Here is a 66,945-nt window from a genome sequence, read left to right on the forward strand (position 1 = left end):
GTCCCACCTGGTAGCAGAGCGTGGTTGAATTCATGATTATGTTTGGAACTACTGGACCATGTTTTTTTAATATCTTTGAGAATAAACTATGTCATTTCATTCTTGCGGGCTTAACCGAGCTACATAATCAGGATTCCATGAGTCCTTCCATAGTGAGACACGAGAGTGTAGACCACAATGGTAAAGAAGTGATGTTTGAGTTAATCTACAGTTATAAACTGTTAAATTCACTAATTTCGTGGTCCGCTTGACCAATTAATACTTTACAATTAATTAAGGTTTTTTGTTGAGATGAAAAAAAGTTAATGGCACGAGAGGGATTGAAAAATGGCAAAAGGAGGGAAAACTCACAAGGTGGGGTTGAGATGAGGAGTTGATGTCCGAGTGGATCGAGGTCACGATAGCTCAGGTGGTAGAGCAGCGGCGTATCTAGCCGAAGGTCGTGGGTTCGTATCCCTCTCGTGCCATTAATTTTTTTTCATCTCAACAAAAAACCTTAATTAATTGTAAAGTTATAAACTGTATTGGAGGCATAATTTTTCCTAACTAACACGGTGGTGACGTGTTGATTTTCAGGCACTACTTTTGAAGTTTCCTGTGCACAGTTGGCTACACTGTAAGCTGATATAGTTGTTATGTTTGTCGTTGGTGAGCTGCAATCATAGCCAGTGACTATGATTGTTGATCAGAGATTGCAGTATCAAAGATAGGAGCAGGGTTTGCTGATACTAGTACTAGATTAATTACTATTAACAATACCGTGGTATATGACATAACTAGTTTTTTGGGTGCAAACGACCAAAGACGATGACTGTACTATATCTATGTACTATACATAACAATGTACGCCGAAAGACCTTTTCAAAGTCATCCCACTTTGCCCATAATGTATGATTTAACCGATACCAATTAAGGGGGATGCCTTCTAAAAATTCGGGGAGGCATGTGAAAAGAGTAGCATCGGGTATAGCGTAGGATTTCTTTTTTCACCTATTCTAAGAAGAAAATCGACAGGGCTTAATCCACACGAGTTATTGTAAACACTTATTCAACTTAATCATTTTATTTGAAAGGCAAAATTTTTATGTACATTGGCTAGAAAGCAGTGGACATACGCACATGTAGGAAAACATACATTTTGAAAGTAACCTTCTCATTGAAAACTAGCGAAATAGGTACTAGCGTTTGGCGCAGGCTCACGGGAATATGCTGTGGAATCAAATTGATCGAATGAAGGGTTACTGAGTGGGATTGAAGGAAGGGACTGTACACTCTATGGGGTGGTTGCACGTGAAGGAGGATTGAAGGAGGAGTTCTTTAATACCGAATGACCATTCAGGGTCCCCATTTGTCCCTCAAAATCATATATCATTAATGGCTTTCTTGGCAAACATTTCCTGTTGCGGATCCATTTTTCTGAGCTCTGCTGCCCAAGCTGCAGCAATTTGGTCTCTATCATCTTGTGGTTGTTGAAGGCGCTGGCAAGCCATTTTCACCAACTCCTCAGAAGGATCTTGAGGTCCACGTTTCTTCTTCATCTTCTTTCTACAAGGTGTTGTTGGGAAAAGGTGGAATTAGTTTAGAAAAACAGTCTTAAACAAGAACAACTATATTAAACACGAACACAAGAAATAACAATACACAAAAACATAATAAACATAAAACGTAATTAAAACCTCCACTTAAGACCGTGGCGCCACATCCGTAGGCCATCGTACAACAATACATGGTCTTACATTCGGCCATTCTGACATAAAAATCAACCTTGACTTTACCATACATATATACTTCGACAATCACATAATACAGAACATAATTAAACATAAGTATAACATTATAATAAGTATGACATAAGTAACGAAGAGCATAATGGTTTCCATATAACATAAACAAACGTAACATAAAAAAGTACAAACTAACATAACTCAAAACATTAACTAAAATAATCCAAAATAAAAAACATAAACTTTTTTTTAACATGTATCATCATTTATTTAGATAAGGCTTAATGTGGTCTGGTGAATGGATGCCCTCATATGGATTACGTCCAACTTGAAAAACCATCAACTTCACTTATAACAAATCTATCGTTTGGTAATATATGTTTAATTTTATATGGTCCCTTAAATTTCGGTGATAACTTTGTATTTATACCAGGACAATTGTCGCGGTCAGTAATGACAACCAAATCTCCTTCTTTATATTGATTGACTCCTTTTCTCTTGTGGTCGTAGAGCTGCTTCTGGTGGTCTTGAGATTTCTTAATCTGTACATTTGCCTCTTGACCTAGATCTCTTGTGTTTTCGATGCATTCTGCTAGTTCTTGCACGATTGGCCCAAGACCATCTAAAGGTGTGCGGGCCTGATCTACTCCAAAAAGCAGTTTAAATGGTGTTGATTTCGTGGAGTTGTGTTGAACATTGTTCAGTGAATATTCTACCTTGCTCAGTTTCAAATCCCAGTCATTTGCGCCGTTAAGTTTTCCTAACATGGCCGTCAACACTGTTCACACGCTCGACCTGGCCATTTGCACGAGGCGTGGCTGTAGCCGTCAATACTGGTGTAACGTTATGGTCCCTTAAAAAATTCGTGAACTCAGCCGATGTAAAGCATGATCCCCTGTCTGATATAATCCTTCTTGGCGGGCTGTATGCTCTGAAATAGTCAGTAAGATGCGTGATTACTTTTGCAGTCGTTACCGTACGGCAAGGGTATAATCGAATAAATTTAGTAAACGCATCAATAACAACTAAAATGTATTTATGCTTTCGAAAAGTTGTTTAAATTGGCCCATAATGATCGATGTGGATCGTATCAAACGGAACGCACTCCCCTAGGCTACTTGCACACACACCGATTTCGGACGGCCGGTAAAAAATCGGCCGATATTTTACCGGTAGCAGGTGCTGGCACACTACCCGGATTTTTACCGGTCAAACAGTCAGTTCCATTCCAGTCACGACGTAATACGTAATAATGAATCCTAATCGAGTAGCTGCAATGTGGTTATTATACCGCCGTATTAAACGCCGTAGGATTAAGCGCAAGTACTGGATTCATCCGATCAATCGAAGCAGAGAACACACGGCAACATTCTACACTCTTTTTGAAGAATTAAGACATGATGGTAGTAAGTTTTTCAACTTCTTCAGAATGTCTATTGCATCCTTTGACGAACTTCATGAGAAGTTGAAAAATGAAATCCAACATCAGAATACTAAAATGAGAAACTGTATCCCTTCACGAGAAAGGCTTGCTTTAACATTGAGGTAAGTAGTAAACAATATAATATAATATAATGCTTTCTCTCAGTAAAATTTTATTAATGTTCCCAATGTACTAAATAAATATACATAACCACAAGATGCCTACCACAATAAAACAAGAAGTCCAAGCAATTTGATATTATTTGTAACCATTTTTTTTAAATCACTTTTTTAACTAATATGAAATTATGAGAAGTCGTAAGTGGTATCTGATCCAGCTGGGGAGGGGCTCGCTGATGGAAAGGTCTCTGGAGATGTTCTGCCAAATTCTTCGTGTGCCAAATATTGTGCAGTCGTTTGCCCTTGCGGATGTTTAACTGCCTTCCCTTTTGAAGAGCAGGCCTGCTGTTGGTTTGAATCGTAGTTGTGACTCTGGGGATATTTGAATTGGTGGGACTGATAGGTTTGGGGCTCTTGTGGTTTGAAGCTGAATTGATTGGAATAAGACATTTGTGAAGGGGGAAATGATTGATGCTGTGGAAAGGGATAATTGCTAGGATAGTAGAAAGGTGTTCCCCGTGGAAGGAGTTGAGGTTGAGCAGTGTTTTTTGTTTGTTTTTAATTTTGGAAATCACTTCCAATACACCCATTTGAAATTCAAGAACTTCGCTATCGTCGAACTTGTTTAAATGTGGCAAAAGCCCTTGAAAAAATAAAATGTGAGGACTAAGTGAAGGTTCTTCTAGTGCTTTAATAATTTTCATCTCCACCTCATCCGGCTGGCGACGTCTTTTGTTTTCTCGAGGTTTGGGGTTCTCCTTGGGGGGTACTGTGGCTCCTGGTAAAGCATCAACATTTTCGTCTTCATTGTTTTCGGTTCCACCATCTAAACTGTCTACAACTTCCCTCGTTTGAAACAATTTATTTAAAAATTGCATTTGCTCAGCGTAGACGTAGTTTTTAAATGTACGGGCACCAGCTCCACTTTTCTTTGACTCTTTCAGCTTCCTCTTTGACTTTGAGAAAGCATCCCGAAGGTTTCCCCATCTCTTTGTTACTTCTTTTCCTGAAAAATTATATATAATTAGTGTTTAAAATTGTAAACATCTTCATAAAGCATGATAGTGACACTACACCAATTTTGTTTCTAGATATCTTGCTAGTGGGTGCACCTTTACCGACCTACATTACTCGTTCAGAGTTGGGATTTCTACTGCAAGGAAAATAGTAAAAGAAGTATGCCAAGCCATCTGGTTAGTTATGAAGAATGAGTGTATACGTGAACTCTCTAAATATCAACTGGAAACCATTGCTTCTGATTTTGAAAAAAATGCCAATTTTCCACATTGCATAGGTGCTGTTGACGGTAAGCACGTTCGTATAAATTGCCCAATAAGAAGTGGTTCCATGTTTTTTAATTACAAAGACTATTACTCTGTAGTATTAATGGCAGTAGCTGATTCAAAATATCGTTTTGTGTATGTTAATGTTGGAAGCTTCGGCAAAGATTGTGATCCCTCCATTTTCAAGCAATCTACTCTTTGGCAATCAATTCAGACAAACTCAATACAATTACCTGAAGAAAAATGCCTGCCGGGGACCGAATCTCCTAAAGTTCCTTACTATTTTGTTGGAGATGAAGCATTTGGTCTCCACACACATTTAATGAGGCCCTACGGTGGAACACACCTAACGCTTGAAAAGAAAATATTTAACTATCGTTTGTGTAGGGCTCGGCGTTATGTCGAGTGTGCTTTTGGGATATTGAGCAACAAATGGCGCATCTTCCACAGACCTATAAACGCTGAACCAGAGTTTGCAGTTGACATTGTAAAAGCGTGCATTGTTCTGCACAATTTTGTTCGTGAGCGGGACGGTTATTTGCCAGAAGATACTACAACAATAAGTGGTTTGGAAGATTTGCCAAGAGCTCCAACAGCACGGGGTGGTCTACAAGCTAACGACGTTCGAAAAATATTAAGTAAATACTTTGTAACACCTATCGGGGCAGTTCCCTGGCAAATGAGTAAAGTATAATAGACATGAGTAGTGAAAAGGGGTGATAAGTTTCAATTTGTTGAGATTGTTGGGTACATTTTCAGCTTTTGTTAAATAGTTTATATAATATTCAATTATTATTTTATATGTTTAACAAGTCATGTATTGTAAACAAGAAATTAGGACAATATAACATAACATACAGAAAATTACTTACCAAATGCATTTTTTTCCTTATCCTCCATATCCTCAAAATCGTTTCGCAAAGAGCTCAAAACTGTGATACTTTGTCTCTTCCTTAGTCGTCCTTCGACTGAAGTAAAATACCTGATGAAATTTACCACCTTCCTTTTGTTTTTGCATGAGTACAGCACCAAACCCTTGAGAGCTTGAATCACAGTGAAGTTCTGTCGGAAGTGCAGGATTATAAATTGTGAGAACTGGTCTTTCGGAGAGTTTTTGCTTAAGCAAATCGAACGCCTTCATTTCTTCATCACCGAATCTAAACGCGACGTCCTTCTTGAGTAGGGCATAAATTGGTGCAACAATTTCAGAAAATCCACAAACAAATCGTCTAAAATATGAGGTAAGGCCTAAGAATCGCTGAACATCGTGAACGTTCGTAGGAACTGGATAATTTATAATTGTATTAACATTTTCCGGATTCGGTCTTATTCCATCTTTATTCACATGGTATCCTAAATAAATAATTTCCTTTTGCAAAAAAAAAAAAACATTGTCCATTCTTATAGTTCTAATTTATTATCGACGAGGAGTCGTAAAACTTTCCCTAAGATGTGCAAATTGTCTCCAATTGTTTTAGTTGCAATTAAAATATCATCAAAATACAAAAGTACCTCACTTTTATCTATTAGAGGTTTAAAAATTGATGAAAGGAAACGTTGGAACTGCGCTGGCCCGTTACAGAGCCCAAACGGCATTTTTGTAAACTCAAACTGACCAAACGGTAGGACAAACGAAGTGTATTTAATCGAGACTTTGTGCATTTTAACATGGTAGTACCCATTTTTTAGGTCCAAAAGGGTGAAATATTCTTTATCTTTGAGAGAATCAAGTTGATCGTCAACTAACGGCAAGGGAAATCTATCCTTCCGGGTAATTTTATTGAGTTCCCGATAATCAATACACATTCGATATTCTCCATTCTTTTTCTTGAAATGCTAGGTCTGATAACACCAGACCTAAGCAAGTCGTCAGTGATTTCTTTCGCAACTGTCTTTTCGTTGATTGACATCCTTCTTGCATTAAAAAAGAACGGCTGGTTATGAACAAGAAAAATATTCATTTCGTAATTTACATTTGGTTCCGCTGGTCTAGGGGCGCTAAAATAAAATTTTTCAACCGTGTCAATCAGTTTCTGTTTGCTGGAGTAGTCCAAACTAGAATCGATATTCAGGTTGTCATTATCTTTACAAATGTTAAAAATTTCGATATCAAAAATATCTGGTTTCTCCAGTTCATTTTCAGAATTTCTGTTATTCTCAGCACAAGTTTCAGAATCGCCAATTTTTGAAATCTTAATGCCTTTTCCTTCCGAAAATTGTCCCATTGTTATTGAAATTTTGGAATTAAAAATGAAGTCTCTTCCAATGCAGCAAACGTTATTGATCCTTCTGGTACAACATGAAACATTATTTTTATTTTTACATTCTGGACACTTATTTCGGACTCTAACGTACCTACAACCTTTAACTGAGACATATTAACGCCAATGAATGTATTTAAGGGTGGTGGTTGTAAGTTTACAAAACCAGGTACACAGTCAGCAGATAATATTGAAATTGGACTGCCCGAATCCAGCAATGCGTTCATTTTAGCATTCATACTTATTTTCTTTGACATATCATTAAATACAATTTCCATAATTATCTAAGATTGTCTCTCCTCGGATTTTTCCTGAAAATTAGGTTGAGAGTTTTATTACCGGAAGTATTTTTCATTCTGCTTGGGCAAGACGCTATGTGGTGGTCCTTGGAGCCACATTCATAGCAGCTGCCCCTTTCTCTCTTTGGTTTCTTACAGTCTACTGCTCGATGGCCCAAGCTTCCACAATTATAGCAATTCAATTGGCTCATAGTTTTGTCAGGGGGCTTTGACATAAAACACTCATTTTTTATTGTCACACTCATTTTTAAACCTGGCGATAATCCGAACATGCTCTTACTCTTTATAGACTGAAAGAGTTGAAGATTTTTTCTAAAATTTTGCAAATCGGTCGAGCCATACAAAATTGTTTTGTTAAACGGCTTATCGGGAATGCCGTCTGACACGTACCGAATTAAACTCCCTTCATCGATGTTTCTTCTAGTAGCAAGCTCATTCATTGCCCAAAAATACTCGTAAAACCCTTCATTTCTCTTTAGTTTCCTATTTTTTAGTAATTCATGAACATCTGCATCTGATAACTTTCGGGAAAATTCATCTAATAGAGCTTTTTTTAAGAGATTTCCAGCTTGTTAGTCTTCTTTCGCTCGAAACAAAAAGTTTAGCTGGTCCAGATAAACTCTTTTTAGCATAAACTAGGCTCTGGAGGTCGGTCCAATCGAACATTTTAGCATGTTCCTCAAAATTTGTAATCCAAAGTTCAACCGGAATTTCGTATTGGCCATTAAAAACATCAATTACATCCTCAAAATCCCTATACGTAAAGATCGGTTGTGCCGATTCATTTTTATTCTTAAACATTTACTGGCTTGGCTTAAAACTTAAGACCGTGGCGCCACATACGTAGGCCATCGTACTACAATACATGGTGTTACAGTGTATACTTCACCTAGAAAAAAACAACAAACAAATAAATGAATAAATAAATAAAAAGTTTGCTTTATAATATCGTTATTCTTTGTTCCAGTTAACAACTAGCGAAGAAGAATGGAAACAAATCGCGCAAGATTTCTACGATCAATGGAATTTCCCAAATTGTCTGGGTGCAGTCGATGGGAAACATGTCGCAATAAAGAAACCCCACAATTCTGGATCACTTTATTTCAACCATAAAAAATTCTTCAGCATTGTGATGATGGCAGTCGCTAATGCGAATTATGATTTCATCATGGTTGATGTAGGAATAAACGGGCGAATATCGGATGGCAGTGTAATGAGTTACACCAAGTTCGGACAAGCGCTTGAAGACAAGACACTGGGAATTCCGGAACCTGCACAACTGCCGAGGAGTCAGAAAGTATTACCATTCGTTTTTGGGGGAGTTTGAACGTTTTTGCGTTTTCGCAATGAAAGAAAATTTTATGAAACCCTACCCTCAAGCAGGATTAAATGTGGAGAGAAAAGTTCACAATTACCGATTGAGTCGTGTAATCGAAAATGTCTTCGGGATTTTGGTCAGCAGGTTTGGAGTATTACAGCACCCAATACAGCTGTCTCTAGAAAAGGCTCGAATAATTGTCTTGGCATGTTGTTATTTACACAACTTTTTGCGAAAACGCCGACCACGAGTACATAACAAGAAATCTCGTAGATAGTGAGAATTTGCAGTCCGGTGTTGTCGAGAGCGGATCATGGAGGGATGTTGTAAATGAGACAACACCACTTCAGCCTAACAGTTCCTCGAGGAACGCAACAACTAGTGCTAAATTGGTCAGAGATGCCTATTCTGATTTCTTCAACAATGAAGGCCAGGTTTCATGGCAATGGAAAATTGTAGGTGTACCAGCCTCGACTAACCATTGAAAATAGCATACCTTTCCTCAAAAATGTGAAACTGTGAAGCGAAAAAGTTGATTTGATTTTGCAAAATATGTAATCATAAGTTGTTAATTTAATTTCATTCATTATAATGAGTTCATGTGTATGAGAAACGTAAGGAAAATTAATAAAATTATTATATTAAATTATCATAAATAAAATTAATGAAAATGAATATATTATAACTTACTGTGGGGTCGTCCAAATCCTCATTGTGATCCACCACATCAATACTCGAATCCGAGATGTCTAACGTGCTGACGGAAGCAGTAGGTGTTTCGTGATTTGCAAGGAACTTCATTTCTTCTATGTGCCAAAGCGAGGGTTCGACATCCTCCGCACTGGCACCACTTCTTTCAGCATCCCTAATACATTTTAATTTTTTGCGGAAGTTGGTCCGCAAAGAATTTATTTTTTTGAATACTTGTCTGTCTGCTATTTGGCAGGGGGCTGGGTATTTTTCGCGATATTTTTCTAATAGAGCATCGTACTGCTCTCCTTTCTTGGCTCGGTTACAGTAATCTTACATTTAACACCCAAAGAGCGGGAAGGCCATGATACATTTCAATAAATTCCAAAACGAATTGTTTTTCCGCACTCTTTTCTCCCATGGTGATGCGAACTGCACCACTTGTTGATACTTCACAAACTGACTAATATTGCGCAATAATGCCAACAGACGGTGCAATATTTTCCAGGTTGTAATATATATTTTCAACTTTTCGTCAATCATGCAATGTATTGCACAAACTTTCAATATCGTCTACACACGATCAATTAAATTGCACAACCCAAAATTTCAATCATAACATTTAACCACGGATGGGTCTGTGACCATGAGTAAACCGTTGGCCTCGGTTGACTCCACAGTAGCCGAAGGTATTGGAGTACAGCAATTAGCAGAGGGACAGCAGTTGGCGTTTACGGCCAAGTCGGCTTTTAGAAGGCGAAATCAGGCTAATGCTGCGAGTACTTGCTGTCGTCAACGGTGTACCTTTAGTGACGAATCTAGTGTAGTCAATTATTAGTGACGTATGAGACGTCGTAGGGCTGACGAGTCGTCTGCTGTCGTTGTTGCCGATGTCGGTTACATTAGTGATTGGTGAGATCTCGTCGGGTTGACGAGTCTCCTGTTGCCTTTTAGTGATGGTTGAGATCTGGTCGGACTGACGAGTCTCCTTCCAGCGAGGCAGTGCTTCTGCTTATATAGGGAAGAGCCCTACTCTGATTGGCTGCAGAGTGGAGGGCGAGAACATTCCATAAGTCGTAGTGGCATCTACCGGCAATGTGTGGTAGCTACAAATGACCACTACATAGCTCCCCTAATGGGCGAGCCACTCAAAGCTGTCGACCAATGGTATCGTGTGGCGTGTCCTTCCAGTAAGTTACTCCCAGCCCCTAATTTGTTTTCCAGGTAGGGGTCACCAGTTTGGTGATTATGACCAGTCACTAAATTGGTGACCCCGATGTGGACACGCTCATGGATGAGGCTAACACCAGCATTCAGCCTCAGGAACAATCACAGGAGGTATCCGCCGTGGGTCCGGTACCATGCATACCGCCTTTCTGGAGGAGCAACCAGCCTTATGGTTCATCCAGATAGAAGCCGTCTTCGCTACTTCGAGAATTGCATCAAGTTCTGCTAAAAATCAGCTGGTGGTCACCAATCTCGAATTGGCACAACTACAACAAGTAACTGATATCCTGCGGAATCCTAGCAAGACACCGTACGAAGACTTGAAAGTTTGCTTACTTAACACTTTCAAGGAAAGTGAAAGTGTTAAAGTTAAGCAGCTCCTTGAACAGTCTACTCTCGGAGACGAACGACCATCACACTTCCTTCGTTCTATGAGACAAAAAGCTGGGAGCCTAGTCTCGGAGGAACTTCTACGGAACCTGTGAACCTAAAAAAAGGAAACTATTCTCACGATACAAAACTAGCCACAATTCAAAGAAAACAATGTAAAATACACCCCTTGCACACTCTTACAAAGAGACCATGGAAATTGTCAGGAAGCCCTGTATCTGTTATAGATGAGGACGTTATTCGCACTGCTTCTCTTGACTTTAGCGAAAAGAGCCAGACCAGTAGAAATAACTGACTTGACGAATGGTCCTGATATTGTTACAACTACCACAGGCACACATACTAGATAAATACTAGACATTCATACAATGATTACCAGTAATTGACTTAGATGTACTAAAAAAATGAATTAAAATATATATATAAGACCTAATAAATCACCAACTGAACGAATCAAACTCACTTTTGGCACTATATCAATACACAAAAAAGAAATTTGATCATCTAATTAGCAATGAAACCAAAACTAAAAGGTCAAAATGAGGGCTCCTTGGTTTAGGAAAAGCCAAGTGGGGGAAAAGCGATATCATGAGATGACCTATTATCCCACCTTCAAGAAGGAAGAATCATAAGACTAAATGTAAACATGCAACCGTTGGAACTATTAAATGTTTCCTTGACATTTTCAACAATTTATGTTTATATCATAATATCTTTGGGCATTCTGTTAATATTCTTCATGTTCGTTTATTTTCACTGTCAATATAAAGAAGACCCTCATCAAGAAGTGGCATCTCAGCCGACACCTGCATCTGTTTCTACAAGACTGCCTTTTTTCTTGCAGGAGCTTTGAACTTAGGGATGGAGGAGTTATAGGAGTAACCAAACGCCCCTCAGACCAACATGTCCAGACGGCCGCCCATCTTCTTAATCACATTTCTTTAAAATAGTATAAAAACCATAATCCCAAATATTCTTGCCTTACTCGTACGATAGCCTTCTGCCTGTCACTCTGTCGGTTAATAAAGTTTCTTCTTTTTTTAAAAAAGTCTTCTTCGAGCGATTACTTAATTTCGATATTTTATTCATGTTACAAGTACTATTCACTTGGGTGATTCTGAATGCTCCAAACCAATATAAAAAGTCCTAAATTAGATATATCCATATACAGGGTGAGTCAATTTTTGGTGCACCATTGGAAAATCAACGTGGGTGCGTTTAAATCTGACTCAAGGCCTATTTCTTTTGATTTTAACATTAAAAAAAGAAAGTGAGTCGATTTTCGGTGCACCATTGGAAAATCAACGTGGGTGCGTTTAAATCTGACTCAAGGCCTATTTCTTTTGATTTTAATATTAAAAAAAGGAAGTGAGTCAATTTTCGGTGCACCATAGAAAAATCAACGTTGATGCGTCTAATTATGACTCGGCATATTTTATTTTGTTAGTCTCGTACCAAAAAATAGGCGAGTCACTTTTCGACGCACCATTTGTTACAAATTCGTTTTAGTAGGTTGGAAGGAAAATAAACAAAACCAATATTATTAAAACATTATTCAAACACAATGTAAAAATTTTAAAAAATTCTTCACAAATTAATTTGATTAAGGTTTAAGAGTATTTTTTTCTGGTAAAGTAAAAAAATTAAATAAATGTAACAATCTCCTTTTTTCAGGTAAAGTAAAAAATTAAATAAATGTAACAATCTCCTTTGTTAGCAAACCAAAAATGTTTAAAATCATTATAATAATTGTTCAAACAGACCTCCATTTGCTGCAACACAGTAGCCTAGTCTATTGTAAAACGATGATCGGACGAAAAAAAATACTCTTAAACCTTAATCAAATTAATTTGTGAAGAATTTTTCTTAAATTTTTAAAAACATTGTGTTTGAATTTAATTTAATTTTAATAATATTGGTTTTGTTTATTTTCCTTCCAACCTACTAAAACTAATTTGTAATGAATGGTGTGTTGAAAAGTGACTTGCCTATTTTTTTGGTAGGAGACTAACAAAATAAAATGTGCCGAGTCATAATTAGTCGCACCAACGTTGATTTTCCTATGGTGCACCGAAAATTGACTCACTTTCTTTTATTAACGTATTAAAAAAAAGGAAATAAGCCTTGAGTCAGATTTAAACGCACCCACGTTGATTTTCAAATGGTGCGTCAAAAAATGACTCAACCTGTATGTACATCCATGTTATTGAGGTTGGTGTAAGGTAATATCATTTTACTCAACGAAGACTTCAAACACAGCTTTATTAGAAACTAATGATGAAAAATTCCATTCCACCACATTGGGTTTTTCCTTTAATTTAATTTATTATTTATTTTCCCTTTTTATCTAGTTATTTTATATTCACAACCCAAATTCTTTAGTCTATCGTGTATTCTTTCTTTCAGAATTATATTACATCAATACCATATTTTTCCCTGATTTTCCTTTATTTCTTCCTGCATCCTTTCCGATTATGTATCATACCCTCTCTTCACTATTTCTATGTGGATTGGGCGATATGAATCCTCCCTCTATATTTTTAGGTACAGGTAATATGTACCTCACACAACAATGGTAAATAATTTTGATGCCAGTAAGGAAAACACAGAGAGAAAATAAATTTTAGAATGCTTAAGAGGAAGCAAGATGCAACTCACAAATATTTAACAAGTTTATTGACAAGGTGCTGCATATTCAACAATGAGAAAAAATAATTCTGTCAATGAACAAGAGATGTGTCGATATTTCTTAGAAGCAGAAGAATCTCTGACACATTGTAATCTTGTAAAGTAAGGATGGTTCTAATATCGATATATAAGGGACGTACAACAATAATAAACAATTTTGTGGCTTCTCTGTTAAGAGAAACACAGAAAGAAAATATATTTTAGAATGCATAAGAGGAAGTAGGATGTAAAACTCAATTTTTATCAGGCTTATTGGCAAGACATAGATTCAACGATGAGGAAAACATATTTCTCACATGGTTCTTAGAAACAGAAGAGACTCAGACTCAATACACTCCTCTGCATGAGGAAACGTTTTGGGTTTTATAATACAACTTATTATGATGCGTGGATCCCCTTCGCACGATGCAACTCGTTTCCCTCATGAATGTAAAATAAAAATAAATAAAAAACTATCTGTGCCACACACTCAAACAAAACACAAAAACAAAAATTGGGACCTGATCCAAGTTAATTTCAACAATCACCTTTTAAAAATAAATGTATTAAGATTAAAAAAATAAAAATAAGTGACATTTACAAAAAAAAAAAAAAAAAAACGTGCCTTCAACAACTTGAAAGAGAGTCCTTCTTTTCCTTTTCTGTCTCAGCTCGCACTGCCGAGCCTGTGCTTGGGGATTAGCTTATCCCAAAGGATAATCCTGGTTTTTGAAAAATATTGTTATAAACTTACTGCAAAGGCTTGTTGCTGCAGACTCAATGAAGAGAAGAAAAAAACTATTTTTTCCAGTGAACAAGGGATGTCCATATGCTTCTTAGATAGAAGAGACCCAGAGAATTTATTCCTCTGTAGGAGAAAAAGTTTTGGGGTTAACACATCCTCACGCAGAGGCTTGTTTCTGCAGTCTGTAAACAACTGTGTCTTGGCTTGTTCTGCAATCAGCAAGACTATTGACTTTTAGTTAAACAGTTTTTCTCCCAATAACACGTTCACTTGAAACTATTCTTGTTTGTTCATTTAGATGGAATTATTTCAAATTTATGCGGCAAGGGACGTTTTTGTAACTGTTATTGGGGCGCTGCTGTTACCCTCCAGTTCCATTCTTACATTTGTATTATCCGGTCTGTGATAACGGATTAACGGTTTGAACTTTGAATGGACTAAAAGTTTAAAACCTCTCGGTGTACTCTTATTTATTTTGTTTTGTAACAAATCTGCTCTTCTGCCCTTTGATTCCATGACAATTCACTTGCAGAAATAGCCCGTTGGATAGAGGATCAGGATCATACCTGCAGACAAAGAGGAAGTTGACACAGTTAGTCTTGAATTTAAGTATACTCAGATGAGCAATTTGGTCAGGCACTTTCTTATTATTGAAAACTTTAATCCTCATTTGTATTCTGTTGTGTAGTGACATTAATATCTAAAGAAAATTTAACATAACACTCACTGGTTGTGCTAAAGCCCTAGTTTTATCCTATGAACATGGCATAGCCATATCAGCCTGCTTTTTTATTTATTTTTTAAATGAGCTTTTTATAACTAGTTCTCCAAACTTCTCATCAAAACTCAGCTCTGAATTTGTAAAAATTCAATTTTCTCAATCATTTGTTATATGTTTTGTTGTAGGAAAAAGATGAGTAATTTGAGTAGTAAAGATTTGTTGACTAGCGATGAATCTATCATTGAGCCTAGTTTTATAGAGCAAACAAAGAAATCTCATACAAATTTTGCAATTGTGGAGGAATCTTCAGATGAATCTATTGATTTAAGTTCAGAATTCATAGCATTCAAGGAAAAGTCTAATAATTCTACCCAAAACTTGGAATTTGAAGAATCCAGTTATGAAAGCGAATTTTTATCTCCCATCAAAAATGAAGATAATAATAGATCTGGGAAAAGATTAAATCGATCAATTTGTCGGGTTCTTTCTGAAGAACCGTCTACGAGTGGGGTTTGCAACACTCCAGAGCAAATTTCCAAACGACTCGATAATTCATCTTCAGCAGTGAAACATAAAAGAGACCTGATTTCTACCCGAAGTGAGTCTGTAAGTATAATTACATGAATTCAATTATATTCAAGTTTTTGAATGAATTTCATAAATTTTAGGATGATGAATGGGTTCCCATATCTACATGGAAATCGAATTCTATCCATAAACCTTTTGATAGCAGCTCGGTAAAAATATCTGATGATGATTCCGATGAGGTGAGTTATTTGAACAAGGTTTTTTAAATATTTTATGTAATATTTATTTTATATAATAATATATTTTAGAGATTTATATATATATAATTATATAATGATATAATGAAATGATAATAAATATATATACATAAATCATTACATTGGTTAATACAATTATTAGTTTTTACATCTCCAGAGCATCTGGATTACAATTTTTTTTTCCCCAATACACACACAATACTTTATTAGAATTGATACAAACAAAAAATAGGAACACTGATACAAAGTATAATAAGCATGGCTAGTAGCTGTCTGCTGATTTAGTTGAGTTGTTTACAATAAAAACATGTTTCTTTTTGCAAAATATTATTATACAAATTAGCATTAATATGAAGATTATGATGTACAGGAATACAGTCCACCAACTTGGATTAGAATAGATTGTAGCAATTGTGGGAATTTTATTTACAGGATTGATGGATTTATTCTTACATTAAGTTGTTTAAGTGTAATTCTGATGTCTTGGAAGTTGCTTAGGACAAAGTGTGGGGTTGATGTTTTGTATTAGAACAGGCTTCCCATGTGAAATTGATTTGTAGACGAGTGGTTCATCTCTGAACACAAAGCTCCTACTATCAGCTTTGTTGATGAGGAATATTTCTGTTAGAGTCCTTGCTTCCACGGAATCCTCATTCAAGAATTGTATCATCTCTGGTTGTACAAAAATGACTAACTAAGAATTGGCTAATTTCCAATATTAAAAGGTATTAAATTGGTTTGAATTGCCTATTCATTGTATATGCATGTTGGGATGGATCCCTTCAACAAAATGTCCTCTTCGCATAGATCTTGATGAGTTGACAGCAGAGTTTGGGGACAGTGGTAAACCTTGTTCTTCTTACAAATATTATTTAGATAAACAATTTTGTTAGTTTCTGATTTTAATGTATAAGGAATATGCGGGACAATTGTTACAATTCTGATGTGTGGTGTTTAGTGACCATTACTTGATGATTATTTGGAGGTCGTGAGATGCAGTCTGGTGTGACGTAGGTTTTAGAAAAACATTTTCTTTATCGTGCCAACGTTTCGATTTTTATTGAGATCATCTTCAGGGCCTGGGATTTATAAACATTGTTTAAATTTTACAAATAAATGTAGAATGTGAAAAAAAATGAATTTATACAACGCTAGAAAATTTTAGATTAAAGCATACCAAAATAGGTTTGATTGTCAAAATAAATAAAAAAGTTTATTACCTAATTCTAAAAAAAATTATTGAGTAATAAACAAAAAATAATAAAAACAAATAAAAATGTAAAAAAAAAAGTCCTTTACTACTGTGTATTTTCACCTTTTGCACATATCATGTCCGTTAAACACCTTTGCATTCCTTGGAAAAGAATCCTGAGGAATTCTTCTCCATTCATCAAGTACAGCTGTTTCTCTTCGACTCTTCTAGGGTGTTGGATGTGGGTTTCGCCATTATACTCATCACTTATGTTGGTCCCAAATGTGTTCGATTGGGTTCAAATCTGGATTTTAAGCTGGCCACATCAAGCAGTTAATTCCAGTCTCAATGCATGCTCTATGGGGCCTGGCATTATCCTGCATTAACAAGAATCTCTTACTCTTGTGGGGGGGGGGAATAGCAATACATGTTCTTCTATTATCTCTTGTAAGTACTTGGTTTCATAGAGCCTGATGACAGATGAATCTATCATCTCTCTCGTCTGTAGATCTGGTTTGACCCTATCCTGGTCATATTATTTTTTTGTCTCCGATGTCCAGTGTTCCACTCGAAAATTCATGTTGTTCAATGTTATATCATTGTAAGTGAGATAAATATAAGGATGAAATCAACAAAAACTTGTCAAACGTTTCAAACCATTTTGAATGGGACATAAATAAAACTAATTTTGTTTAAACTCTCAATTTATTCTAATAAAATAAATAAATATTGTTTAATATTTTGTAGTTTCAACCGCAGTTTACTCCAAAACATAAAAACAATATTTTATTATCAAGCTTTGATGACAGTGATGCTAAGGATGAAAATTACAACGAGCAATCTGATAAGGATTCCAATTTATCGGCATCTCCAAATTCCAACGAGGAGGAAGGTGGCTGTACAATTATGGTAGGCTCGGAAGATTCTGATGTCAGCGATTCTGAAGACATAACAGAAGAAATAAGTAAAACTGCCAAGGCTCAACATAAAAAAAGTGTAAATGAATCTGCAGATAGCAGTTCCAAATTTTCTCTTTTAACTGATGGTTATGATGTGGAAATTGACAATTTGTCTGAAAGCAGACTGTCAGAACTTAATTCAGAAAGGACAAGATTGAATCACGATAAAATAGCAAATGAAGAAAAATTAAAGGAGCTGAAGGTTTGTACAAATTTACTTTATTACTTTATTTATTAAAAAGGTTTTGTGTCATGTTATTTATCATAGCAGCAAGTTTTATATATTGATTTTTCAAATTATTATTTATCTATATGCATTTAATACGTTTAGCACAAAGGCGACTGTTCTCATCCACCTGCCAAATGGCATATCGTCTTATGGTCTTTATGTACTTTTATTAGGATATTTGCAGCTCTTAACGCAAATTTTCTGAAAAATTCTTTCTTTTCAAAAGGTTTTTTTTAAAATGTATTACTTTTTACACTTCTTTGAATTTATTACTTTACAATTCAATAGTACTGAAATGAATTTACAAATGGATCGTATTGCTGTAATAAACTTTTATGTTAAAAACAAATATTAACAAAAACAACATTGCACGTGCATTTTGCATTGATTAATAAATATAAATCACTCATATAAATGTTAAATTTTGTAAATTGACTGTATACATTTTTGGTGTGTTTTACAAAAACACAATGTATTGTCCAAATCACAGTTTGGCTATCAAAAAAGTATATTCACAGATCATTTAATGCACAACTTGATGAAAAGAGTGTACCAAGCATTTGAAAATAAAATAAGTTTAAACATGGTAATGTGTGATCTCAATAGAGTATTTGACACTCTAGATCAGGGCTTCCCAAACTTTTTAGCCAGCGAACTCCTTTGACACTTTGCATAACAAAGTCCAGGGTCGATCCCTCTCATTCAAGTATTTAGAATTAGATACTTATAGTAATGATGATGAAAACAAACATTAAATTGACATACTTAACTTTATTTACAAAATCCGGAACACAAAAGTCAAGTTGGAAAGAACGGAATCAATAGGCAGGTAAAACTCAAGGGAAATTCAAAAGTAATAATTTGAATATCAATTATTGGAATATTATGGGAAGAGTGAGGTTGTTTTAGCCTGCTCAATTTGGATATGATGGGTTTAATTTTTGATAGCTGGAGTATCAGGATCAAGAGCGCACCGACGAATGGTGGGGAGAGATGATTAAAAAAAAAAAGATCATTTGAGGTACGTCTCCTGCTCCTGCACTTACAAATATTGTAAGTGATCTCTTTGGTCATTTTTAAAAAATTTGTGTTTTAGTTCAAAAGGTTTATTATTATTATTTATTATTATTATTTCATCTATTTTCATTTGAAGAGTTGTATTTTTCATTTTTTTATTATTATTATTTTTTAAATAAAAAATTACAAGTTCAGTTATTTTATTTTATTTTTATTTATTCCTTGGAGTGCTCCTCACAGGAGATGGAGATGCTGTTGGGTTCAGCATCTAGGCAGCTTTGGTATTTAGTTTGGGTGGCTGTATAGATAGAAAATACCATTTCACATAGGCAAGTTTGTCAAAACTGAAAATGGTATGACCACCCATTGTATTGTATTTCAAGCTGTTGGAAAGTAGTGCTCAAAGAACATCTTCAGACTTTGAAGGTGTTCACAAATTTCATCAATTAATGTGTCAAATGTAAGCTCCTGTTTGTTTTATTTTAAAAGATTGTTTAACACAGGAAAATACTCCACCTCTTCCTTCTCACCAGATTCAACCCAAAACTGGATTTTTCTTATGAAGACGCAAACTTTGTCATTAGTATCAAAAGTTTTGATACTTCACGGACCATAATTTGAGAAGCCCCACTATACACTATCTTATCCTTTCTAAAAAAAACTGGAAGTTTTTGTAATCAGAGGGAATACACTGGAATTCTGTAGAGTTTTTTAGGTTTAAAATAAAATTAATACACTTTAACTTACCTCTTATATAAATATTTGAATGAAATATTGAAAAAGTCAAACTTAGGGGTTAGGAGTAAACGCACAATTTACAATGGAATGTCGGAGGTATGAATTAAGTTGACAGTTGAAAAACTGGAAATTCAGAGTAACTAAAACCCAAAGTAAAAGATAATCCGACAATACCAGCCCCTAGCGAAATGCAGGGAAAAGTAAGGAAGCGAGTTTGCCAATAGACGTAAAGCCGTCTGATTGATCGACCCTTTGTTTATTTTTTCTTTGTTGAACATTGTGCTGAACGTGCTAATAACCTAAATTAAAATAAATTATTTGTTATTAATTCACTTGCTTAATGCCACCAAGGAATTCGTAACATTGTTTAAAATACATTTGGTTTTTGATTTCGTTTTTGTAGAAAATATTTAAAAACAGTTTCTTTTTCAAATTGATAACCATTTATTTATAAATATTGTATATATACTTACTGTTTTCTTTAAACTTTCTTTAGGCATGTGTCAGCAAGATTAACCAGAACTCATTGCGTGATGGTGGTTTTAAACTACACAACAGCATAAAGAAAACAGTTGAATGTTTGCAAGAGATCGATGCCAGAATTAAAAAACTAAATTCAATTTTAGGCAGCCATCGTTTTGAAAGTGAGTTTTTAAATTAACTGTTATACAATTTAAAAATAAAAGTTAGACCGAATTATTGGATTTGGGCAATTTTATTTGTCATTTAATTAATGTAACTTGCTTAAAAAACACCTTTGTTAGGGATATTTCGGCGTTTTGGGTAACCTTTTTATAATTCTTTTTTAAAAATTAATATTTAACTAGATTTAATGAAAGTTATTTTTACTGCATGTTTGTGGTTAAACTTATGCTGATGTGTGAAGCTGAAATACATCTGATCACAGATATGCAGCAAGTACGGATGTATCCGTATAAAACAGTTCATAAAGTTTAGTATAAATTTATTGCAGGCTCGAAAGGAAATTACACAGTTCAGCCTCCTATTCACCAACCCATTGACCCTGGAAAAGGTCAGTTTCATGATAGAAACTTTTATGCTTATGTTTATTTTATTTGAGATTAACTTATATACAGTGTATATTACAGAAAAAATGATGGAAACAAAAAAAGCAAGTCCTGCTTATGTTAAAAATGCAGAGGTTTCACCTGATAGTAGTTACAAGGATGACCATAAAAATAAATGTCTGAGTTTTTACAATACCTTATAATATTTTTCAGCTATGTTATTAATAATTTGTTACATTTTAGCTTCATCTTATTTTAATAAGTTACCATCGTCAAATGTCAATGTTAACGAGATGGGAAAAAAAGGTAATAATTTTATTAATATAATGATACATTTTTTATGTTTTATCTACAGCAAAACAAGTCAAATCTTAAGGTCGGAAACAAAAATATTTTAAAAACTACCCGTCACCCTTAGGCAATGGCATAATATTATGGCACTTTAAATCTCGATTTCGGTAAAAAGTTTTTTCAGTTTTTCTGTACCCTTCATACTTTTCACAACTTAGCATGTCAAGAGTTAGACAACATACAGATTATGTGTTTTATAATTGCTTTTGCTGAAAATGGAAAAATGTTTTTATCAGCCACCATCAGGAGCAGTCCATTGTTAGGAAAAGAGGGTTGTACTACCCCGTTTTATGCGGAGAGTCTGGATATCTTTGCCGACTGGTTTAAGGGGCCATGCTGGCTCGATGGGGGCTGCCCTCCGGGGTTCATCAGCACAAAGTAACAAAGATGGCTAGTACAAAGTACTACACTAGTACAAAGCACAAGAAAAAAAAAATCGAAAATAGAGGTAAAGAAACTGCATTTAGAAAAATAATGGAAGACAATTGCACTCCCCGGCAAAAAAAAAAAAAAAAAAAAAAAAAAATGGATTTCTGTACATTTTAAACCCCTCCATACTGGTACATGTAGGACCTTATGGACATTGCTGTAAGTCTCCATCCAAGTAATTCACCTCTCTAGAATGGACGTAAACAGTAAAAATATAATTAAAATTTACACGTGAAAAAATATTTGTTACGATAATTTAACTTTTTTTAAGCCAAAAACTGCTGAATTGCTTTGCATTGAGTTATGCACAGCAAAATATAAATTTTCATATCTTTGCTTCATACTGCAATAATCATGACAAAACTATATCTACATCATTATTATGATCATAAGGAACACGTCTAAAAAAAAATTGACCAAAATCAGACCAGTGGATTTTTAGATTCCCTCTTATATATAAACAAACTTTCCCTTTTTATGTTAGTATAGATAGTTTGCCATGATTCTTTTTTTTATTAGATTATTTTATTTTTTTATTTCTTATTCCTTATTCTATTTTTTATTTTTTATTATTATTCATTGTTTAATTTATTTTTTATTATTTATATTTTTAAAATTTACATTATTAACAACAGAATCAGAGCACTACAAGCAACTTAATTGCCTTCATATTATATTAAACTGGAGAAGTAATCCAATAATTATCAATCACTTTCCTCACTAGGGAGTAATCGCAAGGTCATTGGTGCTTTAGGTCCTTAGAAGATTCTTGAGATGGTTCGGGTTAAAAGGTGTTGACTAGGCGGTTGGGATGAGGTTTGAGGGTTGTATGACAGCATGTGTATTGGTTTCTTCCGTCTGTGTGGATAGTAAGGTTGGATACAAGTAAGGAGCAGCTTGAACAATGGTTTGAAGAATTTTTGATTGTTGTGACTGATTCTTTGTAGTAGGTGCTTGGTTGAATGCCACAATTGAATTCCATATGTCCAGATAAGTTCTAATGACATGTAGATGAGTCATTTGTTTTCTAGTGAGTTTTTTGATATGTTGTCAAGTAGAGTAATTTATATCATTTGTTCAGTTCTATTCTTTTGAGTCGTATTAGGTTCCAAGTAAGTCCCAAATAGTGGATGACATTCGTTGCTGGGAAAGGAACAGAGGTGTAGATTGGAGGAGAAATGATATGACGAAGGGTTATTTAGGTTATTTGTTGGGATTGGTTTCATTTAATCCTCCATTTCTTGAACTACTCTTCCTAAGTAGATATGGTCCTGGAAGTTTCTGAAGGCCACTACTGGGTTTGGGTTTGCTGAAAGGACGTTGGTATGGTCTGCATGTGTGAGGATTACTGTGTCAGGTTTGATAGGAACGTCTGCGGTGTATACTGAGTAGAGAATGGGACCAAGGATGCTGTCATGCTGAACATACGCTTTGGCATAGTGAATGGTGGAGAAGCATGTTCCGATTCATACTTGAAAATACTTATTGGACTGATAAGATTAGATAATATAGTAGATTAAGGGAAAGATACCCTTGAGTTTCTAGAGCAAGCCCAGGTGCCAAAACGATTGAATACTTGCCTAAGAAAGCATCCAAGCAGTATTCCTTTTGCTCAAGGGAAGATGTGATGAAGTCTACCCAGTGACACTATTGAATTGTCAAGATGTCATAACATGATGTGAAATGTCAAATGAAGTGATGTCACTGGAACTCGAATTGATCGATGGAATAAGACTCTTCAAAGAAGGGATGTAAATGTTTCAGGAGGAATTTTGCAAGGATTTTGTCAGGTAATAGAGCGATATGGCATAGTAAGATCCTGAAGTTTTTGTGGTTAGGAATGGGCTTTATACTTGACAATTTCCATTGGATTGGACTAAATAGTTCTTAGGACTGAGTTGTAAAGGTGGCAAAAAAATAATTTGTAATATATATTATAATATAATTTATATATTTCTTTTAAATTAAAATTACTCTGACTTGTTATGATGGACTTACTTTAGACTTAATGTAAAATGTGTTGTTCATTTGAAAAGCTCTTATGTTGTACTTCGTATTGGATACTAGTAATTAGGTTTCACGATAAGGTGTTGTTTGTTTTTTTATATTTCTCACCAATGATGAGCAGTTTTATGTTGAATGTACATTGGTGCAATAATTTGTCTTAAAATTTGTCACATCAGCAGTGACACATACAGGATTGGGTCCCCCCCACAGTGACGTCGTGGTAGGGGACGTAGGAAAAGGGACGATAAGAGACAGGTGTATGCGATACGGCGAACAGATCGGGTCTCCCAGCTAATTGGAAAAAACGTTAATTTATAAGGAGCCAGTAAGCTCAAGCAAAGCCTTATTATTTCTTTTGGTTGGTGTTGGGAAATTTTATGAACAAATGGTGTTGGTAAGGGACAGGTGTACATAAGTGTTGTAAAAGATTCTTTATTAATAAACTCTGGTATATAAAAAAGGAAGGGTCTTGTCTTAATTTTTAGGACATAGTCCGTTTTAACCCTTTCTTCCCCTTTTGACTGAAGAGGGGCGCTTATCGCCCAGCACTCCGGCTTATTTACCCCATAGGTAGTAAGTGCCACCTCACAAATTTCATGAACAATTTAAATTTTGAACCAATTAAAAATTATGGCTCGTGATTCGGTATTGGAATAGTTTAAATAATTGACAAAATGCATAGGTCCTACAAATTAAGATGTGCGAAACATTTGCATTACATAATACAATTTTAAAATTTCTGTTTTCTTCATTTTTTGGAAAAGATAGTTCTACTCACAGAAGTTTTAGGCAGCATAGGGCTAAACATAAATCAGCGATCTACAGTTTGTTATCGATGGCCTCCGCTTTGCTCGCTCTTCAGAAAATCTGGCAGATTTGGTCAGATGTTTGGAGTAAACCAGAAGAAAATATGTTCTCAAAATAAACAAAAAGAACAGCTAAGCTAATGACCAAAGGAAATGAAAGAAATATTTGTGAACCGTGAAAAACTATAGTTGGTCAACAACAATCTTCTTTGGAGAGAATACTTACAAGGAGTAAATAGATGATTTTTTGTAGCTGGAAGTAAAGCAACCACTGATAGACATATTCAAAGATAACATGGACATAATTTTTGTTTTTTGAAATGAGCACAGTCCTGCCCTATGGTTCCCAGACTTCCTGACCAAACTAAACTCAAGGTAGAAGATTAAGCATATCAGCATTGCAGGCAATAGATAGAGCAAAAAAAACTAATCTTTTCCAAAAAGTGAATGTGTACACAGCCCACCTTAAATTATTTTTATGTTTTTCTTAACCAATAGTTTTTTTGTTTTTTCCCCACCTTTGAATAAAGTAAATTTGATGTTCAGTCAGTAATAGCAAGTGACTGAAAATGAGTGAAAAATGTCGTTCTTTAATTTTGATTAGTCCATGATTGTACATTTAATTGGAGAATATTTATAAAATACATTGAATAAAATTGACTTTACTTTTAAGCTTTGCAGACGCATAGAACACAACAAACCTTAACAATTGATGCTTTAACCAAGCTCCATAAATCCTTGGAAACCTGCCCTGAAGAGAAGGATAGCATTGAAGGGCCGAAATCGTTAAAAGTAGTTCTTTTACCGCATCAGAAACAAGCTCTAACGTGGATGCTCTGGAGGGAAAGTCAGACACCACGTGGTGGTATTTTAGGTAGTTTAAAGATTTTAATTAGTTGTGAGCTTTCTTCTGCTGGGTGATGAACCTGTAGGTTGGCTGTTTTCGATCATTTTGGTCTGCATATTCTTGTTGGTTCGGTCTATTAGATGTCAGAAAGCTGAATATGTCTGACAAATCAAACCAGCAAGGATAGTCAGGACAAAATGATTGGATACAACCAAACTGCATTTTAATTACCGTTATAAATTTTCATGGATGTTTTTAAATTTTAGCTGATGATATGGGACTTGGGAAAACATTGTCAATTTTGTCACTTATATTAAAATCTAAAGAATTGAAAGTCGATCAAGATTGTTACTCAGATGACAGTGATTTGGATGACCATCAAAATAACTTATCTACTAAATGTATGTATTACAATTTTTTTTTTTTTAAACATCGGAACTCCAGTGCTGATATGACCTCTGTTGTGAATATCTGTCAAAATCATCAAGAAAGAATCAAAAAATAATTTTTTTGTACACAGTTCCCCATGGCGAAACGCTAGTAGTGTGTCCATCTTCTGTCATGGGACAGTGGGAGTCAGAAGTAAGGACAAAAATTAAGGCTGGAACAATTTCAGTTTTAACATACCATGGTGCAAAACGTGAAACCAATCCCAGAAGGTAAGTTCTGCTGCCTTAGCTGTCCAAATTTAATTTTATAAAGGGAAAAATATTGTTTCCAATTATTTTTAGAAGTGAATTTATTACGAATACCTAAGTTGAAAAATGAAAAACAAATCATATCAGACTGATTATTAATTATTTGGAGATGGTGAGATGTGGTCTGGTGTGACGTATGTTTTAGAAAAACATTTTCTTTATTGTGCCAATATTTTGATCTTTATTGAGATCATCTTCAGGGCCTGGGATTTCTAAACATTGTTTAAATTATACAAGTACATGTAGGATGTGAAAAAAAGTGTGTTTGAATGAATACAAATACTTTGATTGAATCTAAAATTTCTACCATTGTATAAATTCTTTTTTTTTCACATCCTACATGTATTTGTATAATTTAAACAAATTTTATAAATCCCAGGACCTGAAGATGATCTCAATATAGATCAAAACATTGGCATGATAAAGAAAATGTTTTTCTCAAATCTATCACATGATCTCCAAATAATCATTAACTAACAGTCACTAAACACTACACAAAATGATTATTAAATTTGTTTATAAAGTTTTTAGTAATATGTTGTAATAAGTTCATTGTTTTAATTTAAGGATTGCTCGCTATGGAATTGTTTTAACAACATACTCATTGGTTCAGAAACAACCAAAGGTAAAGTTGCCCTTTGGTTAAAATATCCTTTTATTGTTTTCTGTTATTTATTTTAGGATGGACCCTTGTTTTCTATCTTGTGGAATCGTGTTATTTTGGATGAAGCTCATGTTATTAGAAATCATAAATCTCAGACAGCGCAATCAATATTTAATTTGAAAAGACGCAATGCATGGGCATTAACAGGGACTCCGATTCATAACAAGGAATTGGATTTTTATGCGCTTTTAAAATTCATAAAGTGTAAACCGTTTAATGATTTAGCAGTATGTCTGGCCCTAATTTAATTTTTTGAAACAGTTTTATAACTTTTCCCTTTAACAATAGGTATGGAAAAAATGGGTGGATAATAAGGATGCAGCTGGTATAAATAGATTAAACCTGATAACAAAAAGCGTTATGCTGCGAAGAACAAAAGCAGGAATTCAAAGCGCTGGTGGCCTTGAATCACTAAAAGCCAAAAATTATTTGGACATCAGAGTAAAGCTCGATTCAGAGGAGTATCAAGTTTATGAAAAAGTTGCTCATTTTTCAAGGTTTATATGCTATTGATTAAGAATACTTTCAATGATTCTTAAACCATTGAAATGCATACCAATGTTTTTATTAAATTTTATTTTTATTACAAGAGGTAAACATTTTCCAGAACTGTTTTGGCAAGTTTTATTCACCAGAGAGCCGAAAAAGAAGATTTATTAAAAGGAGGGATTCCTTCTGGAAAAGCAGCAAAACATTTAATGAGTAAGTGCTAGATGTGATCCTATCTTATGATAATCTCTTCTCTCATGTACAACTGCAACATCATGAATAATAATATCCTGCCTAAATGACCATATTGATTGAAGGCCAAATGAAAGTATATTTAAAAAACTTGTACAATTTTCTTTTCTTTAGGCTTACCAAGAGAGGACAACCCTTTCAAGGACCATCCTGAACTTGCTCGTCTTCACAGAAACATGCTTACAATGGGTGACAAAATTCATTCCCATGAAATTATGGTTCTGCTTTTAAGGCTCAGACAAATTTGTTGCCATCCTTGCCTTGCTGCTTCGGTATGGTTGAATATTGATTTTCGTAAATATGTGATTAATAAGCACTATTTTCTTTAGATACTTGATAAAGAGGACATCAATGAGCATGATGGAATTGAAACAGAAAACAATTCACAAAGTGATTTAGTGGATAAACTCATGAATTTGACCATTTCAAATGATGAAGATAAAACTGGATCCAAACAGCTCTCGATAAATAACCCTGTCTTCAGTCGTAAAAGAATTAGTTCAAAGGTAAGTTAAAAGTCAATAAAACAAAATGTTGAGAATGAGCGGGGTTGGTCTTTGAACCCCTGGCGCGATAAAGAAAATGTTCAGTTATCGTTCAGAGTCCAACGAGAGTGGACGCGTAAATCCTTTCCCCGTTTAATCTGACGATCGCCCTGATCTTTATTACAATTTGCCTCATATTCGAAGGTAAATCATTTTACAAATACACTTAGCCGTCCCAGACGGTTTTCTATAACAAAAATGAATGCCACTAGCGACGGAACATCGGATATTTCACTAGAAGCTATGGAAACAATTATTGGTACAAAACTCTCAAACGTAACCGACAACAGCAAGAAACGTAAATTAGACGATAGTAACACCTCACAACAATCGTCAAAAATTAAAATCAATGACAATTCTAACCCCACGCACTCTTATTTGTCAGCCCTATTAGAAAAGAAGCAATGTCTAACACTCAATCGTTTTAAATCCCCGATTCTGGACCATACTACATTTTTGTTGAAAGTAACAAAGATAAACTCAGTAATCTTCACCCTATGACGATTGGGAAATATATTTACACATCTGCGTATACCAATAAGCAATCAATAACGAATATAAAAGTTATAGGCGCAAATAGAATTAAAATAGACTTTGAGAATTCATTGGCAGCCAATAATCTTCTAGAGCAAAAAGTACTCTCGGAACCTTTTCTTGTATATATTCCTTCATTTCTTATCCACAAAACAGGAGTTATAAGGAATGTGGACCCAGATCTTACTGACGAAGAAATTCTGAAAGTAATTCAATCCCCCATAAAAATTAAAAGCTTTCGCCGCATCACACGTAAAGAACCTGGACAAAATAATCAAGTAAAAACAACTAAATTAAAAATATGCTTTATCGAATTCGATTCCCAAGTCCTTCCCGAGCATGTAAACATTTATGGAATGAGATGTCCAGTAGACCCCTACGTTCCTCCAATCATATAATGCACAAATTGTCTCCGATATGGTCATAGATCAGATCAATGTCGAAGTAAACTTCGATGTATGTTCTGCGGAGAAAATCATGACCCAAATATATGCATAAAACAACTGTCCCAAATGTGCTCACTGCTCCGGAAGTCACATTGCTACAAATCGTTCATGTCCAGTATATTTGGAACAATAAAAAAACAAAGCGTTCTTAACAACTCATTATACGCCGTTGTCACATCTAACAAGTTCAGTCTGCTTGAGGTGGAATCAGAATTTCCCCCTTTATCAGAATCCAAATACAATGAAAACACAAAAATAGCCAGCAAAGTGCACAGACCACGGCCAAAACTACGTTTTGACCCATATAAAGCTAGATATCAAACAAACGAACAAGAAAACCAGGACCCGGCCCAACTTACATCTCCTGTACTTACCGCAACCGAACCGCGTAAGCACAAGGGGCCAAATAGAAATCGTCTCCAACATAGAAATGTATATAACACGTCTCTCGAAAATGGACAATCAAATGATAACTTAATTCTAAAAATTAAAAATATCTTCAGTTCTCTAGAAAAAGAAAACGTTAATTCACCAATCTCCCTGCAGACAATAGAATCAAAAATAATGGAAACGCTGGTAGCCAAACCATCGATTCCAGATAAAGATTCCAATGATACTCAATAACTTGTTTAAAATAGCGAGAACTATTCTGTAAATAGTGTATTTAACTTTAGAGTGTACTGATTAGTAGATAATTATTTAAATATAAATTATTTATTTATTTATTTATCTATTTATTTATTTATTAGTTGACAACATGAACTTGAAAATTCTTCAATGGAACTCTAGATCCTTAAAAAATAAAAAACAGATCCTAGAAACATGCCTACTAACGGAAAACATACATATAGCCATAATATCTGAAATATGGTTCAAAACACAAGACCGTCTCTACTTCCCAGGCTACAATATCCTAAGAGAGGATAGAAAAGATGGTTTCGCAGGAGTCGCTCTCATTATTCGAAAAGATATTCTATACAAAAAATATAAAATAAACCATAAAATAAATGGATGTATGCACATTATTGCACAAATACAAATACGAAATGGCTCCTTTCTGACAGTACGTTCTTTATATGTAACTGGATCCATAAATTACTTGCAATGGGACTCTTTTATTAAGCTCCCCCCCCCCATTAATTGTGGCAGGGGATTTCAATGCTCACCATAGAGCTTTTGGCTCTGATAAGAGCACTACTAGTGGAAATGACTTACTCCACGCCACTGAAGATAATAACCTGGTCTTCTTGAACGATGGTACTCCAACACTTATACCCAAACAAGGACAAATTTTTACATCAGCCATAGATATTACGTTTATCACAAGATCATTAGCCCCTAAGTTTGAATGGAGAGTACTAGACGACCCTATGGGATCCAATCACTTACCTCTTATATACGAATGCCATGAAGATGGAGTGCAGCCCACAACACTTTTTAGCCGGAAAAAACTAAATGTTAATAAAGCAAATTGGAAATTATTCACAGCTACTTTAGAAGTTAAAATAATTGGAAAAAATCACTCATACAACTCATACTCCGACTTCATTAGTGATTTGGATTACGCTACAGGAACGGCTATCCCTCGGAAAAAATCAACTAACCGGGTTAACAGTGGCCCAGGAATAAAGGCCAAACCTTGGTGGAATATAAAATGCGAACAAGCGATTCAGGCCAGAAAGGAAGCTTTTCATCTCTACAAGCGAAACTCTACTCAAGATAATTTTGAAAATTACAAGAGAAAAGCTGAAACAGCTAAACAAATAATAGACCAGAGCAAACAAAATTTGTGGAAAGAGTTCTGCAGCAGCTTAAATCGCAATACAGACATAAAAACAATATGGCAAAGGATAAAAAAGATCAGAAATGCCTTTGTACATAGGCCCCCACCAATAATTATGGACGGCTGGGTCTCAAACTTTCTAAATAAAATATGCCCTCCCGGTGTACAAAGAGAATTATCCTTCAGTCAAGTAAATGACTCAGGAACTCACACCATGATGACTGAAAAGTTTTCTATCAGTGAATGGCATGCAGCTATGAAAAATAACTCTAACACCTCTCCTGGACTCGACGAAATATACTACTCAATGCTTGCACATTTACCATTGACATGTCAATCAAGCCTTCTAAATCTCTTGAACGATTTTTGGGAAAAAGGCCAGTTCCCCGAACAATGGAAGGACACATTGATAATTGCAATACTGAAACCTGGAAAGCCTCAATCAGACTTCAACTCATACCGCCCTATATCTCTTACTTCCTGTCTGCTTAAGACTTTCGAAAGAATGGTAAAGGCACGACTAGAATGGTGGCTGGAAAGCAATAAAAAACTGCCCGACTCACAAATGGGCTTTAGAAAGGAACGCTCAATCACAGATGCCCATGTGTCACAGACATACAACTAGGCTTCATGAACAACCATAGCACTCTAGCATTGTTTCTGGACATATCAGCTGCCTTTGATTCCGTCGATCTGTTCATTCTAGCAGAAAAAATGCAAAAGATGGGCTTACCTATCAAATTTATTAAAAACACAAGCACTCTTGTCTCAGAGAGAAACATATATGTCCAAATAAACGACATCACTCTTGGACCAAGGAAACCTAGTATTGGCTTGCCCCAAGGAGGAATACTAAGCCCACTGCTGTATTTGCTACACGTTGCAGATGTAGAGAATGTAATATCAAGAAACGTTAAAATTATTCAACTGGCAGATGACATATGCATCTACTCCACCACAAATCTGCAGAAGCGGCAATAGAGGCCATGGATTCAGTGGTGATAAAATTACAGAACTGGACGTACACCAACGGACTAAATATTTCTGAAGAAAAATCAAAAATATGTTACTTTACAAGATCCAGGAAATCTACTCTTCCTGATACTTTGACCCTGGCTGAAAAATCATTTCCAGTGGTTAATGAAGTCAAATTCCTTGGATCATAAGTTATCATGGAATGGCCATATTACGGCAATTGAGACCAAAGCAGAGAAATTTTATAATCCACTGAAATGTATTTCAGGATATGCCAGCCCTACAGTCAGCCTACTCTACTACAAAGCAACAATTAGATCTATAATTGACTTTGGATCAATTTATTATGGACAAGCTTCTAGATCAAAATTAAAGAAATTGGACACCATACAGCACAAATCTCTCAAAACTTGTTTGGGGTCTCTTAGGAGCACCCCCAATGATGTCATCAAAGCTGAATGTAACGACCAGCCACTGTCATACAGAAGAGAAAAACTGGCAGGGCGCTTTGTGTTGCGCCAAATGGCGAAAAAACATCTCTTGCTCAGCGCATCTGTGATCTGTCCATAATGAATTTAACAAAAAAATATTGGCAAAAGAAAAAACCTCCACCAATTACCACAATTTTTATCACTCTGGCAAAATATCAAGAAAAAATTGAACAAAGAGATACCCCTCCAATTTTCTCCACAGAGCTAAAAATAACTAGAAACCCCCTTAATTGTTATGTACTAAAAGACTACTCCGGACAAAATCCCGTAACAGTAAATCAACAAGTGCTCGCTGATCTTCAGGAACTTTTCCCTAAGGACCACTTAACTATTTACACCGACGGATCCCTCATGTCCGGTAAGGTTGGATGCTCCTGGTTCTGCCCCAGCATCAATAAAGGGGAATCAATTCCTTTGCCGGCAGAAATAACAATTTACTCAGCGGAATTATTAGCAATTAAGGCAGCTCTAACTTTCTTTACATTTAACCTTCCTACAACGAACCATATTATAATTTGCACAGACAGCCTCAGTGCAATCCAGAGCCTGCAAAACACATTTGCTAACATTAAGAATTATATTGTAGCTGACATAAAAAAGACTGTCAACAACCTTTCCACCTTAAAAAAAAATGTCTCCTTTGTGTGGATAAAAGGACATGCAGGCATCTATGGCAACGAAAAAGCCGACAAACTTGCAAAAAATGCCACACAATTACCCACCCCTAGAAACATAAGGATTCCTTATACAGACCTTTTTCAAATATTGGAAACAAGAATCCAAATAGAATGGCAAACTGAATACTCTACCTCGGATAAGGGAATGGCTTATAAAACATTATTTCCACTTGTGAAAACAATACCGTGGTTTAACAAACTAGACATGGCAAAAAGAGACATAACAACCATACATCGGTTGAGAACGAACCATGGCGTCTGCGCAGCGTATCTTCACAAGATCGGCATAAAACAAAACCCAAATTGTGACGCATGCGGAGTGGAGGAAGACCTTACGCACGTGGTATTTCACTGCAGCCGGTATGTGTCAGCCAGAAATGGTTTCTACCAGGATCTGGAGAGGGAAGGAGTAGAGCACCCGACTACGGAAAGCAGAAATCTATTAAAGAATCCCAGTGTCTATAATGTGATAATAAAATTTTTGAATAATGTGTCAGTGAGAATATAGTGTGAACTGTTAAAATTGTACATTTTCTTTGTAGCATGGCTGTATAGTTTTTGATGCCAATAATAAAAAATAAAAAAAAGTTTTCCTAAATCCTGCATCACACTCGACCACATCTCACGATATCCGAATAATCATTAACTGACGGTCACTAAACACCACACAAAGATTCTTTAAAAAAAAAGTCTTGCTTTGAAATAGGTTATAATAAAAAGATCATTAAATTTTATTCTTTGTTCATTATAAAAATAAATTCAATTAAAAGGAACAAAATTAAATAGGTTTTGATGTAAAAAGATTTCAAATTCGTTCTTTGATTTTCATTAATAAAATTTGAGTAAACAAAGAATTTTCTTTTGTTTAAAAAAAAATAAATAAATAACTTTATACCTATACCTAAGTACCTAAACCCCGAAATAAAAGAGAATCCAACAATACCAGCCCCCACTATAATGCAGAGAAAAGTAAGGGTTTGAGCGTGGGTTGATTGGGTAAAGCTGTCTGGCTGCCCAAACTTTGTTTCACCAGGTTGACAAATGCTAAGCCGAAAGTGTTAAAATTTTCCAATTTGAGCACAAAATTTAATATACATAGGTAGGCCAGCGGGACCCAGATTATCATCACAGATTGCCAGGAATGAAGGTGACCTCTGAAAATTTTGGGATGTGAATTTGGCTATCTACCTTGGGCTATACCTACCTAGGATGTTATCCATTACAAAATAATACACTACACAAATATATACAAACATATTCCGTTTCCAATTTCAAGCGTTTAGATGTTTCTCCCCTAAATTATCGGAGTCAGAGATTGGAATAAAGCATTCCATCAGAGTTAAGAATCTGTAATCAGTCGATGTTCAGGCATGTGCAGTCATAAATCACGGATTAGTCGGCAACCGATTTGTGATTGTGTGATGGAACAAACCTATTGTTTCCTGAGTCGAGTATAGCTGCCCAAATTAGATTTTCAAATCCATCAATATACCTTTGCTTTCCATTTATAAATTGTTCTGTTTCTGAGATTTGTAGAATTCAACTTTATCTTGATTTTTATCAATATTAATGTAAAAATTCATTCTGAAGTAATGCTTAATTTTAGATTCGAGCTGTGATTGAATGTTTGATGGATATATACACTTCAAATGAAGAAGATAAAATGATAGTTGTGTCACAGTGGACCTCAATGCTCGAATTAATCGGTGGGGTTCTCAAAGACCAAGAGATACCCACTGTTTCTCTAAATGGAAAAGTGTTAGTAAAAGATAGAATGCCAATTGTTGAGAAGTTTAATAGAGTGAATTCTAAGCCAAGGGTATATTCTTTTGAACATATATATATTTCTGATTTAGTATTAATAATACTTTTCTTATAAACCAGGTATTGTTATTGTCATTAACTGCTGGTGGTACAGGTCTTAACCTAATTGGAGCAAATCATCTTTTACTTGTAGACATACATTGGAATCCTCAACTAGAATCTCAGGCCAGTGATCGCATATACAGAGTTGGTCAAACAAAAAAGGTTCATATATATAAGTAGGTACATCAATTTTTTACAAGAAATTATCCAATAAAATACAATACAACTTCTAATCATTAAGGGTACTTATAACAATAAACTCTTCTCAAGCAGAGAGGACCTATCTTTAATTAAAAAATATCTTCTTTAAAAATCTATAAAACATGTTACAATAATTGTATTTTACTTATTAAATATTAATTTAAAAAAAAAACATGGTTAATTGAGTAGGTGGATTGTGGAAAAAGATATTTTTTGTTATTGTGGCATGATTTTTACATTTGCAACCCTCTGAAATTGGGGTTTTCCAGCCCTAAATTAAAGTAAAGAATGTAGACAGTTGGCTATGATTGACTTGTTTTTGTATTATTATAACAACTGTATTTAGTTGTGGGATATATAGTGTTGTATTTTTAAAAAATAAACCTGTAGTTTGATTATACCTAATCATCCGGCTTTCTTGGTTTCATCGGTCAGACACATTTCAGTATTGGATCATCAATCTATAAATTCAGATAATTAAAAAATTGTCTTTAAATAAATTGTAAAAGTGATTAAATATCATTTTTCCAGATTTATATGTATGGATACAATAGAAGAGAGAATTGAACAACTTCAACACCAAAAATTGGAAATAGCTCAAGGAGTTCTCACAGGATCTGTGAAAGCCCAAAGCAATAAACTTACACTTAGTGACCTCAAGCTTCTATTTAATGTAGTGTGATAACGTGAGTTGCTGTTTATAAAAAGAAAATTATATATAAATTATACTTAATAATATATGAACATTGTTTATTGTAAAAATTCTTTTTTTAAAGAATGTTCTTCCATTGAAATTCCAGAAGGAAACAATTTATCCAGGTTAATTTTAAGATTTAAAAAATAATAATAGTAAGTGTATCATAAACTGTGGGGAAAACAGAAAGGAAAGAGGCAGTATTTACTATCACATATAAATCTAAAACTGGGTACAATATTGCTCTAATCTGGAAAATGACCCTAGCTCCAATTATAATACTGGAATGTTAAAAAAATATTATGTAAATATATATTTTATATACTTTTGTTTGTATATAATAAAGTTTTATTATAAAACCATATAAATGTTGATTTCATTATTAATTTAATATTCCATCTCCTGAAGGTTGGATGCAAGAAATAGTTAACAAAATTCAATAGACTTTTTGGTGAGTTTGGTAGAGAGTACAGTAGAAAGAATCGACTAGACATCAAGGATAAGAAAAAATGTAGAAGTTTGAGGGATTCAAAATAAGTGATGAACTTTTTTCAAAAATTGAAGAAATCTAAGACCAATAGAAATGATGAATGATGGAGTGAGTGCGGTGTTCAATCCTTTTCTTTTAAAAAAGGATCTAAGACTAAATCTTGGCGAAAGTTCCTCTGTTGGTATGATGTAATAATTATTCAGAAATCGTGAGATGCGGTCTGGTGTGATGTAGGTTTTAGGAAAACCTTTTTATTTTTTTGCATTGTATAAATTAATTTTTTTTCTACATCCTACATGTACTTGTTAAATTTAAACAATGTTTATAAATCCCACGCCCTGAAGATGATCTCAATAAAGATCAAAACTTCATTCACTAATTTCGTGGTCCGCTTGACCAATTAATGTATTACAATTAATCAAGGTTTTTAGTTGAGATAAAAAAGTCAATGGCATGAGCGGGAAAAATGGCAAAAAGGAGGGAAAACTCAAAAGGTGGGGTTGAGATAGAAAGTTGGTGTCCGAGTGGATCGAGGTCGCAATAGCTCAAGTGGTAGAGCAGCGGCGTATCTAGCCGAAGATCATGGGTTCGAATCCCGCTCGTGCCATTGACTTTTTTATCTCAACTAAAAACCTTGATTAATTGTAAATCAAAACGTTGGCATGATAAAGAAAATGTTTTTCTAAAACCTACGTCACACTAGATCACATCTCTCGACCTCCAAATAATCATTAACTAATGGTCATTAACCATCACACATTTCTGTATAAGTTATTTTTTGCATTTTCTAATTTTAGGATTTTTTACATTTGTTGATCATTTCTTTTGTTATAAGCTGTTTATTCTTTCTAGTCGAGAAGCCAAAATGTATATGAATAAAATATCCATACCAGTGGAAAATTGAAAAATGGGGAAAATTCCCAGTTTTGGCATTTTCTAATTTCAGGACTTTTACATTTGTCCAGTCCCATCAAATAGGACTTGAAATATGAATCATAATATAGATAACTGTGGAAAACGGCAAAAAGGGACAACATGCTCAGTTAAGGCTTTTTCACTTCTCCTAATTTTTGGACATTTTACATTCATTAATATTTTCTTTTTTTTATAATCTCTTTTTTCGGACTCGTCTAAGCAAATAGAATGCATAGTACAAGTAAAATTTTAATAACTGCAGTAAATGGCAAAAACTGTTTACATTTGTTAAGCATTTCTTTTGTTACTAACTACTTATTAAGCATCATCTAAGCTAATTCTTTTCTAATTTCATGACTATTAACATTTTTTAAACGTCTTTTTTTTATACTCTTGTGAAATATGAATCAAATTTCGATAATTGTGGTAAACAGCAAAAAGGGTCAAAACGACTAATTTTGTCTTTTTTGTATTTTCTAATTTCATGGCTTTTTACATTTGTTAAGCATTTCTTTTTTTATAAACGTTTTATTTACCCTAGTCCAAGGGAATAGATTGTGAAATATGAACCACATTTCGATAACTGTGGTAAATGGCAAAACTACCAAAACAAATTTTGGCTTTTCCTATTTTCTTATTTCATGACTTTTTACATTTGTTAAGCATTTCTTTTTTTATAAACGTTTTATTTACCCTAGTCCAAGGGAATAGATTGTGAAATATGAACCACATTTCGATAACTGGTAAATGGCAAAACTACCAAAACAAATTTTGGCTTTTCCTATTTTCTTATTTCAGGACTTTTTACATTTGTTAAGCGTTTCTTTTGTTACTAACCGTTTATTCACCCTCATCTAAGCTAGTTGTTTTCTAATTTCATGACTATTAACATTTAGCAATCTTCTCATAAATTGGTCACAATATGTAGAAATACTATCTAAGACTAATGAATTATCAAAAGTCACAAAAAACATTGAAAAAGTATATATTTTTACTTGTTTTTTGAGTTTCATCTATCGGTTGAGGGGCGAGTTGCGAGTTAGGGAATGGAGGCTTCTGACTAGTTCAAGTTGATCTTGTGTAGCAATCTTGTCAAAAATTGGTCACAATATGTAAAAATACTTTCTAAAACTAATGAAATATTAAAAGTCACAAAAAACATAGATAATGTATACAGGTTTCTACTAGTTCATCTTGATCTCATGTACCAGTCCGGTCCAAAATTGGTCAAAATATGTACAAAAACTTCCTAATACTAATGAAATATCAAAAGTTCGAAAAAGTATGTATTTTTACCATTTTTCCTCATCGCTTTAGAAAAGCTAACGCTTGCTACTGCATTAGAAATGCTTCTGCCTCCTTTCGTTTCAGTAACGCTAACTCCTACCGAATTATAAACGCCAACGACTCTTACCGCATAACGTTAACTGTTGCATTAGAAATGCTAACGCTGAGTGAATGCTTATATTGCATTGATCGGATCCATATTTTTCTATACAAATTCATTGAAAAGTGTTGTTTAATGGGTGTTGCACTCGTGTAGAATAGGCCTATGAAGTCACCTTCATTTTTTTTTTTTTTTTTCTCAACTGAAAATGACAAATGTGCGTAATAATACATTTGTTTGGTCAGTAATTCTGAATAACTAGGTTCCAATGTGAAGGACAAAGGTTGATGTTTGTTAGTTAATAATTGAAAGGTTAAAAAAAAAATTAAATGGCTTAAATACAACTAATATTCTAACTTCTAACATTCATATATATATTTATAACATTGCCAATCCACAAAAAAAGAAGATATATTTTCCAATAGGCCTATACTATATAAAGAAACAAATTTTTAATAATACAAGGAATGTAACAACACACTATGACAGCTCACAATGAAGTGCCATATTAAGTCAATTTTAAAAATCATACTCTAGTCCTGACTACTTTTTTAGAATTATTTCTTTTGTTGTAAAATACTATGTAAATTTAGTATTTTAGTTTTCCAACAGAACATTTGTTTCTTCATTTTGTGACAAACATAAATCCAATGATTTTTTTTTTAAATACAGTGAAATAGAGGTTTTGTATGCACAAAAAATAAAAATGCACAATTATTAAAAAAAAAAAAAAAAAAAAAAAAAAATCGGAAATCTCATTTCATACAAATAAATCTTAAAAGAAAATAAATCAATTTTAAAAATTCAACAATATTAATAACATAATTAATTACACAGTGATATTTTTGATATACTATTACTGTTAATACTGGGTTTGTTTACATTTCCACCAATCTTATATAATTTCATTTCAATTTAAATTTAATTTACAGTCACATGTATATAATTTTTATATACATATATTTTACTTATATAAATGGAATGCTGAAATGGTGAGAATTTATTAACAAAGAAATATTAACCGCACCCTAAATGCTTTTCAAAATTTTAACAAATGACGTCGAAGGTCAAAAATTGTATGAAAAGCTTAATCTACCCTAGATATACAACTAATCATAATATCTAAAGCCCAAAAACCCTTCAACAAACAAATGATATACACTATTTCTCTCTCACTGCTTCATGTTCTTAATATATATATCTCAATTTTACAATTTTTTCCATATATACAATAATGTTGAAGAAGTAAAATAAAAACGCGATAAATTAAAGGGTGGTATGGACAAAGAAAAATGTAGATTGCACTGATACACGATAACTGTGGTGTTGCTATTGTCGACGGAGGATTTAATTTACAAGTTAATTAGTCTTCCAGGTTTCTGAAGGCTTGTTGCATGTCTTCATGAAGTTGGTCGAAATCGGCTCTAATTTTGGCCTCACCATCCTTCACAGGATCCTGGAAAAATAAATGTTTAAAATCGACAACATAGAGACAATAGATAAAGGCCTACCTTGAATTTCATGGAAGAAAGCTGATAAAGAATATTTCCCATGCTCTCTTTGATGACAGCCCATGTGATTTTGTTCTCGCTTTGAGCCGTCGACTCTACGGCGTGCCTTGCCATGTCGTAAAATGCTATCATGTTCTTCAGCATGCCGACAGTCTTGTAAAATGGGCAGAATCTGTCGTATGGTGAGTAGCTGGAAGAGAAAATCAATATAAGCAATCATATTCTACATACAATTTGAAAATAGATATTTCAAATGAATATGACAATTTTTTTTAAGCATTAATTGAAAATTCTAAATAATGACCTGTTTTGTTGCAAAAAGTCATCCTTAAGGAGTTTAGCTATTTCCAAAGTGATTTTATCAGATTCGGCCAATGAGCCTTTACCAACAAGTTGTACAATTTCTGACAAGTCTTCCTCTTCCTGCAATATTTCCTTAACTTTTGTCCTGAGTGGGACAAACTCGCTGAAGTTTTTGTCATAAAAGTCATCAAGCGCTCGCATGTATTTGCTGCAAAGGAAAAATCGAACTTTAAATTAAAAATAATAATTAATGTCAAATAATTAAAATTAACCTGTATGAGATAAGCCAGTTAATTGAGGGAAAGTGCTTCCTTTGAGCAAGTTTCTTATCTAAACCCCAGAAGACCTGTACGATACCGAGTGTAGCCGATGTTACAGGATCTGAGAAGTCACCACCAGGAGGTGATACAGCACCGACAATACTCACAGAGCCCTCTCTCTCCGGATTTCCCAGACATTTGACTCGGCCGGCTCTTTCGTAGAATGAAGCCAAACGAGCACCTAAGTAAGCAGGATAACCGCTGTCGGCAGGCATTTCAGCCAGACGGCCGGAGATTTCTCTCAGAGCCTCGGCCCAACGAGATGTTGAATCGGCCATCATAGACACATTGTAACCCATGTCACGGAAATATTCTGATAATGTGATTCCTGTGTAGATGGAAGCTTCTCGAGCAGCTACAGGCATGTTAGACGTGTTGGCGACTAGCGCTGTTCTCTTCATAATTGATTCTGTCACTCCATCAATTTCAACAGAAAGTTCTGGGAAATCTCTCAATACCTAGAATTCAAATTTTAAGCTTTAGGAAAACCATTCACTTTGTTTATTATTTTTTATTAACTAGTATGAGAAAAATAATAAGAATCCTCTGAGATATTCAACAAATTCACCTCAGACATTTCATTTCCTCTTTCTCCACAACCAACATAAATGATGACATCAGAGTTGGAGTATTTAGAGAGGGCTTGCGAAATCACAGTCTTTCCGCAACCGAAGGCTCCAGGAATGGCTGTTGTACCTCCCTGCACACATCTACAAAAATGACAAATTTAAGCATAAATTCAGTCATTATTCAAATAAACAAACGTTAAGACACAAACGGGAAAAGAGCATCTAAGACACGTTGCCCGGTAAGAAGTGGGTAGTTGGCTGGAAGCTTTTCTGTAACAGGACGAGGCTGTCTCACAGGCCATACTTGCAACATAGTGACTTTCATCTTCTCTCCATCAAATTCCGTTTCCATTACGACATCCTAAATTTGCCAATTTATGCATTATTAATTTTTATTTATTCTTAAAATAATAAATATATATAAATCAAGTTACTTCAACTGTGTAGGAGCCAGCTGGGGCAATGTATGTCACTGTTCCTTTTGCCTTTAAAGGTACAAGCATTTTATGTTTGACGAGTGTGTTCTCCTGGACCACACCATACAGATCACCTCCAGTCACATGGCTGCCGACCTAAAGCAGTACATTTAAAAACAAAGAAATAACATTTATTTAATTTAAAAAAAAAAAAAAACAAAAAAAAATACTTTGATGTTTAATGGGCTGAAGTCCCATTTGGTACTTCTTGATAGGGCAGGGATGTTTACACCCTTTGGGATGTAAATGCTGTTCGAAATCTCATTAATGTCCTTGAGAGGTCGCTGAATCCCATCAAAAATACTGCCCAGAATACCAGGGCCGAGCTCAACAGAAAGGGGCTTTCCAGTTCTCAGTACAGGATCACCTACAGTGACACCCGAAGTTTCCTCGTACACCTGGGAAAAACATGGTTTGTAAAAAATAATTAAATTTTAAATAAAATATTTATATTAAATACCTGAATTGTTGCCATGTCACCTTCAAGACGAATGATCTCGCCGACAAGTTCAAAATATCCAACTCTGACCAATTCGTACATAGCAGAGCCAGACATTTTCTCCGCAGTGACGACTGAAAAATTAAAATAAAAAATAGTAAAATTTCTATTTTTTCCTAATAAAAATATAACTGTACTAATGATCATATACCAATTTGAATATTAAGCATTTTGTAAAATAAAAAAATAGTAATATAATAGTAAAAAGTAAGGGGGGGGGGGTTCCATTTATTTTTTAATGAAAACCAAGTTGAATTTTTAACATAATTTTGAAATTCAACTATTCACAAACAAAACCTAGAAGATTTTCAACTTTCATTTTAATGGTAAAGTGTAATGAAAACTTTCTTTGTTTATTTAAGATAAATTAATGGCAAATGGAAATGTGCACAGTTGCTTTCTATTCTTACAAAAATAATCTCATGACGATAGAAAGTTAATTTGTATTATTTATAATTTGTTGAAGTCGTAAGGAGCAAACAGGATGAAGTATTTTAGAACAAGTTTTTCATTTTTATGACATTTTGACCTTTATTCGGGTCCTCTTTGGGGCCTGGGTGAATTAAAAAACATATGTTGATTGGAAAAAATGCAATACAGACGTAAATAAAAATTTTGAACCAAGTATTATGTATATTTAAGTGTATTATTTATAATGATTCAATTGGATATTGAAGCCAAATTACAAATATTGCATATCAAATCATTATAGGCTCATATTGAAGATTAATAGTATAATAATTATTTGGTGACCGTGAGATGCGGTATGGTGTGACCTAAGCTTTAGAAAAACATTTTCTTTATCATGCCAATGTTTAGATTTTTATTGAGAGCATCTTCAGGGCCTGGGATTTATAAACATTGTTTAAATTATACAAAAACTTGTAGGATGTGAAAAAAGTGAATTTATACAATGCTAGAAATTTTAGACTCGATCATGTCACACCATACGTGACGCATCTCACGATCTTCAAATAATCAATAACTAACAGTCACTAAATACCACACATTAATAATATATAATAAATTTATTATTAATTAATTTTTTTAACAAGGCTATTTCAACTACAAGGTTATATGAACCCTCGGTGTGACGGTTTTTTTTTTTGAAAAAAAAAATTAAGTTTGTCTGCTTTGCATGTCCGTTGAATTAGAACCCCAGACCTTTACTTGTGATGAATGTCGTGTCAACACCTAAACCGTAGCAGCCACCAATGCCACAATTTATTAATTTTTAATATACTTCTACATTAAACCTCATCTTTTCAATGTTGTAAGTCTTCAAAAATTGAGAAAGTTTTTGTACATATGTAATCTGCACATCTACATATACTGGAAATTTTTAATTTAATTTAATGATTTTATGATCAAATTAATAATATCCATTATCGATAAACAAAAATTAAACTTTGGCCCTCTTGATAGAACTTTCAAATCCTATCATCTTTATCTCCATTGGTTACATGTATAGTTTTTATTGATTGATAAACCATCCATCCTGTCATTCACTTATTCTGCCCTCGAATGTGTTTTACAATCTTGAAATAAATTTAATTAGGAATTTTTAAACCTATCACAGTTTCATATTTGACTTATCCTCTAAATGAGTATATTTTTAAATTGAAAAATACAAATATGAAAAATAACTTTCTAATTTAATTAACAAATATATCATTACAATTTATAATGTACATTACCATATTATTAATTTGGATAATTATGAGATCTCTGTGTGATCTGCAGGGTGGTGACATGCAATTTGGTCATTACCAATCATCCTGGTCTGTCAGTCAGGTTTCAACGTTTTGCCATCTTCACAGAGACACACTGCTGATGGTGAAATGCCAAAAAATGTCTGACAAACCAACCCAGCGAGGATAGGCATATGCAAATGATCAGTGATGACCATAAAAAATTTGGATAACGTTTGTTTAATAATTTTGTAAGTTCGGTTTATGTAGCTCTCAATTTTAAAATATCCAGATATTTTTCTCAATATAAATGATACTTATATAATGCTATAAATTACTTTTGTTAGAAATGAAGTTAAACAGAATAATGTCCAATGTTGACTTGGATCGAGTAAGATATTTTTCAATCCTTTGTAGGGATGATGGCTTATTTTTTAAATAGGCATAATAAGATCTAAATTTTAAAGTTGTGCCAAGGTTAAGTACCCCATTAGAACAAAGCCCTATTTTGAAGAGAGAATATTGGAAAATGTAATATGTATAATAAGTAAAAGGAAGGTGGTGAAGGATCACCCTCCCATTATAAGTTTGATAACTTATCTTGGTTTTAAAATTATACATCTATGTGAATTTTGAAGATGCAATAAAAAACATGATTAAAACAATTGCAGTGTTGGTGGGCGGATCGACAGTGAAGCTCTTGTGTATCAAGAGCACTGGTGATAGGTGGATCTCAGAGGACTTGATTGTAGAAGGGTCATTCTCAATTGATTAAGAATAGGCCATGTGAGGTTGACACATGGACCCTTACTTTTGGACCAAAGCACATGTTGGTTGCTGTGCCCCACCTACTTCAAGAATGTAATTCCTTGGCTCAATATAGAGAATTCTCAATACAGAGAATCAATAGAGGAATGCCACTCGTTATGAGAATTGTGCCTGAGCATGACAGCGAGCATCTGGGTCCTCTTTTCTGATTCTTGCAGGGAACAGGGTTGTTTTATTGTATGTAGTAATGATACTTTTGTGTCCCTAGAGTGTGTTGAAAGTGAATGTATATATTATTTGCATGAATGTATGGTGTGAGAAGGCTGATGGTGGAATACTCAATATCCCATCGCCCCTCAATTAGGCTAGTTACAACAAAATGTGTAAAGGGTGATAAAGGAACATCAAGCATTAATTAAGACTGTATTTTAGAGGGAGTGAGAGGGTGAATGGATTTAGGAATTGAGTGCGATGAACGATAAATGGTCACAGCTGTTGACAGCACCCGAAGCCCAACCTTGGTAGCTGGACGAAAAAAACAAGTCTGACTCCATACTGCCAACACCCAGGGTGGGTGATTCTCAAGGCTGGTCCACGATTTATTGTAAATTACAAAAGCTGTAATTGTCAGTGGACTGTGAGAAGCTAATAGGCTCATGTGTGTTTGCATATTTGAGCATGTATAAATCGGTACTCAGTTGTTTTTAAATAATAAATAAAAATAAGTTAAATTTTGAATAATCCATCATGTATTTAGCAGTCGTAATTGACCATACTGAATATTTTAATTAATTATACTTTTCTAAGGTCTTGGTTGAGATGAAAAACTAGTGGCACAGCTCCCCGTGGCCACTTCATAAGTCGCTGAGAATCAAATGGCTGTAGGTTGAGATGAAGAGTCGGTGTCCGAGTGGATCGAAATCATGATAGCTCAAGTGGTAGAGCAGCGGCGTATTTAGCCGAAGGGTTCGAATCCCGCTCGTGACATTGACTTTTTATCTCAACTAAGACCTTACATAAAAAGAATAATTAATTTAAAAAATATGTTCAAATTTAATTTAGTGTAGACAAATACAAGAAATTTGCAAAGTTTCTATCCTTTACCATCATCAAAGTGTGCAAGGCTATTATTTTTTATGTCAAATTGTATCAATTTCCCAACCCTTAGAGAAAGAGTTGTATTTGAGCAAACAAATACTGAAAAATTGCTATCTGTGTGACAGGAGGGGGACGATGAAGGCTAGCACTCCCTCATGGTCTAATTTTCAAATAGGCAGGATCAGGTGCAAAAGATGTTACATAATCAACAAAAAAAAATTCCCCATTTTCTCCTGTGAAAATTGTAAAAATTTGATTTTTTTTTTTTTTGTATATTTACCAGGGCCGGAGACGGCGAAGACATAGCCAAACTGCGATTCCTTCTCCTCGTCTCTTATTTTCGGTAAAGTCATTTTCAGTGTTTTTTAATTCTTCGTGAAAAAGAAAAACAAGGCCGGATCTGAAAAAGAAAAGTTAATTTTTATATTTGTACCATGGAATTTTTGTGGGGAGGCCCTTATGAGAATTTTTTTTCAGGCTTGTCTCAAAGGTCACAAAAAATTTTAATGGAGAAAAATGGTAAAATTGGGCCGAAATGTGTCTAGCGAGTTTAAAACTAAACGCGTGCAGTTCGAATAAGCTTGAAAGCTGATTTAATTAGCGTTTTAAAGTGAAAATTCGAAAAGAAATATATCATTTAAAAAGTGGGCGTTGCCCAGTTAACGTTTGTTAGGTGTGTCAATACGGCCTTCTACGAGTTGAAACAAAATAAAACAACGTAAAACATATATTATAGAATTATTCTATTAAGAAAGTCTTTTCTGAAGGGTCTGAATGTAAAAATGGTCACTTCCGGGGCTCTGTAGATAGACATTCGCGAAGTCAAGATATAGTGATTAAAATTGTTGTAGGAGTTCTTCGACTTCTTTATCGCTGCAATTCTATTTGGCCAGTGTTTCATTTGCATTTATCTCTACATGCAATAATCCATCGGCAACAGCATTCTCTGAACCTTTTTTCTAAATTAATCCGTAATCATACTCTACGAGTTGTAGACACTAACGTAATAATTTTTGATTTGGTTCCTTTAATGACATCAACCGTTGGAGGGGTTTATGATCACAATATATTTTAAATTGTTTCTGAATAGATAAGTTCTGAAATACTTAGTAGACCAGACATTGGCTAGAAGCTCTTTTTCAATTATAGATTATCTTGTCTCGGTCGTTGAGTGTACGACAACCGTAAACTACCAGAAGATCAGCATCATTAGTGTTTTGACTCAGAACAGCACCATGGTGTAGTTACTCGCATCTTTGGTTAATGTATTGCTTAGTGAAATCAGGGAAGTGTAGAATTGGGTCATTGGTCAATATTTGTCAACATGTGTCCAATACATTTATATAATCTGATCATGAACATCTATAATCGCGTTTTGTCTTTAAACATTTAGTTAAAGGTTTTGTTAGCTGGACAACATTTGGGATAAATTTTCAGCAATAACCAAGGATTCCGTGAAAACTTTTTTTTTGTTTCACAGTTTTTGGAATTGGATAGTTTAATATTGCTCTGACCTTTTCTAAATTTGGTTTTATGCCATTTTCTGTTATTGTGTGGCCCAAATATGCAATTTCGCGATTTTTCTATCTTATCCAACTGTATTTTAAAATTTGTCGGTCAGGGTTTGTTTGTAAGCAATAAATCCTTCCCTGTTCACTATTCCTATTACACTTGTAAAGCCAGAGACAGATTAATCATATCCGTGAACAGGAAAGGTTCTTCTCAAATATAAGTTGTGTTTAACTAATAAAGTTCTTTTTAAAAAGACTCTCGTTTAGTCAACACACGTAACTGGCGCAGTCGGTAGGACATCGCAAAGGTTTTTCAAGGGAATATTGAAAACCAATCGTGTCAACGGTGAATTTGCTGCATCGGACCTGATGAGCATGATGAAATTTAGTTTGTGAGTAGGAAATTATTGTATTTTATAACAAATTAATTGTTTTTAATTGTAAGCGTTTTGGGTATTGTTATAACCTAATTAAACTTAAAAATTATAACTTTAATATAATTGTATAATTATAACTTGTTGAAATGCCCAATTTTGCCGAATTAAAATTCATGTTGGATGCCATCCCTAACTTCGATGGCAATCCGAAAACACTGACACAATTTATATTAAAAATGGAAGAAGCACAAAACATTGTATCTTCACTAACATCTCCTTTAACAAACATACAAAAATCTATGTCCTTCATACACATTAAAAACAAATTAACAGACAGAGCGAACGAAGCCCTTAGGAACATACAATTTGCAAACTGGGATGAGTTGAAGCAGTTTCTAATCAAAGAGTTTGGTGATAGGAAAGGACCGGCCAGCATTATCCTAGAGATAATGCAGATCGAAATAAAAAATCCTTTCAGATCTTTAAATTTAATAAAAGAAAAGTTTGACTTGTTCAGAGCAAAAATACTTATGGAAAAGGGATCAGATGAACAAAAAGCCTACTTGATAGAATTTCAAGAAAAAATTATAGCCACAAATTTCGTCTGTTCATTAAAAGACCCCTTGCGTAATAATCTAGCAACTAGAAACCCACAGACATTAACTGACATAGAAAAACTATTATTAAACGATTTTCAGTACTTGCGCGACAACAAAAAAGACACATCGCAAAAATTTCGACCACCATTTAATAAAGGGACACTTCATAACTTTCCAAAGAATTTCAAACCTAACTTATATATATTTAGGTTTTGAACATTTGTTTTATTTTCGCAGGTTCTTTTCATGAAAACAAAACTAAATCCTCAAATCTAATTTATGGATTATAATACATACTTTCAACCGTTATCTTTATGTTAACGCGTAACATGAATACAGTTTGACGGGAGTGAAGCATATGCGAATGCACGATGCAGCGATGGTTTTGGAGATTTCGTCTTGGAGATTTCGACCTCGAAGACAAGGTTAGGTCGCGGTAGGTCTTCCATTATGGACGACGAACAACTCAAAAAGGTTGACGGAAGAAAATTCACCTAAGACAACATGGAAAATTGCGGAAGAGCTTAGTGTTGACCACTCAACCGTTGATCGCCATCCGGAGCAAATTGGAAAAGTAAAGAAGCTGGACAAGTGGGTATAGCACAACTGACCGAAGCCCAAAGAAATCGACGCTTTAAAATTTGAACCTCACTTCTGTTGTGCCACCAAAACGATCCATTTCTCGATCGAATCATCGATGAGAAATTGATTCTGTACGAGAAAAGGACATGTCAGTGGTTGGACAAGGATGAAGCGCCAAAACACTTCCCGAAACCAAATCTGATCGAAAAAAGATCTGGATACTGTTAGGTAGTGTATTGCTGGGGTTCTTCACTGTAATTTCCGGCATTATGGCAAATTATGGTGAAGCGGCCGATTTTTCTTTACGATAACCCCAGGCCACATGTCGCAATGATAACCCGGCGGAAACTTAAGAACTTAGGATGTGAAACCTAACCGCACCCGATCTCTCCCCTACAGACTTCCACTTTTTGCGGCATTTTGATTACTTATGGAGGGATAAAAATTTTTAGAAAACGCTGTGAAGGCGAAAATGCCTTCCAAGACTTTATTGTGAGTCGAAATAACGATTTTTATTCAGCGGAATAAAAGCTCTTATTACACGGTGTCAACTACAAAAAATAAACCATTATTTTTGACCTTTTATACAGCTTCCAGATGAATGCGCTGAACCGAATGTAATCACAATTCTAAAATGTTTTACAACTAAAATTGATTTTCCCGGTCTAAAGAACGCAAATTTTAAACTCTTTGGTAATAATTTTGTTTGGTAATGTTTCTGTATGTTAAACTTGAAATACATCAACATTAATCATTATTGCAAACAGTTGAAAGTTCAACGAATGACAGATATTATTATAATTTGTTCGCGGTTTTCTAAGGTAGAAATAGCTACACAATACCACCATATTTCTAATTATTATATAATGTTTGTTTTTAAAATACATCAAAATAACGTCCGCTTAAAAAATTTTAATTGTAAAACTTGATGACTTAATTGTGTACGATTTTTTCCGCTTTGCTGCTATGAAGTATCGCAGATATTTGCAATATATTTTTTGCAATATATATTTTGATATATTGCAGATATTTTTCTTGTCCTCTCCACCCCGAATTATATCCTCTTCTTGACGGGTTTTATGAATAATCTATCGTATAATATCTTATCCTATCTATCAACTTCTTCAAAGCTGGCTCACATGCCAAAAACGACTTCAACATCTTCCTTTTTTTAATTCAGTCGCAAGGGATAAAAATTTCTTACAAACATTCTGAATGAGATTACAAAGACGTATGAGAATACATAATTGCAAGTTTTCATTTATTTCTGTTCTTATTTATACTAGAGCACGTTTGAATTCTTGCAAACGATTTTACTTTCATAGATTTTGTTAGGTCTGATGTATTTGTTCTTATCAAAACTTTTGTTGAGCTAGTTTTTCAACTATTTTTTTTTCTATAACAAATTATGCTCGATTTTTGCTACTACTCTCGACGAGGGACGTTGCTTGTCGGCACGCCTAGAGAGTGAGATACGAATAGCTTTTGGATATGCAATGAATGTCGACACTGTGAAGTTACTTTTAATATATTTGTTTTCTGCTCAATTAGTTCTCGAGAAATAACAAGTTTCTTTTTCTCTCTCTTTTTTCATATTTCCTTTTCCATTTTATTCGCAATCCGGCTTCTTCCTCAATCCTAGTAAAGTGTTATTATTATTTAGGAGTATTCACGATCTTTGTGTTAACTCTGTTAGGTCGTGTTAGACGGAGAAAAATGATGACGTAGACTGGTAAGAATCGGCTGGTTTACATTGCTCGATCTAACATTGGTCCTGGCCTGTAGTCACATTGCTATTCGTTAGGGTAGGTAATCAACATGGCGGTCATAAAATTGACAATTGTTTTTTATTTACACGTATTTTTATTCTTAAGTAGGGTTTATTAAATCAGTTCAATATATTTCTTTTGTTAATTTTTGACCTGTCCTTATACTCTCATTGAGAGTAGATAAATCCCCTACTCTATAAAGTTGTAGGTAGTTAGAGGTTAGGATACAAGGTAGATATGTCAGCACGAGTTGAAGCGTGTCATTTGTTAGTACTTTACGAGTACTTGATAGCATTTTGAATGAAAGAGTTGATTAATTTTCCTTTTTCATTAATTTCGAGCACGTTACAATTTAACACAAAAGAAAACCAAAATAAACAACAAAAACAACAACTAGTTTTCAAGGACTGTTATACCTTTCTTTTTGGTTCTATCAATCACGACGCGCAGCATTGCGGAAAATTTAACGTTTAAAATGCTAAGAAAATTCGCGGGCATTCACGATCTTACTGGACATTTCTTTATTCGAGTTAACCCGGGTTAACATCTGACAAACATCGTGAATACCCTTTTTATATAGTTATGATTAATTACTTATTGTCTCAGAAATAAAAATAATTGACGGAATGAAGTGAATAGTGATAAAAATATGCAGTTATTTTTTGCGAATGTCCTTGGAATTAAAGGGTTTATCTCTTAGTTCGGCGTTGACCGCAGTGGATAAAGCGACGGGTCTGGATCGAATAGCTGCTGGTCGCCAGCAATCCTGAATCCCTTCGGGAAATCAAACAGAGTTCGGCCACGCGCCTACGACTCCCTGACCTAATCTATATCCAAGGGATTATCATCCAACGGGGAACTGAAACGAATGGTGTACCTGCCATTCTACAATTATAGTGCCTCAACTTTTACGCGGTTCAAAACTTTTTTTCTTTTTTTGTGAAAAAAATAAGTTTTATAAAAAATAACAAGGAAACTATCAAATAAATCGTCATGTGGCCTTTTAATATGACATTTATATTATTATGTAATTGACCGTACGGATTAGGGTTTTAGGGTAAAGTAAATCATTTTGTGCCTTGTCAAACATTCACGCATTAATGAAATATTATGCTGCTCGATTGCGTGGAACTGAAACTTTTCTGACTTAAACCAATATTTTGGGTAGGTAGGTACGAAGGTATGATCAAACAAACGAAAAGTTGAGCGCTGTTTGTTTGCTCCTCTGAGGCCCTGGTAGGATTAAGCACATGAGTTTTATTGATTTGTACGTTATGCTATCCACCTCATAAACTTGCATCGACAGTACAATTTATATCAATTAATTATTCTTTTTAACTAAGGTCTTGGTTGAGATGAAAAAGTGTCACGAGCGGGATTCGAACTCACGAATTTCGTCTCAATACGCCGCTGATCTAACCCCTTGAACTATCTGACTTCGTACCTAAAAAGAATAGTTAATTGAAATAATTAACATGGTCAATTATGACTGCGAAACATATATGGATTAATATAGTATAATTTATTTTATTACTTATTATGGGAAGAAAAATTTTGGCACGTTTTGGCATGAAGTGTTTGTCAATAGGGTCGCATAGAACTGATTACTTCAAAAATAAATTTACGCGAGCGTTCAATTACATTAGATTCAATTGTGAGATTTTCTCTATGACTGGACTTTGTAGTGTGGTCATATCTGATCATTTTTATATCCTTATTTTCGCTGCTTTGGTATGTCAGAGCATTTCGGATTCTCTTTCTAGCTATTCTGAAGATGGAAGTTTGTAGACTAATCTGTTTCAAAGTACTATTTAAATTGAAATACTTTACAAGATAGAGGAACAAAATTTCTTTTTGAATTTGTCTACTGTAACTATTGAAATTATGCTGAAATCGGTTAATGAGTGAGGTATGTAGTTTTGGACACAGTCGTTCACGCCAAAATTGAAAATTGGCCAACGTAACTCCCGGCCGAATTAGAAGGGCTTTGTTGCGGTGGCAGGTTACCCTGTGCCGTTCACCGTCAAGAAATCCCGATGTTTTAGGCAAACGTAATTTACGAGCGGTAACGGTCCACGCGGAGTCAACAACCTGGGACGGTAAGAGATGATGGTTGCCGGTATTGCCCGGGCAATCCCGCAATCCCGGGGGATAATGAGCTTAATCAAAGCCAGAATTGGAAGTGGAGTCGATGAGATTACCCAATCCTGTCGGCCGGCTGCGACCCCCGCCGCCTCTCACGCATCCCGCCGTCAAAAGGAAAATAATCAAATAGGTTTTAATCGCCCTACCCCGCATCGGATCAACCTAATTGAGCACACGGGATCGTTTGTCCAATTAGTCCGTCAGCCTATATAACACAAATCACTTGAGTAATCGTTATTTCCTACAAATTTATCATTTGAATCACAGTTCCCGGTATTTTTCTAAATTCACCGTATCTGCAAATATACGGGATCATATGACTATTCCCATAAGGGCGGCCTCTCCTAGATTGCATGTGGCGTAACAGCAAGGTGAAGATATAAAGTGAAATCTTTCGAATTCAGATTTGTGTAAATGTATTTCATGGACCTACTAAATAATATTAAAATATGTAGAGATTAGTGACCGTTAATCGATAGTTCTTCAGATATAAAAGACGCGGTTGGGTGTGATGTAGGTTTCAGAAAAACATTTTCTTTATCGTGCCAACGTTTCGATCTTTTATTGAGATCATCTTCAGGGCCTGGGATTTACAAACAATGTTTACATTTAACAAATACATTTAGGATGTGGAAAAGTGAATTTATACAATGCAAAATATATTTTTTATATTCAATCAAATTATTTCTACCCACTCAAAGTGTTTGTCTTCTGTGTAATTGTGCCATCCTTGCGTGTCGTGTTGACAAGAAGGACAAGGCCATCCTTGTCTACACGACACGCAAGGATGGCACAATTACACAGAAGACAAACACTTTGAGTGAATAGAAATACTTTGATTGAATATAAAAAATATATTTTGCATTATATAAATTCACTTTTCCACATGCTAGCTAAATGTATTTTTTAAATGTAAACAATGTTTGTAAATCTCAGGTCCTGAAGATGATCTCAATAAATATCGAAACGTTGGCATGATAAAGAAAATGTTTTTCTGAAACCTACATCACATCAGACCACATCTCACGATTTCTGAATAATTAAACTATTTAAAATTCATTTATTACCTACTTAAAATTACCATTGCAATCAAAGTTTTCGACAAACACATATCTACTCAACCCCATTTGGATGTACGGGTGCCAAGCTGCCAAAAAAAAAAAAAAAAAAAAAAAAAAAAAAAAAAAAAAAAAAAAAAAAAAAAAAAAAAAAAAAAAAAATCGCTGTGTGGTTGTTCGAATAAAGAGGTCGTATCTTTTTACTCTGTACCTTCAAGGATTTTTATTCGATTTAAGGTCGACATCTTATGCCAAACTGTAACAAACTGGCGACGGGTGAGAAACAAGAAAAAGGATCCACCAAAAGAATGACAACCCCAACTTTACCTCCACCGGTCATGTTTAATCACGAATGTTGATCATGGACACTTTTTTTGAAGAGATTGGGAAACGTTTTTATTACTTATAATGTAAGCGATGAAAAAATTAAAAAATCTTATTTGCCAGCGACATTAAATGAAAGTACGTATAATCTTTTGATTATTTTGTGCATTCCAAGTGATCCTGAAGCGAAAGATGTGACTTATAAGAATATTGCAGATCTCCTTACGAGCCATTTTAAACCTGTCCGAGCAATTCTTTGTTATAGACAAGATTTTTACTCGGTCAAACAGAATAGGACGAAAACATGACCGTATTTTCAACCAGGCTGGAAACGTTATCAACCTATTGTGCTTTGGGTCCTGAGTTAGCCCACCTCCTACGAGATATCATCATCACAGTCCTCAGGGAGAGCATTGTAAAAATCCGCCTTTTAAAGGAAGACGTGTCCAAACCAGATTTTGACTTTGCAAAGGCTCTGAAACTGGTTACATCAAGAGAACAGCCACAAATTACCAGGTAAGCCAACCCACACACACAATTAAGAAGAACTGTTGATTTTTTGGGACCGATCAACCTCAACCACTGCTGTCTAGTTCTAATGGATGCAACATCAAAATGGATCGAAAGTATTTTTGTTGTTGAAACAGGAAGTGGTTCCGATCCACGTGAAATTTAATGTATTCAACTCGGTATGTCGTTCAATCATCTGTTACGGTTGCCAGATTTGGGGCAACAATATGAAGAAGTCGAGAAATTACAAAGATTTTTTATTCGTAAGTTATTTACTCATCCTAACCCTACCCCAAACTACATGATTTATTTAGAAACGTCCACTGACCTGATTTACGTTTATACCTTAAAAGTTCACTTTTCATTTATTTTCAAAATTTTGAATTCCCTTGGCTAAAATAACTGCGATCGAAGTCTTCAGGAATAAGACCGCCTGGTATGCCAAATGGCTTACGCTCTTTCAAAGATTTGAAGTAACCTGTCCCACTTACGAAAACCTTGCTGATTGACCTGCACTTTTCAGGCCTGCTATCTAGACTGAAGGAACGGCATCAGGACGATTGCTTACTCCGAGCTCAGTCCTAGCTTAACCTTTCCTTATTTAAAGACTTGTCTCACCCCCACACCTTACTTAATCTACAGAGTGAGAACCTTAATTCATTAGTCTATCAAACTTAAGATGGCTATTAAAAACCCGTTGCGAGGCCCATAGCTTGAACTTTGCACTTTGGTTGAGGGGCAAGGAGGGGTTTGTGCCCTTTGCAATTCTCAATCTGTGGAAACAACACTGGCCGAATGTACAATATTGGGCGAGATCAGGCTGTTGCACTTGGGATCTTTTACCCTCTCTAGAAATATAGATTAGACCTAGTTATAGAAATCAATTTTTGACGCCTCCAATTCATTCACTCAATTTCCATTATATATTATATGATTTTATTATATCCGAGTTTTTGTCGCTTTACCATTAAGACTTTTCCCCTCTGTTTATTTTCTATTATAAGTAGTTCTACTATTATGTTTAACCTTTTTTGAGTGTGTGCTAGTATATAGCGAATAATATTATAACTTCGCTTTAATTTTTATCTCTTTATTTTTATTTCTCCATTATTATTTTTTCCCTTTTATTCTTTTTCTCTTAACAACGACCTCCGGCAGACGGATTGTGATCCATGCCTGTACTATGCTTTGTTAATAGTCATACTGCTATATTCGTAGAAATAAAAAGCATTGAAAAAAATTGTTATTTTAGTTTAAATGGGCAATCTCGACACGACACGCAAGAATGGCTCAATTACACAGAAGACCAACACTTAGAGCCCTGAAGATGATCAATAAAGATCGAAACGTTGGCAGGATAAAGAAAATGTTTTTCTGAAACCTTCATCACACCAGACCGCATCTCACGATTTCTGAATAATTTAGTTTAAATCTTTAATTACTAACTATTGTTATTATTTCTACGCATAGTGGCGTGAAAGTTTTTAAGCTTTTTCTTCCATGTTTATAAACAAAGCCAGATTTTAATGGTTTACGAACAGCAAGTCATGTTTCGTATAACTTAAGAGCATTGTGGTCGCAGCAAGACTCAACTACAAATTTCAATTTCAGCTTGAATAGATTAAACAGCATGGGATAAAACTTAATTCCGCGTCATGAGTAGATAAACTGATAAAACTGATTTATGCTTCTGAAATTCACGCTCAAAGTGGCTTCGCGCATCGCGGCCGCTATCTTCTCCGAATAAGTCAGACTTCCTCTCGCGAAACCCTTATCGAGACGGCAAGAAAGGAATGCGCCTCATTGCAGAAAATAACGTTTATTGTGGTGGAATAAAAAAATCCATGCCGGAGCGTGAGAACCGTCGTTGATACAGATTTTTTTCTTTTTTAATTTTCGACTTTTCCACAGACATCGCCCAGCTCAGGCCGCTTTTGTTCTGAGCAACCCTTGTCTCGCCGCTCACAAAAGACACAGAGAGAATCAACGGGTTTCAACCCCCCTGCGCTGTTAATTTTAAGCTCTTTTGTTTGTAAAGCAAAAAGAAATGTTAGCATTTAAATTTTTTCCGTATTTCCTTTCTAAACTAGCAATGCGTCGGCTGGCCCATTTAATTCAAAGTGCTAGTGTCGAAAACCAAAACACCACGTCTAATCAACATGCCAATTATAACCAATAATTTTCGTGACATTTTCGATAATATATGTAACTGTTTAAATGCCATTTTTTAGTCGTTTTTTGTATTATAATAATACAATAAAAAATACAATAAATATTTTATTGTATTTATTATTGCAATTCGTAAGTTATTGTTTAAAGCTGTAGTTCACTATGTTTGACTGGAGGGTAATTAACACACTAACATACTAATACTACTTTCTTGCATCTTGAATATCCATTCATATTTTTGTTTATCACATAAACACCATTTCTGGAGGCCAGAACGAAAACTTTGGCAAATTCTTTTCAATTGATTAATCTTTAGGTAAGGTTTTTGTCGAGATAAAAAAGTCGGTGCCACGAGCGGGATTCGAACCCACGAACTCCGGCTAAATACGCCGCTGCTTTACCACTTGAGCTATCGTGACTTCGATCCGCTTGGACACCAACTTCCCATCTCAATCTCACCTTTTTGAATTTTTCCCTACTTTTTGACGTTTTTCAATTTCTGTGATTTCGTGTGATTTGATTTGTGAATTTCTTTTCTAATGGGCAAACGTGGGTACATTTGTAACACCCTGACCGCCAAATTCTAAAATTGAAATCAGTTAACTTTAGAACGTTACAACAAAAACTGGATAATTTTAATTTTTAAGAATTTGAATAATTCAATTTTTTTGATTTTCTTCTCTAGAAAAATGCTTCAGATTATTTTCTTACAGTTAATAACTTTCTAGTTGTTAGACAAACAAAAAAAATATTATTTTAAAATATTTTGTTAAACAAAAAAAGTATTAATTAAAGTATATATTTATTATTTTACTGGTTTTATTTTGCAGTTTCTTTATTACGAAACATTTTTTGCATTGATTACAATATTAAAAGAAAGTTTTAAGTTTTTAACATGATAAAGTCCTTTTGTTTTAACATACCACACTTACAGTATGTCAGTTTTGCAGATGTGTTACTATGTAAATAACAATTTATTTTTCATAATGGTTTAATCACCTGAGATTTTGTACGCACAAACAATAAGAAATATCTCCGAAGATGATAAATAATATGAGGAAGGTATTTAATCATTGACCTTTAAAAAGATATTTCATGTAAGAAAATAAGCCTGATAATGACGCAAACCTTCCGTTCTTCAGGCACCCTTCCTCATAAAACTTGAAAAGGGGGAGTTTAAACGAACATTTAACCCGAGACGGTTTTTTAGTGGCGGTTAATGAGGAGCCTGCATCCTTCTTCCTAGATGACTTTCATTGTCTATTTTAATTAAGGAAGAATATTTTTATTTGACTAGACGTAGCCTATGACTAATGCAGATGCGGCAGCCCGGTGGTGGTCCGTAATTAGCCTCAGGCACCCCTCGACCCCTTCGCGATTTGTTACGGTGGGAGGGTTCGTCGAGACTGGTCATATGTGCACCACCTCTTCTAATTTAAAGCCAGCATGCCTTAATTCGCTCACCACAATAAATGTACCTTCCGTTTAGCTACCTATTGATGTCAACTTAGAATTGTTTGAACATTGACCGAGGAGCTAGCCCGTTACATTTAGCAAGAACTTAAAGTGACGTATTTGCATGTTGTTGGCAGTTATAAAGAAAAAAATAAACTTGTGACAGTTAGTTGGTCAACTTTCGTTGGTGAGCAAGACGTGTGAGAGTAGGCAAATCAAACTTTTCTGAAAGACATTCACTAAGAATTCAAATCAACTTTTCGTACCGCTTATGCTATACTATAATGCTCTGTATTTGAAGAATTCGTCGTTATTATTGTAGAAAGAGTAGTTAATGGATAGTAATCTTGATTTGATTGATATCAGCCTTATCTATTACTTTATTATATTACTTTATATAATTCAAAAGGAGGGAAAATTAATTCGAAAGGATGGGTTGAGGTGGGAAGTTGGTGTCCGAGTCGATCGAAGTCATGATAGCTCAACTGGAACATCATCGGCGTATTTAGCCGAAGGTCGTGGGTTCGAATCCAGCTAGTGACACTGACTTTTATATCTCAACCAACACTTTACATAAAGATTACTTAATTGAAAGAAGTTGTTTGCCCAATCGGACCCAGAAATATAATGGATTTAATAAGTAAAACGAAGCATATCTTCACTAAAAGTTCTCTGTGGCCATTTCATTTGTCGCCGAGAATCGAATCCTGATTAAACGACATTTGAAAAATTGCAAATAGGAGGAAAAATTCCAAAGGTAGGTTGAGATGGGAAGATGGTGTCCGAGTGGATCGAAATCACGATAGCTCAAGTGGTAGAGCAGCGGCGTATTTAGCCGAAGATCGTGGGTTCGAATCGCGCTCGTGACACTGACTTTTTTATCTCAACCAACACCTTACATTAAAGATTAATTATTTTATATATTATAATTGTATATAAATGATCAGGGATAAGGCGAATTCTGAAAGAATATTTCTTACAATGTAGGATAAAGTTACGAAGTTTACAATCGTAAGTAAAATGGCCGGGTGGTAAATATCTTCCACTCTACTATGATCAACTTATAATTCATTATGATTGAAGTCATAATTAAAGATGAGATGATTGATCGACCTGCTGTTGAACTACGTGGAAAAGGGATCTTCGGTGAGGTCACAACAGAACGACAATTCTTTTAGTTTTTGCCGAGCTTTCGAAGATTATATCTTTATCATCAGGGCCTATTTTACCAAACTGAAAGAAATGTCGATCTGTTGTGACCTCACCGAAGATCCTTTTTTCAAGTTGAAGTCATAATTTCAAATATTGTAAGTATGTGTTTATATTTATCTGTAACTCATTAAAAATGGGATATAGTCCACCTCCAGTCTTATTAATCGATTATTGCTTAGAGACAATTCGGTTACCCTTTTTCAACCCCCAAAGAAAAGGGCTTTTATTTATTTTCAAATCAATTCCGGCGTTCGATTCGGAACGGGACGATTGTCGCGAGACGGCTTTTAAGTGGGTTTCCCTGTTTTTCGACCCGAGGGAGCAACCGGAGTAAAAGGGTATGTAAGGGGGTTGTAAAATGCAGGGTGCACTGATGAGTGGATCAACTGTTTCGCGCATAAGATGCTGCCATTCAGGCGTGCAATTTTGGCCGATCTGGCCCACAAGGGAAGACGCCGGGTATTTCTTCATTTATCTTAAATCTCGACGATTTATTCTTATGCCCTTGAGTTCGGGAATAATGTACAAATGTTCGGTTTAAAGAGTGGCTGCTGGAAAAGAATCGATTTCATACGACTTTAAACATTCAAATCAACATCGAGTTGTATTTACTAACACTAATGTGTAGTGTTTAGTGGCCGTTAGTCAATCATTATTCAGAGATCGTGATATGCGGTCTGGTGTGACGTATGTTTTAGAAAAACATTTTCTTTATCTTGCCAAAATTTCGATCGTTATTTAGATCATCTTCAGGATCTGGGATTTACAAACACTGTTTGAATTTTTCAAATACATGTAGGATGTGGAAAAAAATTATGAATTTATACAATGCTAGAAAATTTTAGATAAATTTTGTTTTTGAATTTATAGAATGTTAGAAAATTTTAGATTAAAAAAAGAATGAATTTATACAATGCTAGAAAATTTTAGTTTAAAAAAACAACGAATTTATACAATGGTAGAAAATTTTAGATCCAATCAAATTATTCGTACTCACACTCAAAGTGTTTGTTTTCTGTCTACTTTCTTTCCCACCCCTTCAAAATCCAACGTATATATACATAAAACAGCAATATCTCACTGGCACTTTCAACACGGCTCACAAGAATGACACATCTACACGGAAAACAAACAATTTGAATGAGTACGAATACTTTGATTGAATCTATAATTTTTTACCATTGTATAAATTCGTCGTTTTTTTAATCTAAAATTTTCTAGCATTGCATAGATTCATTCTTTTTTTTAACCTAAAATTTTCTAACTGTATAAATTCAAAAACAAAATTTATCTAAAATTTTCTAACATTGTATAAATTCATAATTTTTTTCCACAGCCTACATGTATTTATAAAATTCAAACAATGTTTATAAATCCCAGGACCTGAAGACGATCTCAACAAAGATCGAAACGTTGGCACGATAAAGAAAATGTTTTTTTTTTAACCTACATCACACCAGACCTCATCTCACGATCTCTGAATAATCACAAACACTAATATTGTTAATGATTGTTTTCTAAAATATGTAAATAAATTTAGAGCAATCACAATTTTATAATCATAACGCCCATACAATTCACTTGCATTAAAAAATTAGTTTGTTAATCGTTTCACAAAATATAAACAAGAGATATTATTTTAAGATATGAAAAATTATACTAAATAGTAAAGTCACAGAATGAACTTAACTTCAAAACAATTAAATTAATTACGAAAGAAGGCTTGAAAAGGAAGTCTCCTTTTAACTGGTTGAACTAATTCGATGGTCACAATGCTCATTTATTCAGAATGTTATACGAATGAGCATTTGTGTTGTTGCCCTTATATAACTTGAAGAAGAACAGCTCGAACAAGGTTTCATCAAACATCCGTAAAATAGAACAACTTCAGCAAAATTGACATTGTACGTAATAATAGAACAAAAGATTATTAAAACAAAACAGTAAATGTGATTTTATCCTGGTAGAAAATCTCCATTAGGTAACTACACCGAAGTATCTTAAATAAAGCTTCAATAAAGCTGCGGCTCATTTTCCAGATTTTTTCCTTAAGATTACTACAAAAAATCTAAAAGAGTCTTTAAAAGTCATTTAAAACGTAATCATCTGTCATTCATCTTCATGGGGAGTAGGTAATTCCACTTAAACCTCGCTTCTAACCCTTCATGGAGAAATTGTCGATCTATCTTTTGCCGACAGATCACCAGAAAAGTGGTCTTGCATTTTGTTCCCGCTCCTTGTCATTCATTATTTTTGCGCGTTTATAATTATGTATATACAAAATAAATGCAAGTTCGGGTTTACGGTAACAGGCTATTGACCACTTGTTATTATATAATTTCTCTAATTGTTAATATTACAAAAACACGTAAAAGGTTTTTACTATATTTGGACTTCTAAGAATACATCACGAATTACGTCTTTTTTTCCTCCCTCTTCCCTTGGTCATATTTTGAACGGGTAAATTTCAAAACGTTACTAATCCGATTTCACTATAATTATAAACGTCATCTGACAACGCGGACTTTCATTTTGAATCTTTATTTTTTGCCTAATACCGTACGTGGGATGCACTAACATTACGTGTACAATACTTGACCACTAAATGAGAAAAAACAAAATAACACATAAAAGTGTTGTTCCTTCTGATTGCTTTTTAATGGCAAACAAGAAAAAAATCCTGCCTGGCGAGCGGTAATTAAAGGACCAGGCGAACTCAGTTATTGTGTAAAAACGATCAAAGCACATTAACCTTCAATAAACAATTTGAAACGTTTCTTCTTTATTTTTTTAAATTCTTCATTCAGTTTTTTAGGGTTCCCGTGAATGTTTTTGCAACTATTACGGTCAAAAATTAATAAATTGTTCATTTGGAAAAGTTGTAAATGTTACCAGCATGCGAAATGAAAAATAAATCTACTCACATATTTACGAATAACATGAAATAATTTTACTTTAACTTTTGAGGAATTTTTAATATGTGTTGTTATATAACAGGACGAAAATGAATGTTTTTACATCCGTAGGATTAGATCAATCATCAATGTTTTGACAAAAATACAGTAAAAATATATTAATCAAAACTTCATTAAAAATCGTTTATTCACTGGTTTTTCATTTTTAATTTATTTAATAAAACATTCATTTCCGGAGGTAGGGTGATAAAATATACAGTGTGATTCACTACTCGTACAACAACGTACGAAAGTTGCTTATACACTTCAAATTCAACAAGAAGTTTGTATGAACCATGGTCTGCTTTATTTTCTTTTTCTTTTTTTTTAATTTCCCAAAAAACGAATAGTTCAAGAGCTACGAGTGGATTTATGATGGGAACGGCAGATTTTTTTTTTTTTTAATTGGCCTTATGATTTTGCATATTTAGCCATGGTACGAATTCTCTGTGTTTTCAAATTGGGGGTTATCGGGAAAAAAGGGCCAGAGGCGACGGTGGGAATCGAACCCACGACCGCGGCGTGAGAGTCTCTCATGCTAACCACTCGGCTACCGCTGTTTTAACTACATAGAAAAAGTCTTACCTAATAAATAGAAGAGGATTTTTTATTTTAGTTATTTGAACTACTTTTTGATTTTAGAGGATAATTCCTTGTTTGAACGTTTCGTCATGTCATCAAGTATCCTCTTCAACTAATTTATCCCTTTAATGATAGTAATTCAATAACTAAAATAAAAAAATCCCTTATTATATCTGTGCTTTAATTCTTATTTCATGGATCATGTACATAAAATACTAACAGTTTAATCATTAATGCTTAAGATTATGCTGTAAAATTGACAAAGGAATTTCACACAGTGACAATATATATTGAGTCATTCAGAATGAGTCAGACCACGAAATTTACAACCAAAACCACTGTTCCAAAATGTAAGAACACATATTTCGATAAATGCTTTGTCTAGAAACCGGTAATTAATTGTAAGTTAAAATGGTGAAATTACAAAATCATGGCATATTTGTTAAATGTATCCTTCCACTCGTTGTTTTATTAGAGGAGGGATTATAAAAAAAAAGTATCACAGAGCCAAGGGTTTACGTGGTCGCACTAACAATGGGGCACGTATATATTATCAAGATAGCCACCCACAGTCACAAGGAAAATAAATTAGACGCAGAAATACAAATTAAAATAAGATAAGTCCTGAATATTAAACGCGTATCGCATTTACAGCTATTTGATTGGTCGTAGAAATCGGGATATCTTCCAGCCCAGCGATGAAAATGCGCTGCCCCCCCCCTCAAACTGAATCATCCCCTCAACTTGTCGATATCTCTCGTTATTTCAATTACCTGGCTAATTCGGTTATAAAGACAAGTTGCTCCCTCTGGATAATCAACTTGAGTTTCAGAGAAAATTCAGGTCCGACACAATTCATTTTCGAACAACCTTCGAACCTGGTTTCATTATATTATTGTAAACAAGTGCCCTCCTCGCTGAAGTTAATGTTTGGACTTCGTCTCGTTTTCGGAGACTGGATATCACTTCCGGGAACATTATTATGTTGTAACTCTCTTTAAACAAGAAAATAGATTACAATAAACCTCAGATTATTAAGGTTCTCCACTGATGGACAAATTCGACACACCAACCAAAGTTAGTTTATTTTTTTTTTACAATATTTATTTTTATGTACAACTGTACATGTATTATATACAACTAGTAGATTGGATTTCAATTTATGAGCGTGGCATTACGGGCGTTATAGAAGAAGCTATTGGCAGACGTTCTGGATTAATAAAATGATATTAATCATTTAAGAGGTCTCTTATCCATATTATTTCCAGTCGCTTACAACTAATTGTGGGGAATGTAGTAATCCAATTTGAGTGTTAGTGTAATTTTGTAATTTACTGACAAAAGTCTGTAAAAAGGGGCAGAAAAAATTAGTCTTATAATTTTGGATTGAAAACTTTGTAATCTTTGAATATTGGAATATTTGGCCAATCCATAAACTTGGCATCCTTACATCCAAATAGGTTTGAGTAAGTGTATATCGAAAGTTTGGATGTTAATAGTAATTTTGATTGTCGGTTAAGTAGTAAGACATATTAAATCGTTTTAACCTATGATTAATTTTTAATTTTGTCTGTTAGTTCAGCGATAATTTCTTCAGGCGTGATATTTGGTAGAAAGTTTAACCAGTGCTCTGTTTATCTCGTATTGGTGTATTGGTGGGAAAATGTAGTACATTACGATATCTTTATTTCTTTCGAGATCATTTGAGAGTGCTCCTTACATGATGATCAAAATTTTACTACCTTTGTATTTCAGATCCAAATCAGGCTTTCATTTTGATTTCAAGAACATTACAGTAGGAGGTGGTTTCGTTAGTTTAAGTCGAGCCAGTTTGTGGTTTGCACTCCAGAGTGAGGGCTGTTTTTTCCATCCGTGACACGTCGCATTTCTAAGGTTTTTGAGAGCATCAAACCTTTCGTTAAGTTCAAGCTGGAATTGCGAATTATCGTTTTCCCGTAACCGTTTTCGATTTTTACGCTGCGGAATCAAAAATCTTCACAGGAAGTGCCTTCAACAGGTAGAAACCATTGTTCTAACACGGAGTCTGGGAGAGAGACGAATTGTACGCTTCAAGCAACGTAGTAAACTTAGTATTATAACATTTTTCGAGAGTAGAAATAACCATTATTTACAGTTATCAGTGCACTATTCACTTTTTTCACTAGGGAGAAAATCGCAAGGCTAATGGCGCTTTAAGCCGGGAACACACTTATCCGATGCAACGCCGTGCGACGCTACCCGATGCAAATCCAAAGTCCAATTTTCCATATGGTAGTATTACCCCCGGGTACATCTGCCCGATGCTATGCAACGCTACCCTACTCTACGCTCTGCGATCCCCACTGTCCAGATTTTCGTCGGGTAGCATCGAGTACAGTCGAAGACAAAAGAACCGGACACTCATACTCTTACTCAAACTACATGTATTATTGTCGTTATATTAATTACAACATACTTTTTTTAATATAAACCACATTAGCTGAGATCAAAAATTCATTAGTTTTTATTTAAAAAATAATAATAATAATTTTAATTGTTTGGTAGAAAATTGATCAAAACACCGGAATAACTTTATTTAAAAAAATTAAATTTAACTAACAATTTATTATATGGTTTTGCTCAAAATAATGCATTAAGAACAAAAGAGGCATTGCGGCTGTGATACTGACTGTGGCGTGCGCTTGACGTCTTATAGATGTGCACACCCTACCAAAACGTCGCAAGGCGTCGGGTAGCGTTGCATCGGGTAAGTGTGTTCCTGGCTTAGGCGTCTTAGAGGATTGTCAGGGAGGGTTCAGGTTGAAATATACTGAACTAGGAGATTTGGATGAGTTTCTAGGGTTTTATGGAGGCATCGGTATCGATATCTTCCTGTTTCGAGGGGATTTAGGATGTCTTTGTGGAGATAGTGAAGTTAGATACGACGTATGTGCCAACAACTTTGGCAAGTTTGAAGGAATTTGGACTTGGGTGACTGGATTTTGTGTAGTAATGATATGTAGATGAGGGTTTTTTTTTTTTATTGAGAGTATATTCAGTTTTATTCTTTTGAGTGGAGTGTAGGGGTTCCCAGTAATTCTTTCGTCGATGTAAAGTCCCAAATAGCGGACGGCATTGGTTGCTGTGAAGAGGAACCGAGATGTAGTAAATTGGAGGAGAGGTTAGAGTTTTTTCCTTCATTTCTTTAAACATTTTTCCAAGCAGAAGAGATGGTCCTGGTAATAATATTGAAATACTAAAGGATTTTACGTTTCGTTATAATTCGTTAAACTATACGACGATACAGTTGGAAGAATAAAACTCAAAAGCCAAGTATTTAGTCATCGTTGTGCTGACAGGAAGATTTGTGAATGAATATTACAATGTGTTTATGAAATGATTCTTCAAGGTCAATTTCATGATGAAAGAACGGAATATTGGTAATTCAGTCGTCAAAGGGAAAGATTAACCGGAAGTAAGTGTGGATTGAGTAGATGAAGGGCGTGTCAAAGCGTGGCGAGGCGTAGAAAAGTGATGAAGATATCGGAAAGTGAACGAAATGGAAATGATTCCGGCGAGGAAAGAGCCCGAGGGCCTAGGCCATGTGCAGTGTTGGATCAGTCGTAGCATAGTAGGTATGGCCTGGAGGGGTGGCCGCTGAAGGAGCTGGTTTGGAATGTGGCGATCGTGGCCCGCCATCTAATAACAATGATTAAAACACTTCATTTGCCCGGCTCAGCTCGATTACTTGTCCGGTAAAGTTCGTGCTCCATTACCTCTCCTTCCACCATCTACGGCCGGCTCTCTCCCACAATGTTAATCTATTCAATTTTCACAGTCCCCGGTCACGACCCACGCCGATCCCATACTCCGGGCAAGGGCCTCGGGCATCCGATGCCCCAAGGCTCGATTTTGTTTCATCTGAAAACGAACTGTAAAACCCGACTTTAGTGTACAAACTTCGCAAGGTTTCCTTTGTGAATTTCTTTTTTATGAGATGATTTATGTTATTACTTATTTCTTGGTGATATTGTAATTATTACTAATGAATCTTTGCATTTGTTGGTGCTACTCTCTCATTCTCTCTCTCTCTCTCTCTCTCTCTCTCTCTCTCTCTCTCTC

The 66,945-nt window shown here is 34.7% G+C and overlaps 3 protein-coding genes across 7 annotated transcripts; 1 reads left to right on the forward strand and 2 right to left on the reverse strand.

Moving 5' to 3' along the window:
- Nucleotides 1–1,553: 1,553 nt before the first annotated feature.
- Nucleotides 1,554–9,228, reverse strand: LOC112126254. Its single transcript, XM_024224979.1, has 4 exons — nucleotides 9,118–9,228; nucleotides 7,500–7,630; nucleotides 5,422–5,684; nucleotides 1,554–4,272 (listed from the first exon to the last, which is right to left on the reverse strand). Exons 1-4 carry the CDS (start codon nucleotides 9,226–9,228, stop codon nucleotides 3,425–3,427), a joined length of 1,353 nt encoding a protein of 450 aa, XP_024080747.1. The 3' UTR covers nucleotides 1,554–3,424.
- A 4,787-nt stretch (nucleotides 9,229–14,015) lies between these two features.
- LOC106673001 (transcription termination factor 2) lies at nucleotides 14,016–35,911 on the forward strand. 5 transcript variants are annotated; one of them, XM_024225004.1, is made up of 21 exons: nucleotides 14,017–14,738; nucleotides 15,053–15,473; nucleotides 15,536–15,634; nucleotides 17,592–18,005; nucleotides 20,284–20,431; nucleotides 20,761–20,820; nucleotides 20,897–20,992; nucleotides 21,059–21,121; nucleotides 25,082–25,282; nucleotides 25,522–25,656; nucleotides 25,776–25,914; nucleotides 26,521–26,578; nucleotides 26,635–26,844; nucleotides 26,906–27,114; nucleotides 27,225–27,319; nucleotides 27,473–27,630; nucleotides 27,688–27,864; nucleotides 34,416–34,628; nucleotides 34,694–34,851; nucleotides 35,408–35,562; nucleotides 35,653–35,910. In XM_024225004.1, exons 2-20 carry the CDS (start codon nucleotides 15,060–15,062, stop codon nucleotides 35,556–35,558), a joined length of 3,198 nt encoding a protein of 1,065 aa, XP_024080772.1. In that variant the 5' UTR covers nucleotides 14,017–14,738; nucleotides 15,053–15,059; the 3' UTR covers nucleotides 35,559–35,562; nucleotides 35,653–35,910. The 5 variants fall into 5 exon arrangements, with proteins under 5 accessions (XP_014260370.1, XP_024080772.1, XP_024080773.1 ...); XM_024225005.1 differs by having other exon boundaries at nucleotides 35,677–35,910; XM_014404884.2 differs by having other exon boundaries at nucleotides 14,016–14,725; nucleotides 35,408–35,911.
- A 3,229-nt stretch (nucleotides 35,912–39,140) lies between these two features.
- On the reverse strand, nucleotides 39,141–46,019 carry LOC106673030 (V-type proton ATPase catalytic subunit A). Its single transcript, XM_014404935.2, has 10 exons — nucleotides 45,878–46,019; nucleotides 42,002–42,114; nucleotides 41,712–41,939; nucleotides 41,500–41,637; nucleotides 41,275–41,426; nucleotides 41,065–41,206; nucleotides 40,449–40,954; nucleotides 40,178–40,384; nucleotides 39,874–40,063; nucleotides 39,141–39,818 (listed from the first exon to the last, which is right to left on the reverse strand). Exons 1-10 carry the CDS (start codon nucleotides 45,948–45,950, stop codon nucleotides 39,726–39,728), a joined length of 1,842 nt encoding a protein of 613 aa, XP_014260421.1. The 5' UTR covers nucleotides 45,951–46,019; the 3' UTR covers nucleotides 39,141–39,725.
- Nucleotides 46,020–66,945: the final 20,926 nt, after the last annotated feature.

Source organism: Cimex lectularius, unplaced genomic scaffold (genome assembly GCF_000648675.2).
Source record: "Cimex lectularius strain Harlan isolate CLEC.00 unplaced genomic scaffold, Clec_2.1 scaffold19, whole genome shotgun sequence".
NCBI lineage: Eukaryota > Metazoa > Arthropoda > Insecta > Hemiptera > Cimicidae > Cimex > Cimex lectularius.

What these genes read in the sequence shown, in the direction of transcription:
- LOC106673030 (XM_014404935.2), bottom strand. Translation starts at nt 45,950, where the DNA reads ATGACTTTACCGAAAATAAGAGACGAGGAGAAGGAATCGCAGTTTGGC. An exon ending in TCAGCCCATTAAACATCAAA is followed by an intron (nt 41,638 to 41,711) that starts GTATTTTTTTTT and finishes GTACTGCTTTAG; the next exon opens with GTCGGCAGCCATGTGACTGG. An exon ending in GACTTTTTGCAACAAAACAG is followed by an intron (nt 40,064 to 40,177) that starts GTCATTATTTAG and finishes TTTCTCTTCCAG; the next exon opens with CTACTCACCATACGACAGAT.
- LOC106673001 (XM_014404884.2), top strand. Translation starts at nt 15,060, where the DNA reads ATGAGTAATTTGAGTAGTAAAGATTTGTTGACTAGCGATGAATCTATC. An exon ending in TTTCTACCCGAAGTGAGTCT is followed by an intron (nt 15,474 to 15,535) that starts GTAAGTATAATT and finishes CATAAATTTTAG; the next exon opens with GATGATGAATGGGTTCCCAT. An exon ending in AAAGTTGCTCATTTTTCAAG is followed by an intron (nt 27,115 to 27,224) that starts GTTTATATGCTA and finishes AACATTTTCCAG; the next exon opens with AACTGTTTTGGCAAGTTTTA.
- LOC112126254 (XM_024224979.1), bottom strand. Translation starts at nt 9,228, where the DNA reads ATGAAGTTCCTTGCAAATCACGAAACACCTACTGCTTCCGTCAGCACG. An exon ending in AGGATTTGGACGACCCCACA is followed by an intron (nt 7,631 to 9,117) that starts GTAAGTTATAAT and finishes TTTTCCCGAAAG; the next exon opens with TTATCAGATGCAGATGTTCA. An exon ending in TAAGGAAAAAAATGCATTTG is followed by an intron (nt 4,273 to 5,421) that starts GTAAGTAATTTT and finishes ATAATTTTTCAG; the next exon opens with GAAAAGAAGTAACAAAGAGA.